Below are 72,089 nucleotides of genomic sequence, written 5' to 3' on the forward strand. Positions count from 1 at the left end.
TGCTCTTGTTTTGTTACATAAATTCAGCCCACATACCCTGAGGGGGAGGTGGAGAAAAACCACACATATGTCAGTAGAGTCCTGGAATTTGATTTTTAGACATCCCTCAATCTTGCAAGACAACATGCTACCAAATGTGAAAAGCTCAGTACATCTAACACAAAGAGTTCAAGGGCTGACTGCTGAATCTAATCTAAGTGCCATGTTCCAAAGATTTTTCCTTCCTGGGCTTTGCTGAAGGGTTCACATCTATAGTTCATCTGTCCTTTTTGATGTATGTACAGTAGCAGTTGGGGCTGTGCAATTTTCCTTCTCCAAGAAAGGTATTTATTGCTCAGGAGTTATTGTCAGCATTTTAAAATAAAATATGCTTTACTTTCATCATCAGAGGGAGAAGTATATTGTAGATTGTAATTTACTGGTGCTGACTCTGGATATGCAGGTTTGTTGCTTCAGTGATTTAGTAGATTATCTATGGATAGTTTGTTACATTTCTAATTTGAACATATATCTGCAGCATGTGTTTAATATTATTCAGTTTTCAGCGAGGCATGAAGGTTTTGGCACTACAAAGCAAAAAAGCTAAAGGACTGTGTGGCTCTGAGGACTGGTTGTGAGGTAACTGAGCTAGTTTAAAAATCAAATCCAAATCATTCCAACACAGAGGTCATAGTGAGAAAGGATAGCTGGGCAGAAGTCTCTGAGAGAATACCAGTGGCAAAAGCAAACCTGCTAACCACCTAACAAAATTCCCTTCACCAACAGAAGACTAATGAACTTACTTATCATATGTTAATTATAGTTGACAGACAGATAAAATGCAATTTTTTTTCTTTAACCCCCAGACTAGCCTCCTTAGGGCTGGCAATATGTGGCTGTGTCAGGAGGATGTCACCTCTCTGGGATTCTACAACAATTCATGTTTCAAGTGGTGATCTGCTAGAGTGTGAGGTCACTATTGGGAAAGATGTTATTTAAGAATTCTAAGGAATCTAAAATAGGAAAAATTAAATTCCCTTAAAATATGTTTAAATAGTGAGAGAAATGTTGTATAGGGAAAATAAAGAAAGGGAGATTAATATACTAAAAATGCAGAAGTAAGGTAAAAGCAGACATTTGTGAATGTAAAATAAAAATTTCAGAGTTTGGGGATATCATTTGTCTGAACATTTGTTTTGCTCATCTCTTTACCCCAGGGTTTGGGATGAGCCATTCAAATAGCAGAGCATTTTCTTTTCTTTTATTTGAAATTATTATAATATTTGAAAATAAACTGCAGCATAGTACTCTGATATGCTTTTTCTGTTACCAACGCTCTTCATGGACCTAATTCCTGCTTCTCCCTCTCTTCTTTCTGTGATTTCTCTCATCTATCCCAATATGTCAGACAATCTTAGACATCAATTAACCACAAAACATGTCTTACCCACATGTGAATTGTTCCAAGGCATGGTTCATTACTCATTTTGAAAAGCTATTGTGAAATGTACAAAACCTGATTTTGTTGCCACCCGGATTATTAGAAATAAATAATTAAGCTCTGAGGCTATAGGATAAATGTGCCTTTTGAAGGAAAAATCACCTGTGCAGATAGGCTATGACTCACACCAGGGTAAGACAATAGCAAGATGGTTGCCTGTGGGGAGTTTGCACTATTTGTGTTTTCTGATATTTTCAATAAACTGCTTCCCACTTATAATTATTTCTGAAGAGTAAAATGAATTTTTGAAATCCCTCCAGCTTTTATTTTATTTTATTTTATTTATTTATTTATTTATTTATTTTTTAATATATGAAATTTACTGTCAAATTGGTTTCCATACAACACCCAGTGCTCATCCCAAAAGGTGCCCTCCTCAATACCCATCACCCACCTTGCCCTCCCTCCCACCCCCCATCAACCCTCAGTTTGTTCTCAGTTTTTAACAGTCTCTTATGCTTTGGCTCTCTCCCACTCTAACCTCTTTTTTTTTTTTCCCCTTCCCCTCCCCCATGGGTTTCTGTTACGTTTCTCAGGATCCACATAAGAGTGAAACCATATGGTATCTGTCTTTCTCTGTATGGCTTATTTCACTTAGCATCACACTCTCCAGTTCCATCCACGTTGCTACAAAAGGCCATATTTCATTAAAACTAAACCTGATATATGAAGCTATTTGTTAAAAATATCTTTTCCAGCTTGTATAGCCTTAAAATATTCCAATTCCAAACCACAGAAGGTTCAAATAGGATTGTCAAATCTCACTTATTATTTCTTACCAACCCCTAATGTGCTATTCTGTATGCTTTGCAGGCACAGCTTTGGAAGCCAATAAATTAATATTTGAGATGTTTCACAGTCTGCTCTGTTGCAGCTCTTGTATCTTTGAGGACACAATATGCAGTAAGATTTTATATGGTGAATAAACAGCCTTTGCAGTAGATGATTTCAAAGCTTGAGTGCTTTAGCCCTTTCCTGAATGCAGTAAATTTTAGGTAGATTGTAAGCCCATTCATACTTTGGCTTTTAGAATGTCTAACAAGTTTCAGTAACTACAAATCATTATGCAAATGCAATAGAATCATGGTTTGCACAATAAAATTCCTATCATTTTCAGTAAAAAATAAAATGTATATTTGTCTATGTAGGTTAATCATAAATATGTATCTGCCAATAGTTTTTCACCTAATGTAGCACCCAAAATTTTACTGTATTAATTCATTTGGTACTTATGACAGTCATGGCTTAGTATAGACTGATTGAATATCATAGAGTCTACTCCAAAAGATTCATGGGCTTCCTTAAAAGCTTTTATAGCATCATCCTAGTAGGTGTATTAAAAATAAAAAGTAGGTTTAGAGTAACTGTATATCAGCCATTTAATAGGATTTGAAAATCTCACATAGAAAGTTAATGATATCAAAATGCTTTTTCTCAACATTAAAAAGAAAAGGTTTCTAATTAACTTTATAATGGAATGAACTGCTAGGGAGAATCAAAGCATGGGACTTATTGGGCCAAATTTGTTTAAATGCATGCTAACCTTCCTCATTTTGCCTGTTGTGTCACTATTTTGTATTAATGTAGCAGATGAGACCCTTAAGCAAACATTAAAAAACACATTTTATAAGATGAATTATCTTCATTTCTAAACCAATTCAATAATTAATTTATAAATCTATTACAATCTTAACAGCAGTATGCTTTTGTTCAATTCCATAATGGAAGATATTCCATTCTTATGCACCTCTTTATATGTCATAGTTTCTGCTGTTGTACTTTACATAATCTTAAACATTTTTTGTTTGATTGACTTATATTGAAAAATGTTTTTGGTTACTCTGTATTAAGCAACTAGGTAAAATTTATGTAAATGATGATAAAACAATAAGAATTCTGTTCTTGCTAAAGAAATGTTGTTTTTAGTTAGTGTTTTTCCATCAATAATACTGCAATGATTGTTGGGGTTATAAGATATTCGTATATATGCACAATAATAGTCATATTTAAAAGAATCTTGATGCAAGGTTCTAGTGAAAATGATTCATGAGTACTTACTCTCATCTGTTGTATTCATTTACTTTTGTAAATGAAATGTTTATTCTTAGTCCAGCTTCACTAATTTTAGTTTGACTCACACTTGATAACCTTTCTGAAAATGCTGTAAGATCCCATTATAATAGTCCAAAATATCAGGCTTTTTACATAAATGTTATGCCTCTTTTATGTGCCATCTTGCAAAGCATTTTATAATGGAAACTTCATAGTTGCTGTTATATATTTATATTTTATCAGTATTTTCTCCTTTTGTAAATGGTATAACCATTGGCTCTACTATACCACAGTGCCCTGAACATAATACTTTATCAAAGCAAAATCCTAAAGATTGTGGAACACATAAATTTGACTAGTTATTGTTGGTTGCCTTCGAGAGAAGCAATATGTTCTGTTTTTTTATACAATCACAAAACTAAACTCCTCTAACCTTCACCATAACCTCTCATTGCACTTCATGATTGATTTGTTGTTTAATGTTCCTCGATTTAGAGAGCATAAGGTTATAAATGGGGACAATTCAAATCACCGCACAAAAAAAAACACTTGATTTTTTCAGATTTGGAGAGGGATTGGGGGGAGGAGGTTTTTGCCACTTACCTTCTTAAAATCAAATTGGTCATGTGCAATCTCATATTTATTTTATGTTCTTGATTCATCATATATTTTGAGCACATTGAAATTATTTGTATAGGTATGATGTATAATTTGGTGTGCTAACTGCACAGCTAAAGATTTGATACATTACAGTTTCTAAACAGAGAAATGTATATACAAATAAACAGCCTCAATATATTCCATTTAGTCTAATTCTGTTTCATGGAAGTTTCATAACTTGAGATTTCAAAACTGGTAATTAAAATGGGCAAAACCAGCAGAAGAAGGGAAATAATAAAGATTAGAGCAGAAATCGATGATATCAAAATAAAAAAAATAGTAGAAGAGATCACTGAAACTAGGAGCTGGTTCTTTGAAAGAATTAACAAAACTGATAGCCCCCTAGATGATTTGCAAAAAAAAAAAAAAAAAAAAAAAAAAGGAGAGGACCCAAATAAATAAAATCAATAATGAAAGAGGAGATATCACAGCCAACACTACAGAAATTCAAACAATAATAAGAAAACATTATGAGAAGTTATACATAATCAAATTGGACAATCTGGAAGAAATGGATAAATTCCTAGAAACAATATAAACTATCAAAACTGAAACACGAAGAAATAGAAAATTTGAAAAGACCATAACCAGTAAAAAAATGGAATCAATAATAAGAAAATCTCCCAACAAACAAGAATCCAGGGCCGGACTGCTTCCCAGGGAATTTCTACAAAACATTTAAAGACGAATAAATACCTATTCTTTTAAAACTGTTTCAAAAAATAGAAATGAAAGTAAAACTTCCAAGCTCATTCTATAACACCATCATTTCCTTGATTCCAAAGACAGACAAGGACCCCACTAAGAAGGAGAATAAGAAACCAATTTCCCTGATTATCAATGACACAAAATTCTCAATAAGATAATAACAAATAGAATCCAACAGTACATTAAGAGAATCATTCACCATGATCAAGTGGGATTTATTCCTGGGCTGCAGGGGTGGTTCAATATCCACAAATCAATAAACATGATACATCACATTAATAAAAGAAAGGATAAAAATCACATGGTCTTCTCAATAGATATAGAGAAAGCGTTTGACAAAGTACAGCATCATTTCTTGGTAAAATCCTCAAGACAGTGGGAATATAAAGAACATACCTCAAGATCATAAAGGCCATATATGAAAGACCTACAGCTAATATCATCCTCAATGGGGAAAAACTGAGAACATGACAGGGATGTCCACCCTCACCACTATTGTTCAACACAGTACTGGAAGTCATAGCCTCAGCAATCAGACAACAAAAAGAAATAAAAGGCATCCAAATTGCAGGCAAGAGGTCAAACTTTCACTATTTGCAGACTACTCTATGTGGAAAACCTGAAAGACTCCACCAAAAAACTGCTAAAACTGATACATGAATTCAGCAAAGATGCAGGATATAAAATCAATGTACAGGAATCAGTTGTATTTCTATACACCAATAATGAAGCAGCAGCAAGAGAAATCATGGGGCCAATCCCATTTACAATAGCACCAAAAACCATAAGATGCCTAGGAACAAACCTAACCAAACAAGTAAAAGATCTGTATGCTGGAGACTATAGAAAGCTTATGAAAGAAGTTGAAGAAGACACAAAATAATGGAAAAACATCTAATTATCATGGATTGGAAGAACACATATTGTTAAAATGTCTATACTACCAAAGCAATCTTTACATTCAATGCAATCCCTATCAAAATAACACAAGCAGGCTTCACTGAGCTAGAACAAACAATCCTAAAATTTGTATGGAACCAGAAAAGGCCCTGAATAGCCAAAGTCATGTAGAAAAAGAAAATCAAAGGCGCCTGGGTGGCTCAATCGGTTAAGCATCCGACTTAGCATCCGCTCAGGTCATGATCTCGCGGTCCGTGAGTTCGAGACCCGCGTCAGGCTCTGTGCTGACAGCTCAGAGCCTGGAGCCTGTTTCAGATTCTGTGTCTCCCTCTCTCTCTGACCTTTCCCCGTTCATTCTATCTCTCCTTGTCTCAAAAATAAATAAATATTAAAAAAAAAGAAAATCAAAGCTGGAGGTATCACAGTTCCAGACTTCAAGCTGTATTACAAAGCTGTAATCATCAAGACAGTATGGTACTGTCACAAAAACAGACACATAGATCACTAGAACTAGATAGAGAACCCAGAAATGGGCCCACAAATGTATGGCCAACTAATCTTCAAAAAAAACAGTAAAGAATATCCAATGGAAAAAAGACAGTCTCTTCAGCAAATGGTGTTGGGAAAACTGTATAGCAACATGCAGAAGAATGGACATGGACCACTTTCTTGCACCATGCACAAAAATAAATTCAAAATGGATGAAAGACCTAAATGTGAGAAGGAATTTATCAAAATCCTAGGAGAGAAAACAGGCAACAACCTATTTGACCTTGGCTAGAGCAACTTCTTACTAGACACGCCTCCAGAGGTTAGGGAAATAACTATAACTATATATATATATATATATATATATATATATATATATTATAAAATAATCATATATATATATATATATATATATATATATATATATATATATACTGGAATATTTTTCAGCCATCAAAAGAATGACATCTATCTATTTGCCACAATATGGATAGAATTAGAATGTATTATGCTAAGCAAAATAAGTCAGTCAGAGAAAGTTACATATATGATTTCACTCATTTTAGGAATTTAAGAGGGAGGCAAACCATAAGAGACTCTTAAATACTGAGAGTAAACTGACGGTTGCTGGCGGGGTGTTGGGTAGGGGGTGGACTAAATGGGTGATGGCCATTAAAGTGGGTACTTGTTGGGATGAGCACTTGGTGTTATATGTAAGTGATGAATCACTGAATTCTACTCCTGAAATCATTATTACCTTATATGTCAACTTGGATTTAATTAAAATAACAACAAACAAACAAACAAACAAAAAGAAACAGGAGAAGTCAATTTTAAAATGACAATTAATGAAGAATGAGCATTAAGGTGTACATGACAGATTGTTTCCAATTATTTCACCTATTTCTATTCAAAATTTTGTATGTATGGGAAGATCCCTATGGCAACACTATGACACCTGAGAACACAAGTATTCTGTCCTGACTGAGGTAACATTTCTAAGAAGCAGGTCAGTGCCACCCAGCTCCAGTGGGTGATCAGACCTCAGGGTAACCTGATCTTGTTGATTTATCTCATGAAATATAAGTATTTAAGTATTAACTTTTAGAAACTTGTGTTATGAAATCCACATTCCAAATCATTCCTATTCAAACTGAAAATAGTATGGATATGTTGATGTAAACAGTATTCACATTCTAGGATTGACAATGTGTTTCCAAGTGTTCCTATCCACTATTTGGTTGTTACAGCTTCTTTTCTTCCTTCCTCCTATCTTCTCTCCTTCCCTTCTTTCCATTCTTTCTTCCATATTTTCTCACTTTCTCCTTCTCCCTTTCCTCCTTGTCCTTTTTCTCCTACTGCTTCTACTCCTGTTTTTCCTCTTCATTTTTACTCTTCCTAATGGTCAGAGACCCTTACGATGGAATACATGGAATCTTGGTTGCTTAAAAAAAAAAAAAAACTAAATGGAACAAGTACCTTAGCAAGTGGGAAAAGTGGAAAAAAGAATCAATATGGCTAAAGAATCTATAACAGATAAATCCAGTAAAGTGAGAAATGGTCTATCCTTTTTTTTTTCAGTACCATCTTGGATCCAACGAGAGAGACTGTGCTGAACAGACTCTTAGAGTGGGCTCCATGATGCCCACTTCCTGATATCCACACCCATGTGTAATCCTTCACTTTGACTATGGGCAGGATTGTGACTTGTTTCTAGCAAATATGAGATAATATGGCAGAATATGGCAAAGGTAATAGGATGTATGTGATTACATGCACATGATGACATGATTTACAAGATTGTAGCACCCATCTTCTTGAAGTTTCTTCTTTACTGGTTTTGAGGAAGCAAATGGACATGCTGAGGAACACAAAATGACAAATAACTATAAATGATTTCTAGGAGCTAAGGATGACATCTAGCTGACAGCCTATAAGAGCTTACAGCCAACAGTCAGCAAGAAAATGAGGCCTTAACCCTGACAAACCACAAAAAAGTTGAATCCCACCAACAGATTGAACTTGGAAGTAGATCCTTTCCTGGTAAATTCTCATATGAAACTGAAGCTGCACCTGACACGTTGAATGCAAACTTGTGAGACCCTGAGACAGAGAACACTGCTAAGTTGTGCCTGAACTCATGGCTCACAAAAATAGTGAGATAAAATTATGCGTTGTTTTAAGCTGCTAGGTTCATGGTAATATTATGCAGGAATAGATAACTAATACAGACCCTTCCCTGTCCCCACACACAAATACATATACAAACACATACTCAAATAACCACATTACAGAACACAAGTGTGCTGTGTCACTCATTCTGGTGCCCTGTTCTGGCATAAAAAAGTCCTATAAATCTTCACTTCTGCTCACATAACTAACTGTTCAGACTCTAGGGAATCACACTACATTTCTTTTTTATGTACTTCAAATAAAAAAGGCAATTGCATCTGGGTCCCATAAAGATTTCCTGTGTTGCCAAAATCAGAGAAGAGTACTACTTCAGAATATGGGGAAGGTTTGAATAGAACTGCTTAAGAGAAGAAACAAAATAATTAATATCCCCAATCCTTATTCACAGATAGCATGAATACAACAGATATTGCTTAATGAAGTATTATTTCCCAGTAATTCCCAGGCATGCCAAATATCCATTTTCTCACTTCTTGTGATATTTTGGCTCATGGTTACAGAGGCACTCACAGATCATTAGAATTGATGCTGTAGATAAAAAGCCATTACCAAAACCAAGTTTACCTAGATGTTCTCCTATGTTACCTTCTAGGAATGTTATAGCTTTGAGCATTAAATTTTAGGGCTGTGATTCATTTTGAATTAATTTTTGTGAAAAGTTTAAGATCTATGTCTAGATTCATTTTTTTAGCACGTGAATGTCCACCTGTTCCAGCACAATTTCTTGAAGATTATCCTTTTTCCATTGAATTGTCTGTCTTTACTACTTTGTCAAAGATCAGTTGACAGTGTTTTCATGTATCTGAAAACAAGTTTACACCAACTGTGGCTTCATTTATATATGCATAATATTTTTAAAATTGTGACTGTCTTATTATTAATATGAGTTTAAGCCACCTGTCTATCTCTTTCTCAGGTGAATGTGGAGGATTTCATTTACTTCAGAAAACATATAAAAAAAGATACGCAACCTGGGGAAGTCAAAATAATTTCCAGCATAACAAGTATTCAACAAAAAATAAAAACTATATTTTACCTTTACAACTAAAGATGAAGAAACTAGCTAGCTATATTACAATATACAATAATTAACCCTATTTTTCCAGGCAAAAATAAAGACATTTGAAAAGTTTACCCTTTCAAAATTAGGCGATTGCTTAGAGTGGTATGAAATTTGCCCTAATGAGATATGAGACCAACTACTGAAATGTTAACACCTTTAAATGTTTTTCTAGAATACAAATATCAGACTTAAATCAATAAAATGTAATTATTGAGGTTAGAGAGTTCACTTCCATTTCTGACCATGATCACCATCATAACCTTATCTTCTGAGAATAAGTAAGTGCTAATATATATAAGCAGAAAGAAAAATGATGAAAGACAGTGCAACTTGACAGAGATCTGCTAAGTTTATCATTATTTGGGATTATATTTCATTTTTTTCAATATATGAAATTTATTGTCAAATTGGTTTCCATACAACACCCAGTGCTCATCCCAAAAGGTGCCCTCCTCAATACACATCACCCACCCTCCCCTCCCTCCCACCCCCCATCAACCCTCAGTTTGTTCTCAGTTTTTAACAGTCTCTTATGCTTTGGCTCTCTCCCATTCTAACCTCTTTTTTTTTTTTTCCTTCCCCTCCTCCATGGGTTTCTGTTACGTTTCTCAGGATCCACATAAGAGTGAAATCATATGGTATCTGTCTTTCTCTGTATGGCTTATTTCATTTAGCATCACACTCTCCAGTTCCATCCACGTTGCTACAAAGGGCCATATTTCGTTCTTTCTCATTGTCATGTAGTACTCCATTGTGTATATGAACCACAATTTCTTTATCCATTCATCAGTTGATGGACATTTAGGCTCTTTCCACAATTTGGCTATTGTTGAGAGTGCTGCTATAAACATTGGGGTACAAGTGCCCCTATGCATCAGTACTCCTGTATCCCTTGGGTAAATTCCTAGCAGTGCTATTGCTGGGTCATAGGGTAGGTCTATTTTTAATTTTCTGAGGAACCTCCACACTGCTTTCCAGAGCGGCTACACCAATTTGCATTCCCACCAACAGTGCAAGAGGGTTCCCGTTCCTCCACATCCTCTCCAGCATCTATAGTCTCCTGATTTGTTCATTTTGGCCACTCTGGCTGGCGTGAGGTGATATCTGAGTGTGGTTTTGATTTTTATTTCCCTGATGAGGAGCGACGTTGAGCATCTTTTCATGTGCCTGTTGGCCATCCGGATGTCTTCTTTAGAGAAGTGTCTATTCATGTTTTTTGTCCATTTCTTCACTGGGTTATTTGTTTCTCGGGTGTGGAGTTTGGTGAGCTCTTTATAGATTTTGGATACTAGCCCTTTGTCCGATATGTCCTTTGCGAATATCTTTTCCCATTCCGTTGGTTGCCTTTTAGTTTTGTTGGTTGTTTCCTTTGCTGTGCAGAAGGTTTTTATCTTCATAAGGTCCCAGTAATTCACTTTTGCTTGTAAATTCCCTTGCCTTCGGGGATGTGCCGAGTAAGAGATTGCTACGGCTGAGGTCAGAGAGGTCTTTTCCTGCTTTCTCCTCTAGGGTTTTGATGGTTTCCTGTCTCACATTCAGGTCCTTTATCCATTTTGAGTTTATTTTTGTGAATGGTGTGAGAAAGTGGTCTAGTTTCAGCCTTCTGCATGTTGCTGTCCAGTTCTCCAGGCACCATTTGTGAAAGAGACTGTCTTTTTCCATTGGATGTTCTTTCCTGCTTTGTCAAAGATGAGTTTGCCATACGTTTGTGGGTCTAGTTCTGGGGTTTCTATTCTATTCCATTGGTATGTGTCTGTTTTTGTGCCAGGCTATGTTTCATTTTAAATAAGATTTTGTTCTCATAAACTTATAACACACAGTTTTATGGCAGTGATTGCAAAATATTGCCTTCAAAACTCACATCATTCAAAGTCTCTTTAGTTAGAGCAGTGGGCTGGCATTTATCAGAAACTATGTGCATACTTATGCTCTTTACACCCTCTTGCTCTGCAATTCTTACAGTTTACCTGTGAAAGTTAATGATGGTGAGCTCAGAAATGTCATAGTGTCTTTCTTGTTTAATGTCAAAAACACTAAATGCTAGAGGAAATCTTGTCAGGCCAGTTTTCCACCCACAATGAATGAGAGGAACACTTTTCGTGAAAGGTTTTAGAGTAATTTTACTGGTTCATGTTGGCTCACCAAACCCTCTTTCGGTAGGTCACAATATCATATATTTTGGTCTCATACATTATTTTCTCTGTCATTCACAGAGCCAAAATATTTTGATGCTATTGGGAAGAAAGTCTGGCTTCACCAAAGATTACATGAAGCACTAGGTAAATACTCTGTGCCTAATTCCTTATCTTCAAATGGAGTGTGTAGTAATAATAATGGACTGACTAATGAGGCAAATACAAAAGGAAGTAGTTGAGTTTCCACTGCATGCAGTTCTGTACTCCTGACCTGAGGGAAAAGTGAAAAACTCATTTGAAGGGGTTAAGATTGCAGGAAAGATAAAAGCAACACTACATATGAAGTAATCTTAGACTGATTTCACATATATTGGAATCTTTTGGATATTTACAGGGATTTAATCCTTTGTGTCAGATGTTAATCTTCATAAGCATTTTATAACCTCAAAAGATGATCTGCTCCTTTTCATTTAGTACTAACATAGATAAATTGCTTGAAGTTAATATGAAAGAGTCTTAACCCTAGATTGAAAAAAAAAAAAAACAATTTCTGGCATATAACAAGGCCACTTAATGTTGCTGCTTTTAATGGAATAATGTAGGTAAACTTTGTCTATGGCAATTCAGCCTTGGAGTCTTTTCAATTTAGATATCTCCAATCCTTATGTGGACCGTGCTCCTTATGGGAGAAAAGCTTTCTACTGTATTCAGCATTTTATTACCTTGGGCTTGAGACATGCTGTAACTAAGCACCTATGCAACTGAATTGCTTTTGCAAACTTGTAACCCCATTCTCATAGCATAAGGGAGGAAGATATTCTGTTAATGGTGGTTTCACATGCTCCAGGTAAGTACTTCTTCCATATTATACATCATTCTTTTGTTTTAAAACTGGAAAGCACGTTAGAGTTTGTTAATGCCCTAGTTGCCCTAGATTTCCATGGTGAATATGACTGTTGTTTTAGATTTGAGTAACTGAGACCAATTTTGGTGGTTTACTGTTTGAGGTTATTCAGTCTTTTAATCTAATTAATAGTCACTATGAATAGAGGCTGTGGTTTCTGTAGAGTAGAACTGTGTCTTAGCTCTCAGTTTAGCCAGCATTGCACCTCACCAAAGCCAGATGAGCCATGGGTTTCTTGATTTAAGTTTTAGAAGCTTAAAAATGGGCATTTTTCTTGTCTTTGATTATTTTTTAAATTACCAAAACACTTATTTTAGTACAACAAATAAAATACAGATAGAATTGATACAACATTATTTTCCCTTTTTCAAGTTTTTATTTAAATTCCAGTTAGTTACATGTAGTGTAAATACAGGTGTAGAATTTAGTGATTCATCACTTACATAGAATACCCAGGGCTCATCACAAGTGCCCTCTTTAATACCCATCACCCATATAGCTCATCTCCCAACCACCTCCCTCTGCCAACCCTCGGTTTGTTCTCTATCATTAAGAGTCTCTTGTGGTTTGTTTCCCTCTCTTCTTTTTCTTATTTGTTTTGTTTTTTAAATTTCACATATGGGTGCAGTCTTTTGGTATTTGTCTTTCTCTGGCTTATTTTGCTTAGCATTCTACCCACTACCTCCATTCATGTTGCTGGAAATGGCAATATTTCATTCTTCTTTATGGATAATTGATATTATATATAATATATATATAAATATATATGTAATATATATTACATAAATTATATATTATTATATTATATTTATAATTATATATTATATAATTTATATAATGTAATATTATAATATAAAATTAATATATAATAACATTAATTGACACTTAGGCTGTTTCCATAGCTTGGCTATTGTCAATAATACTGCAATATATGCAGGAATGCTTGCATCCCCTTGAATTAGTGTTTTTGTGTTTTGGGAGTAAATACCCAGTAGTATGATTACTGGATCATAAGTTAGTTTTATTATTAAATTTTGAGGAATCTCCATACTGATTTCAACAGAGGCTGCATCAACAATGCAGAAAGATTCATTTTTCTACACATTTTGCCAACACCAGTTGTTTCTTGTGTTTTTGATTTTAGCCATTCTGACAAGTGAGAGATGATATCTCATTGTAGGTTTATTTGCATTTTCCTGATGATGAGTAATGTTGAACATCTTTTCATGTGTCTGTTGGCTATCTGTATATCTTCGTTAGAGAAATGTCTGTTCATTTCTTTTGCTCATTTCAAAATTGGTTTGCTTTTTTCAATGTTGAATTGTATCAGTTCTTTATATATTTTGAATATTAACCCTTTATCAGATATGTCATTTGCAAATATCTTCTCCCATTCAGTAGGTTACCTTTTAGTTTTGTTGTTTGTTTTCTTTGCTGTGCAGAGCTTTTTTATTTTGATGTCATCACAGTAGTTTTTTTTTTATTTAAAAAAAAAATTTTTTTAACGTTTATTTATTTTTGAGACAGAGAGAGACAAAGCATGAATGGGGGAGGGTCAGAGAGAGGGAGACACAGAATCTGAAACAGGCTCCAGGCTCTGAGCTGTCAGCACAGAGCCCGACGCGGGGCTCGAACTCACGGACCGCGAGATCATGACCTGAGCCGAAGTCGGCTGCTTAACCAACTGAGCCACCCAGGTGCCCCAGTAGTTTTTTTTTTTTTTTAATTTGTTTGTTTGTTTTTGCTTTTATTTCCATTGCTTCAGGAGATATTTCTAGAAAAATGTTGCTATGGCCCATGTCAGAGAGATCAATGCCTGTGTTCCCTTCAAGGATTTGATGGTTTCCTGTTTCACATTTAGGTCTTCAATCTATTTTGAGTTTATTTTTGTGTATGGTGTAAAAAAGTGGTCAATTTTTATCTTTAGCATGTGGAATTCCAGTTTTTCCAACACCATTTGTTGAAGAGACTGTCTTTTTCTTATTGTCTATTAATTCCTCCTTTGTCAAAGATTAACTGACCATATCATTGTGGGTTTATTTATAGGTTTCCTGTTCATTTTCCTTGATTCTTAATATTATAGGGTATGCAAAATTAAAGTGTTCATGGCTTTAACATGTAAAGGCTACATGCTGTTTATAGTCTGAAGGAGAGGTTGACATTCATCCAAGGACTAAAATGAGAAAGTTGTAAGGAACCTTAAGGATCTTCTGGCCTTGGAATAGATCTCTGATTGTTCTGAGTTCACACTATCTTCTAAACCTATTCTTATTTTGAACTTTTTAAGGGATGAAAAGTTTAAATTCTAATCCATAAAATAAATGCTAAATTATTCATATTTGGAAATCATAACTGAAATTTTAAGACTTATACTAGGTTAAGTGCAATTTGAATTATTGCATGATTGGTTAAGATACTTTCCTTGTGAGAATTCATATCTGAAAAATAATGGTGATAATGAAAATATAGAATCAATCAACAACTTTTTTAAATTTTTCAAATAACTTTTTAGACAAGAGTTGGAATAAAGTAAGGTCAACTTACTCAGCTACATTTCTTGCTGAATCATAATAACTAAAATTTTACAGTACACATGTCATGTTTCACATATTTTATAGCTACTGCCAGGACTAGATTTAAGTAATTCACCTGTACAATTTTCAACTACTTTTTGGAAGATTAGTGTATAATCTAATTGATATACTTAACAAAAACTATATTTCTTATATTTACTCTAAAATGTGTCACTTCTTAATTGTATCTGACAATTATACTTGAAGCTTAATAAGCAATAAATGGTAATGAGAATAAACTATCACACAGTTTGACAATATCTAAACTTCATTCTTTCCTACAAAAAGCTAAAAATTGTGGTTGCAAACTTATGTCTTTATGAGTTTTAAAATAATAATATTAATTTAAAAATATTTATGTATTACCTTTAAGTGTTTCCAGGATGTAGCATGATCTAGAAGAATGAACAATAATTTTGGAGCATGTGGACTGGGGTTCACCTTAGCCTACTAGCTCTGTAACTAAGTAATATGTCAATCTCTCTGAATTTCATTTTCTTTATTGGGGAAATGAGTATTTAATAATTCTTACTTCTCAGGATTGCTTTAGGCTTAATTAAATTCATGTCAAGTAAGTAGTATAGAACATGGCAAAGAGTAGGCTTTCAATAGATGTTACTTGTCTTTATATGTAAATGTCATGCATAAACATTTCAAGTGTATTTTAAATTTTTTTTCAACGTTTTTTTATTTATTTTTGGGACAGAGAGAGACAGAGCATGAACGGGGGAGGGGCAGAGAGAGAGGGAGACACAGAATCGGAAACAGGCTCCAGGCTCCGAGCCATCAGCCCAGAGCCGGACGCGGGGCTCGAACTCACAGACCGTGAGATCGTGACCTGGCTGAAGTCGGACGCTTAACCGACTGCGCCACCCAGGCACCCCTCAAGTGTATTTTAAATCATTAACTTTAACCTGTATAATGCCAATAAGCCTTCAGGGCATTCAAGAGAACCATTGCTCTAACTTATATTTCCAACAAAGCCTGCAAAATTATTAAAAAAGTATACCTTAGTGGCACCTGGGTGGCTCAGTTGATTAAACATCTGGCTCTTGATTTCTTCTCAGATCATGATTTTGCAGTTCATGAGATTAAGCCTCAGGTTGGGCTCTACTTTGACAGTGCATAACCTGCTTGGGGTTTTCTCTCTCTCCCTATTTCTTTGCCCCTCCCCCATTCAGACATGCTCTTTCTCTCTCTCAAAATAAATAAATAAGCATTTATTTGCCCATAATCCATGGGCAGCTGTTTATTAAAGCATAATTATGTGACACATCATTCAATTTCCTAAAAATATGAGACTGTATATTTTATATTATGACCTTTCCTACATAAGGTTCTCAATTTCATAATGGGCAACTAACATAGATAGGCATATTTATATTCCTAATTAAACAAAGCAACTAATCTCATTTCTGATTGGGAATAGGGAACACAAGTTGCTATAGTTACATGTAGAATTCTTACAGCTTGACAGAATTTGCATATGGCCAAAACTAGTTATGCTAAATAGCTAAAAAGAATACAAAAAGACCTAGGAAAGGAATGTGAAGATTAAATATTGACATGGATTAGAAAGAACAAGACAAACCCAAGCCATAATTAGGTAGGCCCAGAGTAGAGTTCATATAGGGTATAGAATGCTATGAAATGAATAACATGCCATTCTATAACCTGAGGGCAACTAAAAACTCAATTCCAATAAAATCCATTGTGGACAGGTGTCTCTAATATTACTAGGGTGAAACAATTCAAAAGATAATTGAGCTATGCCTGTGTCAATGATAAAGAGAGACAGCTAACATTTGGAACCCTAGAAAAGTAAATCACTAAGGGCAAGCTCAAGGCTGGGTACTCCCAAGTTAGGTCGCTATAGGGTAAAAACGGTATGGAAAGACATTTATAAAGTAACACTAAAATATGACATAGTCACAAGCATTTTAATAGGACTTTATTATTTATAAAGCCTTTCACATGCATTATCTCATTGAACATTCAGTAGAATTCTGCAAGGCCAACATAGAAACTAGAAACATATAATGACTTCCCTAAAATTCTACATCCAGGATCTCTTAATCCATGCCTCATACCCTTTTCACTATTATGACATCACTTCTGATGAATAATAATAAATTTCTGTGGTTAATCCTTCAAGGTTAAAGTAATCAAGAATCTTAGAGAACAGAGCTATAGAATAAGGAAACTGTAAGTATGGGCCAATGTTGTATGTTCTAAACTGAGTAGACAACCTTTCAGGGAAATTCTGTGACCAGAGTTTAGAGATGTGACTACACCAGGAAAGAGTGGTTTGGGATAATAGGCTAGATACTTTGAATATACACCCCCTTGTTTATTCAATAATAAAATGTTAAATATTTAACTGAGCATAGTCCAATCAGCTGAAATGTACATTTCCCACTATGTATTGTAGTCATGTATGGCATGTGACTAAGTTCTGACCATGGGAGTTAAACAAAAGTAATGTGTAAGTCTTCTGGGTTATGCCACTAACAAAAGGGAATGTCCTCCATTTCTCTCTCTCCTTATTCTAACTAACATGTGAACGTGAGGCAGTAGCTGGAACAGCCATGTAAGATATAAGCTGGCATTTTAATAGTGACAATGGCAGATTTAGAAGACAGAAGGAACCTGGGTCCCTGAATACCGTGTGGCCAACACCAACTCTTCAGGAATCACCTTCAGACTGTTATGTGAGACATAAACTTTATTTTTTCAAACCACTGTTACTTTGATCTTTATTGCAGAAGGAAACTCTATATTCTAACTTATTTTTTTTTTACCTGAAATTAAGGAAAATTTAGTCACAGAGGGAAAGCAATTTACCTTTTTCTGGGTTCAAGGGAAAAAAATGAGTATGTTACATAGAATGAAGAGTAAGGTAGCAGAGTGATATAAAGGCAAGTTAGAATGAGAATGTGAAATGGATTCAATAGTTACAGAAAGCTACATTTAGGCAAGAGCAACCGCTATCTCAAAGGCTGCCTGGAGCCACATGCAGTGTCATGGTAAAACCAGTAACAAGAAGTGTGTATATTTTCTTTACAAAATCTTTCTCTGCAGTTTAGTTAATTAGCTTCCAGGGATGATGTGAAAGCTTTATTTCATGTGTCAAATTCCATTGAGTTATAGAAATTGCATGAGTTCTATTAAGATTAATCTTGACTCTACACCAGGATATAGAAGTAGGAAATAGTACCAGATATGCATGTGGCATTTTCTAGTTAGAGACTATATAGACAGGAACATAATGATGGAGAAAGGGAATTAAATGGGGAAATAACACTTTTTTTAAAAAAAAGTTTATTTGTTTTGAGAAGGACAGAAAGAGCATGAGTGGGGGTGGAGCAGAGAGAGAGGGAGAGAATCGCAAGCAGGCTCTGCACTGTGAGCGCACAGCCTGGATGGTGCTCGATCTCATGAACTGCGAGATTATGACCTGAATTGAAATCAAGAATGTGACACAACCGACTGAGCCACTCAGGAACTCCGGAAAAGAACACTTTTTCAAAGCTATCATTTGTTACGTTCTCCTGAGAGTTATGGTGAATATGATTTCCAGAACTGTTCTGCTGCTGAATGGAGTTGGAAAGCAATAGAGGAATATGAAGTAATGAGATCTAAAATGTATTTATATAACCAAGGGTATGGGCAATAAGCAGAATTGGAAGAAGAATAAACAGGGAAAATGGGATTGTGAACTTTGCAAGCCTATTCTTGGCCTTTAATGCTTGAATTCTGGATTATAGTCACCTTGCCTGAAGTAGTTTTAATGAGAAAATTATTTATTTTGAAAGAAAGAGAGAGAGAGGAAAGTGAATATGAGTGAGGGAGGGACAGAGTGAGAAGGAAAGAAAGAATCCCAGGCAGGCTTCATGCTGCCAGGTTAGAGCCCCACTCGGGGCTTGATCTCACAAACTGTGAGATCACGACCTGAGCCAAAATCAAGAGCCAGATGCGTAACTGAGCCAGCCAGGTACCCCATGAGGGAATAATTTCTGAATAAAGGTGTTTCTGAAAGAATTTAACTCACCAAACTTTTTTTTTTCTCATGGGACAATATTAAAAGGTCACTATGTCAAATGTAGTAGTGGATCACTCCCCAATTTTTATAGTGTTTCCAATGTTTTTTTTAATGGTATTTAACTTGTCATTTCTTAGACTCCTAAAAAACAAAGACCATTTTCTTCTATAAAAGGTACCAGCAGCATTCTCTTCAAAGGCCCCCATATACTTGTTTCATCATTTTAATTATCTGTAATTTTATCTTATTCTAAATGAATATACTCTGCTTTACATAAATAAACAATGAAAATTATTTTTCTTTTTTTTTAAATTGAGGTTTAATTGATATACAAGCATTATATTAGTTTCAGGTGCACAACAAACTGATTTGATATTTGTATATTGCAAAATGATCACCACAAGAAATCTAGTTAATATCTGTCATTATGCAGAGTTAAAATTTTTTTCTTGTAATGAGAATTTTTAAGATGTACTCTGTTATTTCAAATATGCAATACAGTATTATTAGATATAGTTGCCATGTTGTACATGACATCCACATGACTTACTTATTTTATAACTACAGGTCTGTGCCTTTTGACTCCCTTCATTCACTTCATCTATTCTCTGCCCCCCAACCACCAATCTGTACTCTGTATCTATGAGCTTTCTTTTTCTTTATTTAAGATTCCACATATAAGTGAAATCATATGATATTTGTCTTTCTCTGTCTGACTTATTTCACTTAGAATAATGCCTTCAACTCTACTACAAAGCTGTAATCATCAGGGCAGTATGGTATTGGCATAAAAACAGACACATAAACCAGTGGAATAGAATAGAGACCCCTTGAATTGGACCCACAAATGTATGGCCAACTAATCTTTGACAAAGCAGGAAAAAGTATCCAGTGGAAAAAAGACAGTCTCTTTAACAAATGGAGAACTGGACAGCAACACACAGAAGAATGAAACAAGACCACTTTCTTACACCATACACAAAAATAAACTCAAAGTGCATGAAGGACTTGAATGTGAGACAGCAAACCATCAAGACCCTAGAGGAGAAAGCAAGAGAAAACCTCTTTGACCTCAGCCACAGCAATTTCTTACTCGACACATCTCCAAAGGCAAGGGAATTGAAAGCAAAAATGAATTGTTGGGACCTCATGAAGATAAAAACTTCTGCACTGCAAAGGAAACCATCAACAAAACTAAAAGGCAACCGATGGAATGGGAAAAGATATTTGCAAATGACATATCGGATAAAGGGTTAGTACCTAAAATCTATAAAGAATTCACCAAACCCCATACTCCCCCCAAAAAAATAATCCAGTGAAGAAATGGGCAGAAGACATGAATAGACACTTTTCCAAATAAGACATCGAGATGGCCAACAGACACATGAAAAGATGTTCAACATCACTCATCATCAGGGAAATACAGATCAAGACTATAGTGAGATATCACCTCATGCTGGTCAGAGTGGCTAAAATGAACAAATCAGGAGACTATAGATGCTGGCAAGGATGTGGAGAAATGGGAATTCTCTTGCACTGCTAGTGGGAATGAAAACTTGTGCAGCTCCTCTGGAAAACAGTGTGGAGGTTCATCAAAAATAAATAAATAAATAAACAATAGATCTATCCTATCACCCAGAAATAGCACTGCTAGGAATCTACCCAAAGGATACAGGAGTGCTGATGCACAGGGGCACATGTACCCCAATGTTTATAGCAGCACTCTCAACAATAGCCAAATTATGGAAAGAGCCTAAATGTCCATCAACTGATGAATGGATAAAGAAATTGTCGTTTATATACACAATGGAATGCTACGTGGCAATGAGAAAGAATGATATATGGCCTTTTGTAGCAACGTGGATGGAACTGGAGAGTGTGATGCTAAGTGAAATAAGCCATACAGAGAAAGACAGAGACCATATGGTTTAACTCTTATGTGGATCCTGAGAAACTTAACAGAAACCCATGGGGGAGGGGAAGGAAAAAAAAAGCAGTTAGAGTGGGAGAGAGCCAAAGCATAAGAGACTGTTAAAAACTGAGAACAAACTGAGGGTTGATGGGGGGTGGGAGGGAGGGGAGGGTGGGTGATGGGTATTGAGGAGGACACCTTTTGGGATGAGCACTGGGTGTTGTATGGAAACCAATTTGACAATAAATTTCAAAAAATTAAAAAAAAAAGTAAGAAAAGAAGGTGTGGTTTATATATACAATGGGATACTACTTGGCAATGAGAAAGAATGAAATCTGGCCATTAGCAGCAACGTGGATGGAACTGGAGAGTATTATGCTAAGTGAAATAAGCCAGGTAGAGAAAGACAGATATCATGTTTTCACTCATATGTGGATCTTGAGAAACTTAACAGAAGACCATGGGGGAAAGGAAGGGGAAAACAAAAGTTACAGAGAGGGAGGGAGGCAAACCATAAGAGACTCTTAAGGACTGAGAACAAACTAAGGGTAGATGGGAGCTGGGGGAGAGGGGAAAGTGGGTAATGGGCAGGGAGGAGGGCACTTGTGATAAGCACTGGGTACTGATTGGAAACAAATTTGGCAATAAATTATATTAAACAAAATAAATAAAAATAAAAATAAGAATAATATCTTCAAGGTCCATCCATGTTGTTGCTAATGGCAAGATTATATTCTTTTTCTATGGCAGAATTATATATATATATATATATATATATATATATATATATAATATGTGATATATATATGTGATATATATGTGTGACATATATTTGTGATATATATACATATATACATATATATATGTATGTATATATATGCATACATATGCACATGCATATGTATATACATACAGATGTACATACGTAATATATATTTATCCCACATTTTCTTTATCCGTTTGTCAATGGAATCTTCTGTTATTTCTATATGTTGGCTACTATAAATAATGCCACAAAGAACATAGTATTGCATATAGCTTTTCAAGTTAGCGTTTTCATTTACTTTGGTTAAATACCCATTAGTGGGATTGCTGGATTCTATGGTGGTTCTATTTTCAATTTTTTTTTTTTTAAAGCTCCATAGAGTTTTCAATAGTGGCTGGACCAATTTACAATCCCACCAAAAGTGCACAAGAATTCCTTTTAATCCACACCCCTGTCAACACATTGTTACTTTTTGTCTTTTTTATACTACCCATTCTAACAGGCATGAGGTGATACTGTGGTTTTGATTTCCATTTCCTAGATGATTAGTGATATTGTGTATATTGTCATGTACCTGTTGGCCATCTGTATGTCTTCTTTGGAAAAATGTCTATTGTAATCTTCTGCCTATATTTTAATCCAATTTAATTATTTTTTTATTGAGTTGTATAAATTCTTTATACATTTTGGATATTAGCCTCTTATCAGATACTATTTGTAAGTACTTTCTCCCATTTAGTAGGTTGTCTTTTTATTTTGTTGATGGCTTCTTTTGCTGTGCAGACACTTTTTAGTTTGGTATAATCTCACTTGTTTTTTTTTTTTTGTTTTTTTTTTTGCTTTTATTGCCTTTGATTTTGGTGTTAAAGTTTAAAAATCATTGCCAAAACCAATGTCAAGGAGTTTACTGCCTATGTTTTCTTCTCTTTTTTTTCCATTAATAAAACATGCATCTGAATAATTTCAGTTGAGAAGCTTTAAAATTTTTCAAGTTTTAATTTAAATTCCAATTTGTTAATATATAGTGTAATATTAGTTTCAGGTGTACAATATAGTGTCTCAACACTTCCATACAACACTCGGTGCTCATCACAAGTGCAGCCATTAATTCCTTTCATTTTAAAAATGTTTTATTTATTTATTTTTGAGAGAGAGAGAGAGAGAGAGAGAGAGAGAGAGAGAGAGAGAGAGGGAGAGAGAAGAGAACACAGCTGGGGAGGGGCAGAGAGAGAGAGGGACACAGAATTTGAAGTAGGCTCCAGGTTCTGAGCTGTCAGCACAGAGCCTGACATGGGGCTTGAACTCATGGATCGTGAGATCATGACCTGAGTCAAAGTTGAATGCCCAACAGTCTGAGACACCCAGGTGTCTTTCCCCATCACTTATTTAACTTATCCACCCACCCACCTCTCTTCATCAGTTCACTCTTGTCAGAATGGCTAAAATCAACAACACAAGAACCAACAGGTGTTGGCAAGGATGCAAAGTAAGGGGACCCTTCTTGCACTGTTGGTGGGAATGCAAACTGGTGCAATCGCTCTAGAGAACAGTATAGAGGTTCCTCAGAAAGTTAAAAATAGAATGACCCTACAGTCCTGAAATTATACTATGTTTTCTTCTACGAGTTCTATGGCTTCAGGTCTTATGTTCTTTAATCCATTTTTAGTTAGGTTTTTTGTGTGTGTGTGTGGTGTAAGACAGTGGTTCAGTTTCATTCTTTGCATGTGACTGTCCAGTTTTCTTCACACTTAGTGAAAAGACTGACATTTCTCCCCTGTATATTCTTTGCTCTTTTGTCATAAATTAATTGACCATATATGCATGGATGTATTTCTAGGGGCTCTATCCTATTCCACTGATCTGTATGTCTATTTTTATACCAATACTATTCTGTTTTGATTACTATAGCTTTGTAATATAGTTTGAAATCATGGAATGTGATGTCTCCAGTTTTGTTCTTTCTCAAGATTTTTTTTTATTATTTGGGGTCTTTTGTGGTTTCATACGAATTTTAGAATCGCGTGTTTTATGTATGTGAAAAATGCCATTGGAGTTTTCATAAGGATTATGTTAAATTGTAGATTGCTTTGCACAGTATGAACATTTCAACAATACTAACTCTTTTGATTAATGAACACAAGATATTTTTCCATTTACTTGTGTCTTCTTTAATTTCTTTCATCAATGTCTTATAGTTTTCAATATATAGGTCTATCACCTCCTTGGTTAAATTTATTTCTAAGTATTTTATCCTCTTTGATGAAATTATAAATGGGATTGTTTTGTTAATTTTTCTAACTGATAATTTATTATTAGTGTATAGAAACTCTACAGATTTCTGCATATTAATTTTGTAGCCTGCAACTTTACTAAATTCATTGTTTAGTTCCAACATTTTTTTTCTGGTGGAGTCTTTAGACTTTTCTCTATATAATGTCATCTGCAAACTGTGACAGTTTTGCCTGTTCCTTTCCAATTTGGAGGTCTTATATTTCTTTTCCTTGCCTAATTGTTCTGGCTATGAATTCCAATACTATGTTGAATAAAAGTGGTGAGTGTGGGCATCCTTGTCTTGTTCCTGATCTTAGGGAAAAAGCTTTCAGTTTTTTTCTGTTGAGTATGATGTTAAAATGGAAAATTATTTTAATTTTAAGAAAAAATGTTCTTCAAGAGAAAATGAAGCATAACAAATAAGTCTGGAAGAAATATATTCAAATGTTAATAGTCATTCTTTTTGAATGATAAACCATATGGGTCTTTTTCTTCCATTTTTTATTGTTTTTTAAAATTGTCTTATATGAATATGTGTTTCTTTGTAACACAACAACCACAATAGCTTAATGTAAAAGAAAAAAAAATAATCCTATAATTCTAATAGTCTTTTGAAAAGACCTCTGGAAAAAGTCAAATGTGTAGATATCTAGACCCCTGGGAGTCTTAGGAAAGGTTTCAATCTAATTTACTAAGCACATTCTGTATGACTAGGGAGTTCTTTCTCTTACCTAGCCCAATATTTTTCTTACTGTCATTAAATGGCCTCTCTCATTCTCTCACTTTTTGTTTGTTTGTCTCTCTCTCTCTCACTTTTTGTTTGTTTATTTTAATTCTCATTTCCACATAGATGTTCATTTATAGATAATATTTTATTGGAAAGACTGGTGTTTTGTGTTAAATTGAATACCCTTATTTCTAAAGGCACTATTTTACAAATGACCATTTCTATAAGAAGTTTCTAAAAGTATGAGAAACCTCTGTGTGTTTGGTTATTAATTGAAGCTTTCCAAATTTCACCTACTTGTGAAACACAGAGGAGTTGTATGATGCCACTTTGGGAAGAAACCGCATGAGAAATTCAAAGAAAAAGACCTGGAAATTTTTTTGCAAATCTATCAGTACAGTGTGGGGAAGTTCATGCTCTTAACTGTAGGAAAAGGCGACTTAATAAGGCTAAAACAGGATATAATCGAGGTGTAATCCATGCCACTGGCCTAGAAATGAAAAAAAGACTAACAATCCTTTTCTGCATTTTAGGCCAAGGTAGTAGAAGAGACAATGATACAGATGATGGTGTTTTCCATAATGATACAGATATTACCTCAACTCTAGAGTTTGTCTCAGACTCTAGAAATGTCTTTAGATGGCTGGTAAAGAAAGAGGGTGAGTGAAATAAACCCTATATTGGGGTCATGGCAGTAGGCAAAGCCAAGGAAATAAAGGACCTTGTAAGTCATGTTAAGAAGGTATAAAATATACTGATAGCTAGACAGCTTTTAGGCTAGGGAGTTATTTTGTCAGATCACTATTTGTGAATGTATCTCTTACACTTCTGAGAACAATGGATTGGAAGCAGAGAACAATCCAAGCAGGAGATAATAACTTGAACTTTGGCAAATGGAAAGAGGTCGATGTACAAATGCAATATCAGTGGTAGAATCAATAGAGATTTGGGATTGTGATGTGTTTGGATAAGTGTAAATAAAGGGATAAGAAAGAGTATGAGACAGCTTTGATTATCTCCATTCACAGTTGTAAGTGATTATAAGAAGTAGATTGGGGGAAAGACAAATTATTTGGCGTTGTATATACTGATTTTGAAATTGACAAGACAAGATGTTACCAGTGTCCAAAATAATTGACATAAAATAGCACGATATGCCCAGGTTAAACACACAGATTTTTTCAATGAAAATAAAATTTTTTACTAAAGAATGCAATGAATAAATATTAATTACCTAATTTCTTTTTTTTAACTTGTTTAATTTTTTATTTTTTTAAAATTTACATCCAAATTAGTTAGCATATAGTGCAACAACGGTTTCAGGAGTAGATTCCTTAGTGCCCCTTACCCATTCATCCCATCCCCCTTCCACACCCTCTCCAGTAACCCTCAGTTTGTTCTCCATATTTATGAGTCTCTTCTGTTTTGTCCCCCTGCCTGTTTTTATATTATTTTTATTTCCCTTCCCTTATGGATCTGTTTTGTCTCTTAAAGTCTTCGTATGAGTGAAGTCGTATGATTTTTGTCTTTCTCTGACTAATTTCACTTAGCACAATACCCTCCAGTTCCATCCACATAGTTGCAAATGGCTGGGAAAACTGGACAGTGACATGCAGAAGAATGAATCTGGACCACTTTTTTACACCATACACAAAAATAAACTCAAAATGGATAAAAGAACTCAATTTAAGACAGGAAGCTATCAAAATCATTGAGGAGAAAGCAGACAAAACCTCTTTGATCTTGGCCACAGCAACTTCTTACTCAACATGTCTCAGGAGGCAAGGGAAACAAAAGCAAAAATGAACTACTGGGACCTCATCAAAATAAAAAGATTCTACACAGTGAAGGAAACAATCAGCAAAACTAAAAGGAAACTGACAGAATGGGAGAAGATATTTGCAAATGACATATCTGATAAAGGGTTAGTATCCAAAATCTATAAAGAACTTATCAAACTCAACACCCAAAAAACAAATAATCCAGTGAAGAAATGGACAAAAGACATGAATAGACACTTCTTTAATTGCCTAATTTCTAAAAGTAGACTTACTCAACCTTTACTTAAGAATGTCTGGGGTATCCAATGCTTACAAATCATATATTATGAAATGAAAAAATGCTTCAAGGTATGATTCCACTATACATCTTACCCTATAGGCATTATAAAAGCTTGATATTTTCTCACAAAGACAAGTGTTATACTCAGGTGAGAGATAGAAATTGTGTCTAGTGAAAAGCAACACACTTGAGATGCTGAAAATAATGAAGTAGAAAAATATGTATCAAGATCCAATGGTCAAGTGAGCAAAGCATAATCAGCAAGGAAATGAACCTACTGATCAATTCATATTCTTCTATATTCAGATTTGGCCCAGTCCATTTAATTATTACTTGCCCACCTCAAATTACATTACTGAATTCATTCTCACTACTGATCCCAGAAACATAGCCCCAGAATTCTCATCATGACTCCCTCTTGCCATAAAAACCTTAAAACACTATTCCCATTTCCCCCATCATTCCACTCATGTAGCAAAGTATTATCAGTCTACTCCTTTCTGTGACTCATTCTTATACTTGGTAAGTCACTTTATTAATAGAGAATATACTTTCTTCAAGTCATACCTAAAATATTCTCAGTTTTCAGGCATTGAGCACTAGTCTACTAGTTTGTCTAATTTACCAAAAATATTCAAATCCACCCCTTTTCATAAGTTAGCTATGAATTGCAGAAGATTTAAACTTTTCATATATCTCAAAAGAGTATTCATTTCCTTTCTGGACTTTTGTCTTCCAATGATACATCCATCAGGAAGTTAATATAATAGTATATAATAGGTGAAAATGTTGTGAATATGTATGCTTGTGTGGATAGAAATGGATATGAAGATGTTATATGTGTGGTTACTTTATCTTCTCTAGCAGAAGAGGTTAAGGGTTTGATCTAATATTAGATCAATGTCATGCTTGAGTACATCAAGGTGACTGGAAAGGAGTCCAAATGAGAAACTAAATATACTTGGTTGGTTGTAAAAGAGAAGTGCAGCATTGGTTGAAGGGAATAAATATATAGAGTACAAAAAGCTACTGATAGTCCATGATTGTCAAATCCCAGCAGGATACTCTCGATTCTGTTTTCATGCCCCCCAAGTGAGAAGTTTATATAAAGAAAGTAGCATTTTTATTCAGTGGTGAAACCAGTATTCTCCAATGATTCCACCAAATAAATATGCTACCATGATTTGCATTTTTAATGATCTGTATTTTGTAAAAATACAGAATTAAAATGATAAAACTACTAGAGGCTCATTATTTGTTATTTCTATGACTGGATTAAAGTGATATGGCATATTTATAAAAACATAATACTTCCTGGAGCCAGGTCAAGGAAGACTCAGAGCTACTCTACTGTGAATCAGTTTTATTGAACATCAGCATTTGATAAGTGAAATGAGTCAGTCAGAGAACGACAAAAATCATACTACTTCACTCATATGAGGACTTTAAGAGAACATAAGGTAAGGGAAACAAAACTAATATAAAAACAGGGAGGGGGACAAAACAGAAGAGACTCATAAATATGGAGAACAAACTGAGGGATACGGGAGGGATTGTGGGAAGGGGGATGGGCTAAATGGGTAAGGGGCACTAAGGAATCTACTCCTGAAATCATTGTTGCAAAATATGCTAACTAATTTGGATGTAAATTTAAAAAAATAAAAAGTAAAATAAAATAAAAATAAAAGTAAAAAAAAAAAAAGAAAATCAGCATTTGAACTCAGTGTCACTAGGAATCTTAAGGGAAAGGGCAACCACATAAAAGAGGCCTGGAGATGGTGGGATTCTCTCAAGAAAGTTGCAGGAAGGGTACCAAAGATAGTCATACCTGGACCTAGCATGGATACTATGCCTAAAAGAATATGGAATATTGGCTTTGGTGCAGCAAAACAAAGATAGTTCACTGAAATGCTGTGGCAGAAAAAATAAGTGGAAACAATCACAATACCTCCCAAATATGGGGTTATTTAAATAAATTATATTATTTTTTATTATTTGAGAGAGAACACATGAGCGTGGAAGAGGAGCAGAGGGAGAGACAGAGGGAATCTTAATTAAGCATGCTCCACGCTTAGTGCAGAGGCTGAAATGGGGCTTGATTTCATGGTATCATGACCTGAGCCAAAACTAAGAGTTGGATGCTTAATCAACTGAGCGACCCAAGAGCTTCTAAATAAATTATATTCTTAAGATAGATATACAATACAAGCCTGCTATTAAAAATCATGTTGAAGTTTACCAATTGAAAATATTTGTAATATAATTGAAGGCCAAAAACAGTCTATGAAGTAATAATACAGAGTATGATTCCAGACAGACACACCTGGACAGGTAGATAGTCCTGGGTTTGTATCCATGATTTGCCTTTTACCATATGAATGTTAATAACTAATGTACTCTATATGAACTTCACTTTTTCAGATCTATAAATTGACATAAGAATAGTACCACTTGTGAATTTTTGTGATCATTAAATATATGAAAGCAAATAGAATGATCTTTATTTTTACTTCTACAAATTCAAAAAATTTAACCTTTAGCATATTTATCTCACATCAGTGGTATCTGGAGTAATTTTTGTTCTTTTCCTTTCTGTTCTGTTTTCCTCATTAAGAATATATTCCCGTGTGATTGGATAAGACATAAAAAATAAGTTATTGTTTAAAAACAGAAACAGAAACAAGGACACATTAAAAGTGGTTAGAAGGGTATAAAATGTAGCTTGAAGATTTAGAAAACACTATTTAAAAATAAAAACTAAAAAGGAACAATAGGCATTGCATGATACTTAATGGAGAAGTACCTGTCTGTTCTCCAGGCTAGGGTGATGAAAAGTGGAAATGGATGTAATTATACCTTATTAAAATCCTTCCCGTGATGGTGATAGAAATTACAGAATAAGAAGTGGTTAAGAATGCAAGTCTGGAAACAGAATTATTGTGCAAATTTTGGTTCTGCCACTCACCAATTGTATTAACTTGGTTAAAGATATCTAATTTAGCTAAGCCTTGATTTCCTCATTTGTTAACTGCAGACAAGATAATCCACCTAAATATCTAAGTGTAGCTTGTGACACAAAATATGCTATCAATGAATCTTGCTTTCAGTCTTGTGCATTGAACGAAAGATTTGAAGTCAATGGACAATGGTTTCATGTCAACTCTGCCGTAGTAGGAAAATCTTACACATAAGACAAGCCACTTCCCTTCTCTGAGCTGAGTTTCATTATTTGTAATGAAAAAAAAAAAATATTTTCCCTGTCTCCTTCCCAGTACTTGTAGGTGGATAAAATAAAATAATGTATTTATTAATTTTCCAAAGAATAAATATTCTTTGGAAAATATTAAGTAGTTAATAAATATAAGTGAGTCTTATTTGCATGGATTACTGACTTATGTCATCATATCAGTAAAATATCACAGCTCTTGTTATCAAATAATACGGCATTCGGTTTTTAGTAATAGGACACTGTTTCATTGAGTGGAGTGCTTGAATAATATGGTGCGTCTTAAGAGGACTCTTACATCTAAATGCATTTGTCTTGTTTAAAACTCCCTGATGGTGTGATGTAGTCATCATAGAAATTTGTTCAACATGACTTATGAAAAGTGATGCCAGCTATGTGTTTGGTATGTTAGTGATAGAGTGAAAACATTCAGCGTTGACCAAAGCTAAATTGATTTAAGGTCTTTTAGAACCTGGTCTATTGAACTAAAACAAAAACAAAAACTATTAAGCAATTAACTGGTGTCCTTAAATAGCAGAGGCGGATAGTTTGAATAATTCAGGTGACTGGGAGACCCTAAACCATCTAAATTAGGAATGGTTGTCTCCAATTCATCTAATATATGTTCAGATCTCCATTTCACTTTGTCAGAGGAATATTTATTGTTGTAAGATGAATTATTTCCTCAAATTGCATTTAGAAAACCATTCTAAAGGTTGTAAGATAGTTGGAAGAAAAATACTCTCCAGCATATTTTTTTTTGTTTATAATGAATAAGTAAGCAGGAAAAAATCGTATTATATGACTATCAAAATTATCTACGAATACGACTTGGACAATAGAAACAGCCAACTTTCAGTTAGGCCACAAGCAACCTCAAGACTACAAAAACATTCTTGGCATTAGCTTAGTCTCCAATCATTAGGGTTTATACAAAAAAGAAAGCATTCTATTATTTTAGGAAAATATATCTCGGTCAGTTGAATAATGTTATAAAATGTAGTTAATAGTGAGCAATTACTGAGGCAAAATTTAATTATCTTATTTTATAAGTAAGAAAAATAAAACATTGAGGCTAAGAAACAGATCACAGGAGTAAAGTGAACTGTTGAAGTTCAGTATCTAGAATTTAATACAACTCCAAATTCAATTCATTATAAGTGTAGTGAATATTTTCCTACTCTACTGTCAAATCACAGTACATGTAGAAATATATTGGGATGCAAAGGCTATGGCTTAGCTCTATGAAATTTCTGGCAATGAGGGTCTCTATGCTCTGGATACCTAAAGATTAATGTTGATACATTTGAATGTTTAATTATTACCTTTTCATATTTGATAAGCACTCCAGAGGTTGGAGACCAATTCCACAACCTCAAAAAATGACTACAATACTTTTATTAAACAAAGTAAAGAATTCGAATATGAAATTATTTTAAAATTTTAATTTCCCATGCATTCTACAATTCAATGCTTCCAAATACTTTTAGATTTGCAGAAATGAATCCAGGTCACCTACTGAATTTGTACTGGATGTCTCCTCTTTAATCTTGGATGTCTTATTCAGTTGTTTATGTTTCTCAGAGGAACGAGTTGCTTTTTATCTGAGTTACAGACAGAAGCTGAAAGCAGTGACTTTAGATACAAGGATTTTGGCAAAAAAGCAACTGCCTTGGGGGGGGGACCTCAGAATATTTCAAAACCCTGCGTGTTTTGAAAATTTCCATGGCACATTGATTAGGAAACATTGCCAGGACTGTAGACTTTCAATAAATTCATGCAAAACTGGCTTGTCAAATTCTGATTAGTAAGAATCAGTAAATTGTTTCAGGGATTTTTTTTTTTAAGGAATGGATGGTAATTATCATTTAAATATCTCTTCCTCAGATTTTACAGTTTTACAGCCAAGGGTGATAAACAGCAAAAATTAGAACCTCAATGGTGCTCACATGTTCAAAACACTTAGAAGACACTAACTAGAACTTGGGTTTTCAGGATGTGTAGTGTCACTGGAATTGCTACTACTAGACTACATAATACAAAGTTTTCTTTCTTATGATCTGTCCAATAGCTTTTCTTGAATATTTAGCAGCCTGTTCAATTCCCAGGACAGATTGGCTTTAATGGCATCAATTAGTGTTGTAATTGGTTTTCTTAGGTTCACAACCAAAATTGACTCCACTATGCCTACTATCCAATTTCCCTGGTGTACTTTTTTGACAGGACAGCTAACATTCCGATAATGTTGCTGAGACCCAAACTGGAAGGAGGGAAAGGAATTTCAAAACTGGTGTTTGTTAATGATGTTCTCTTCTCCTCATTTTCTAGAATTCCCACCTTCAACCACTTGAACGTTGATCTTTGTTGCAAATAAACTACCTTTTTAAAAAGAGAGCTTCTGCACAATATCCACTAAAGAAGATATCCATTTAAAGATAGAAATATAAGGTAGTTCTATTTTTAGTTTTTTTGAGGAAACTCCGTACTGTTTTCCAGAGTGGCTGCACTAGTTTGCATTGCCACCAGCAATGCAAAAGAGATCCTTTTTCTCCACATCCTCACCAACATCTGTTGTTGCCTGAGTTGTTACTGTTAGCCATTCTGACAGGTGTAAGGTGGTATCTCATTGTGGTTTTGATTTGTTATTTCCCTGATGATGGGTGATGTTGAGCATTTTTTCATGTGTTGGTTGGCACTCATTTGAGGACTTTAAGAGACAAAACAGATGAACATAGCGGAAGGGAAACAAAAATAGTATAACAGGGAGGGGGGCAAAACAGAAGAGACTCATAAATATGGAGAACAAACTGAGGGTTGCTGGAGGGGTTATGGGAGGGAGGATGGGCTAAATGGGTAAGGGGCATTAAGGAATCTACTCCTGAAATCATTGTTTCATTATATGCTAACTAATTTTGATGTAAATTAAAAAAATAAAAAGATAAATTAAAAAAATAAAGATAGAAATGTAATCTGGTGGATACTATGCAGAAGTCCTATGAAAAAAGAAATTCAAAATGGATGAAAGACCTAAATTTGAGACAGGAAACCATCAGAATCCTAGAGGAGAACACAGGCAGCAACCTCTTTGACCTTGGCTGGAGCAACTTCTACTAGACACATCACAGAAGGCAAGGGAAACAAAAGCAAACACGAATTATTGGTACTTTATGAAGGTAAAAAGCTTCTGGACAGCAAAAGAAAACAATCAACAAAACTAAAGGCAGCCTACAGATTGGGAGAAAATATTTGCAAATGACATATCTGATAAAGGGTTAATATCCAAAATCTATAAAGAACTTATCAAACTCAACACACAAAAAATAAATAGCCCAGTTAAAAAATGGGAAGAAGACATGAATAGACACTTTTCTGAAAGAAAACATCCAGATGGCTAACAGACACATGAAAAGACACATGGAAAGATTACTCATCATCAGGAAAATGCAAATCAAAACCATGATGAGACACCACCTCACGCCTGCCAGAATGATTAAAATTAACACAAGAAACAACAGGTGTTGGTAAGGATGAAGAGAAAGGGGATGCCCTGTTGGCTGGGAATGCAAACCAGTGAAGCCACACTGGAGAACACTATGGAGGTTTCTCAAAAAACTAAAAATAGAACTACACTATAATCCAGCAATTGCACTATTAGGTATTTACCCAAAGGATACAAAAATACATACTTGAAGAGGTACATGCACCCCAATGTTTATAGCAGAATTATCTACAAGAGCAAAACTATGGAGAAAACCCAAATTTCCATTGACTGATGAGTGGATAAAGAAGATGTCGTATATATACATAATGGAATATTACTCAAACATCAAAAAGAATGAAATCTTGCCATTTACAATGGCATGGATGGAACTAGAATGTGTTATGCTAAACAAAATAAGTCCATCAGAGAAAGACAAATACAATATGATTTCATTCTTCGTGGAACTTAAGAAACAAAACAAATGAACATATGGGAAGAGGAAGGAAAGGACCGATGGAAACAAAGCACAAGCTAGTCTTACTGATAGAGAACAAACTGACAGTTGATGGAGTGAGGTGGATGTGAGATGGGTTAGATGGGTGATGGGTATTAAGGAGGGCACTTATTGTCATGAGCATGGGATGTTGTATGTAATCACTGAATTCTACTTCTGAAACCAATATTGCACTGTATGTTAACTAAAATTTAAATAATAAATAAATAAATAAATACATAAATATAAGAGAAATTAGGCTGAGAAGCACTTTCTATTACTGAAGCAACTTCAATTTGAAATTACTTATAATTTAATCAAACAAAATAATCAGTGCAATCTACACATTGATGCTTATGTTATAGTAGTAACAATGCTACATACATCCATACTGAGACAGTATCAAAGTAACAAGCTGGAAAATGTTCTTAGAAACCAGTCTACCTGATAAGATTGACAATTCAATTAAACTTTCTTGATATAGTTGAAATAAAGTACCTAGCCTAGGACAAGCCAACCAAAGCAAATGCAGAAACTAAGATAAGTCAACCAAATACAAGTCCCATCACTGACTAAAGTAAAATAGAACAATAAAATTGATAAAATAACAAATAAGTAACAGGAATATTGTAAAGATCAAATGAGATAACATTTTGGTAGGAATAAAGTTAATAAAGGTTAGTTTGTTTCCCTCTTGATTTTGTTTATTCTATACACTTCTAGAAAGAATGCCCCTCTTACTTTCTTGGGTTCTATTATACTGGGGGTACGAGTGGAGAAAGATACATAGAGTGTGCATTGGAAAATAAATTATTTTTTACTTATGTCATGTATAGGTTAGTATAAAATTGTTTCAAGGAGATGTGACAAATTTAACAAAGACAAACAGCAGATTGATTTACTTTAGAGCTGGCTAATCACTTCAAATATATAATCTCATTTTAATCTTACACAAACATGCTGAGATAAGCACTATTTCTATATCCATTGTACAGAGATTAACATTGAGGCTTGGAGATTATGTAATTTACCCAGGGTCACACAACCAGGAATTTTAACCCGGTTATCTCCAGTTTCACAGCAAACACTCATAACTGCCAAAAAAAGGTTCATTCAGTAAGAAAAATTTGGTTGTAATTTTGTTAAAATTAATAACTCTGATGAAGTAAAATTCCTCAAAGATTGATTTGCAGACCAGAACTGGGGTTACTTTACCCCTGAGAAGAGAAGATTTGTGTCAAGAGCTGGTAGCTATCTGAGGAGAGGGAAGATGGCAGCGTAGGAGGACGCTGGGCTCACCGCGCGTCCTGCCGATCACTTAGATTCCACCTACACCTGCCTAAAGAACCCAGAAAACCGCCAGAGGATTAGCAGAACGGAGTCTCCAGAGCCAAGCGCAGACGAGAGGCCCACAGAAGAGGGTAGGAAGGGCGGCGAGGCGGTGCGCGCTCCACGGACTGGCGGGAGGGAGCCGGGGCGGAGGGGCGGCTCGCCGGCCAAGCAGAGCCCCCGAGTCGGGCTGGCAAAAGCGGAGGGGCCGGACGGACTGTGTTCCCATAGTAAGCGCGACTTAGCGTCTGGGAGGTCATAAGTTAACAGCTCTGCTCAGAAAGAGGGAAGGCTGGAGGACAAAGGGAGGGAGAGCTGCTGAGACCCCGGACAACAGAGCACAGTTTGGTAGGGAACAAAGGCGCTCACCAGCGCCATCTCCCCCGCCCATCCCCCAGCCAAAATCCCAAAGGGAACCAGTTCCTGCCAGGGAACTTGCTGGCTCCGCCTAAACACCCAACTCTGTGCTTCTGCTGAGCCAAACCTCCGGCAGCGGATCTGACTCCCTCCCGCTGCCACAGGGTCCCTCCTGAAGTGGATCACCTAAGGAGAAGCAAGCTAAGCCTGCCCCTCCTGTCCCCTGTGCACCTTGCCTACCCACCCCAGCTAATACGCCAGGTCCCCAGCACCACAAGCCTGGCAGTGTGCAAGTAGCCCAGATGGGCCACCCCACCCCACAGTGAATCCCACCCCTAGGGGAGGGAGAGAGAAGGCACACACCAGTCTGACTGTGGCCCCAGCAGTGGGCTGGGGGCAGACATCAGGTCAGACTGCGGCCCCGCCTACCAACTCCAGTTTTACACCACAGCACAGGGGAAGTGCCCTGCAGGTCCTCAACACTCCAGGGAATATCCAAAATGACCAAACAGAAGAATTTCCGTCAGAAGAATCTCCAGGAAATAACAACAGCTAATGAACTGATCAAAAAGGATTTAAATAATATAACAGAAAGTGAATTGAGAATAATAGTCATAAAATTAATCGCTTGGCTTGAAAACAGTATTGAGGACAGCAGAGAATCTCTTGCCACAGAGATCAAGGGACTAAGGAACAGTCACAAGGAGCTGAAAAGCGCTTTAAACGAAATGCAAAACAAAATGGAAACGACGACAGCTCGGACTGAAGAGGCAGAAGAGAGAATAGGTGAACTAGAAGATAAAGTTATGGAAAAAGAGGAAGCTGAGAGAAAGAGAGATAAAAAAATCCAGGAGTATGAGAGGAAAATTAGAGAACTAAGTGATACACTAAAAAGAAATAATATACGCATAATTGGTATCCCAGAGGAGGAAGAGAGAGGGAAAGGTGCTGAAGGGGTACTTGAAGAAATAATAGCTGAGAACTTCCCTGAACTGGGGAAGGAAAAAGGCATTGATCCAAGAGGCACAGAGAACTCCCGTCAGACGTAACTTGAATCGATCTTCTGCACGACATATCATAGTGAAACTGGCAAAATACAAGGATAAAGAGAAAATTCTGAAAGCAGCAAGGGATAAACGTGCCCTCACATATAAAGGGAGACCTATAAGACTCGTGACTGATCTCTCTTTTGAAACTTGGCAGGCCAGAAAGGCTTGGCACGATATCTTCAGTGTGCTAAACAGAAAAAATATGCAGCCGAGAATCCTTTATCCAGCAAGTCTGTCATTTAGAATAGAAGGAGAGATAAAGGTCTTCCCAAACAAACAAAAACTGAAGGAATTCATCACCACGAAACCAGCCCTACAAGAGATCCTAAGGGGATCCTGTGAGACAAAGTACCAGAGACATCACTACAAGCATAAAACATACAGACATCACAATGACTCTAAACCCGTATCTTTCTATAATAACACTGGAGAAGGATTACTTCAGGTTATTATTAAACTCCCTTTCAGAGTAACTCAAAATCTCAAATAGTTTAATTTAAAAGTATTATAATGTTGCCTCAAATTGGTACAGTGTCTTTGATAAACTCATGTGGATTTTTTAATGGAGATAGTGTGTGGTAATAGTTATAGCTTAAAAGTCAGTGTATGGGGGTGGTGGGTTAGTCCATTAAGCGACCGATTTCAGCTCACGTCATGATTTCATGTTTCATGGGTTTGAAGGTGAAGAACCTGCTTGGGATTCTCTCTTGCTCACTTTCTCTGCCTTCCCGACTCATTCTCTCTCTCTCTCTCTCTCTCTCTCTCAAAGTAAATAAACTTACAAAAATATATCTATGTATGAATTTCACATATCCATTAGGATTCAGCAGCAAACAACTGATCTTGATTGGAATCATGGTATTATTTTTAAGAGCCATCATTCAGATAAGACAGCATTAAAATGCAAACATGTATCATACTAAGGAGATATTTAGAAGATTAGTAGAAAGAAAGTTTGTTTTATATACTTGGCTTGAAATCAGTAACCCCAAAGTGAAATGAAGGGCTGAGAAATTGAGAATGGGAAAGGCTATCTTTTTGCCATGGGTATCAACAGAGCTGTTGACCTCTGTTAACTGCTTTGTGGCCTATGAACAATGAGTTAGCTGTCTCTTTCCAAACCCAGATGATTGAAAGTTCATCTTGCAAAAAATATCAATATGGTTGCATAAAATTACACTCTTTTTGGCAGAAGAAATCTCAAGTATTAATGCACACATATTTAACTTTTTGTTTCTTTCTGTAAGACTTTCCCATAAACTTAGGCAAAATACCACAAAGACACCTAACCCAATGTTTCTCATGTTTAGGGAACACAATGAAATATTCCTTTATATTTCTAGAATAGTTCTATATTTTTTCTGAGTAAAACAGTATTTTTTAAGGATGCCCAGAGTAATGAAGTAGAAGTCAAGAAAAATGGCAGCTACATGAAAAAGATGACCACAGTGGAAGGATTTAATTAGTTGATTGGATCCAAATCATATCTTGATAATTGCAAAAAGGTTATTCCTTACTAAAAGCAACAAAAAGATTCCTTAAATTCTGAAAAACTAAGTTTTTTTCTAAATTATATTTTAAATGATTAAATAAGTTTACTGCTTAACTTAAAATTTAGATTGATTCCTTTTTAAAAGTAATATCTTTAAAAGGTGAATAGTCAACCCCCCCCAGTTTTTGTTTTGTTGTTGGTATCTTTATGCATAGGTTTCATAAAATTAGACACATAGGCAATCAAGAGTGAAATACAAAAAATATGTTTAATGTGCTTTATATTTGCGTTTGCTCCAAGCTAATTATTTTATTTTATTTTTTATTTTATTTTATTTTAAATTTACATCCAAATTAGTTAGCATACCATGCAACAATGATTGCAGGAGTAGATTCCTTAATGCCCCTTACCCATTTTAGTCCATTCCTCATCCCACAACCCCTCCAGTAACCCTTTGTTTGTTCTCCATATTCAAGAGTCTCTTATATTTTGTCCCCTCCCTGTTTTTATATTATTTTTGCTTCCCTTCCCTTATGTTTATCTGTTCTGTGTCTTAAAGTCCTCATAGGACTGAAGTTATATGATATTTGTCTTTCTCTGACTACTTTCGCTTAGCATAATACCCTCTAGTTCTATCCACATAGTTGCAAATGGCAAGATTTCATTCTTTTGGATTGCAGAGTAATACTCCATTGTATATATATACCACATCTTCTTTATGGTGGACATTTGGGCTCTTTCCATACTTTGACTATTGTTGATAGTGCAGCTATAAACACTGAGGTGCATGTGCCCCTTCAAAACAGCACACCTGTATCCCTTGGATAAATACCTACTAGTGCAATTGCTGGGTCGTAGGGTAGTTCTATTTTTAATTTTTTGAGGAACCTCCATACTGTTTTCCAGAGTGGCTGCACCAGCTTGCAATGCCATCAGCAATGCAAAAGAGATCCTCTTTCTCCACATCCTCACTCACATCTGTTGTTGCCTGAGTTGTTAATGTTAGCCATTCTGACAGTTGTGAGGTGGTATCTCATTGTGGTTTTGATTTGTATTTCCCTGATGAGTGATGTTGAACATTTTTTCATGTGTCTTTGGCCATCCTCCAAGCTAATTCTTAATTATCTTCATTGAGTCTAGTTGTAGTCCAATCCTTTTGGATTTCCTTTACCAGCTTTTCCATGTGGTGATTGGAGGGGTGGAAACCAGAGCCAAGAAAAAGCAGAGAAGAAAATAATAAAAATAAATATTTTTGGTAAAAATTCTGAAAACCCTCTTTATATTAACCAACAATTGCCTCCCCATTTCCAGATTGACAGGCAAAGACAAATAAAAGAGGATTCAGAAGATTTCCAACTCATTAACAGGATTCTCAATGAAGATAATGGAAACAGGAAAAATAAAAGAACCAAATTTCATCCTTCTCTTGTCCATTTGATAAAGGATTCTGAAACATCAAGATTCATCATAGGATGAGAAAGAGAATCCAAACGCCATATATATCTTAAGGTGAATTTGTTTTCATATAGAAATTCTTACCAAGTTCTGAATATTGGTTTATACTGAACTGCAACACAAAATATAAAATAAAAGTAAATGGGATTATGATAACTAATTTACAGAATATTCTTTTATAGACTACTTTTCCTTCTTATATTAAAGTTCACCTATTATGCTTTATTCTTGAGTTTTCATACATATGCATGATAAATATTATCAAGTGGCCACCTAAAATTTGCAATACCGTTAAGTCATATTTCATATAATTTGTTTTTCACTGAATATACTTTTACACTGTAATTTCCATTTTAAAAATAAGCACGTAGGTTTGAAAGAAGAAAATAAAAACATTAAACATCTACACTGCATCAAAAACAAAATGTGATGAACCCACAGGAAGAGAAAAAGAAAACCCTACAGGAGAACAGTAATAGAAGGAGAGAATATAGAGAGAGACACACCATTCTGTGATGAGAAGACTCAATACCTTAATGTTAATTCTCCTCAAGTTGATTTTATTTTTTTATTTTTTATTTTTTAAATATTTTTATTTATTTTTGAGACAAAGAGAGACAGAGCATGAGCAGGGGAGGGACAGAGAGAAAGGGAAACACAGAATCGGAAGCAGGGTCCAGACTGTGAGCTGTCAGCACAGAGCCTGACACAGGGCTTGAGCTCACAGACTGTGAGATCATGACCTGAGCTGAAGTCGCACGCTCAACCGACTGAGCCACCCAGGCGCCCCATCCTCAAGTTGATTTTAATGTTAAAAACAATTCTAATTGATATAATCTTTTTCTGGAATCTTATAGCATTATTATATTTACATATTTTAATTAAATATATATATATATATAATTTTATATAAATGAGATGGAATCACAGAATATAATACTTATACCTCTTTAAAGTAGTAGTCCACTACTTCTTTTTGTTTTTGTTTTGGCTTTTAGCTTACTTTTCCTTATTCTCTTCCAACTCTACTTAAACTTTAATCTCTATAAATCATGTTAAAAACCTATTGTACTATGAAGAATTCCATATTTTTCATACTTATATACATAGTACAAATACACACACATATGGAGGGATTTGGATACTGTTTTACAAAAATATTATCTAATAAATACTTTCTGAATCTTTACTTTTTCATTAAATTACATGTCATGGCAATCTCTCCACCTAAACAGGTATTGTAATTGTTTTTAAGGGCCACATAAGGTTTAATGGTATTGACAGACCATGAGGACATTCAATCATTCCATTTTTGGTAGGTATTCAATTTGTTTTCAGGTTCATTGTGTTACAAATAATGTTCTAATAAATATTCCATGACATATATCCTTATAGCTGTTTCTACTTTTAGGGATAGAATCCTGGAATGGGATTACTTTCTTATAGTTAAACTGATTTTTAATGTTAATTTTAATTGATGACAAAGATTGCCTTTCAAACATTTGTAACATTAATATCCCTTCTCTCAACCTTTGAAAATACGTTTATGCGCTTTGAAAATACATCTATGCTACTACTAGGTGTTATATCATTTCATTTTTAAATTTATTGTATTTTACTTTATCATTTTGTTTTACTTTATTGCCTTTTGGATTGGTAGAAAGTCAATCATTTTATAATTTTAACTGCATTTTCCTGATTGCTGCTGAGTTTGAACAATTTTATATAATTATTTTATTTTTGTCAATTTTTAAAGTGTTTGAAGTATAGCTATTTATCCACTTTTGTATTGTATTGTATTTATACATTTTTACTGGAAATACAGGTTTTCACTCAAATCTAATATTAGTTTTACATTTTTGGACAAATATTTTCATTTATAGTTAACATATCTAGACTTTCTTTTGTAGCTTCTGGGTTTTCTTTACCTCTAGATTATACAATAGGCAAGTAAATTCAGTTCTATAATCTATTGTTTACATTTAAGTTTTAATGATTCTGTAATATACTTTTATATGGTGCACATATTAATTTCTTTCAAAAATTAACCAGTTGTATCAGAGTCATTTATTAGTTGAGCTGTCTTTTTTTTTTAAGTTTATAAAGCTTTTTAAAAAAATGTTTATTTATTGGGGCGCCTGGGTGGCTCAGTCAGTTGGGAGTCCGACTTTGGCTCAGGTCATGATCTCACAGTTCGTGAGTTCAAGCCTTGCATCGGGCTCTGTGCTGACAGCTCAGAGCCTGGAAACGGTTTTGGATTCTGTGTCTCCCTCTCTCTCTGCCTCTCTCTCTCTGTCTCTGAAAAATAAACATTAAAAATGTATTTATTTTAAGGGGAAGAGAGGCAGAAAGAGGGAGAAAGAGAGAATTCCAAGTGGGCTTTGCACTGACAGCAGAGAGCCAGATGTGGAGGTTGAACTCATGAACCATGAGATCATGACCTAAACCAAAACCAAGAGTCAGACACTTAACCAACTGAGCCACCCAGATGTCCCTTAAAGTTTATTTATGTATTTATTTTGAGAGAGAGAAAGAGTGAGAGTGTGTGAGTGAGCACAACTGGGGGAGGGACAGAGAGAGAGAGAATCCCAAGCAGGCTCCCCACTGTCAACAAAGAGACTGATGAAAGGTTTGAAGTCAAAAACTGTGAAGTCATGACCTGAGCCAAAGTCAAGAGTCACACAATCGACTCACCCAGGCACAACTTTTTCCAATAAATTTGAAATACCACTTTCTCATACATTAAATTTTCTGGACATTGAGATCTATTTCTGTGTTCCACTGATAGGTTTTTTTGTTTGTTTGTTTCTATACCAGTAGTACATTTATTTTATTACTGTAGCTTTATATAGCATTCAATAATTGTTAAAGAGTCTTCTCCCACATGTCTTCCATTTTCTGCTTTTTTTCATGGTTATTCATTGGCATTTATGCCTATACATAATTCTTTGGATAAATTTTAAGATTACTTATCTACTTATAGAAAATTATATTGTATTTTTAATCAGAATTATATTCAATTTGTATAATAAAATTTTGAAAATTAAGATTTTGAAAATATTAAATATGCTCTTCTTAAAATTTTTTATTTAAGTATTGTTGACATACAATGTTATACTAGTTTCAGGTATACAACATAGTTATTCAACTTCTCTATATATTATGCAATGTTCACCACAAGCATAGCTATCATCTGTCACCATATAATGATATTACAATAAGATTGACTATATTCCCTATGCTGTGCCTTTTATTCTAATGACTTATTCTGTACTTGGAAACCTGTATCTCCTGCTACCTTTCACTCATTACACATGAGTGAAATTATATGATATTTGCCTTTCTCAGTATGACTTACTTCATTAAGCATAGTATCTTCTAGATCCATCTATGCTCTTGGAAATGGCACAATCTCATCCCTTTTATGGATGTGCAATAGTCCTGTGTGTGTGTGTGTGTGTGTGTGTGTGTGTGTGTGTACATACCACATCTTCCTCATCCATTCGTCCATCAGTGGACACTTAGGTTGCTTCCACATTTTGATTATTGTAAATAATGCTATAATAAACATAGGATACATACATATTTTCAAATTAGTATTTTTGTTTTCTTTGAGCAAATAACATATACAGGAATTATTGAATCACATGGTATTTATATTTTTAATTTTTGAAGTACATTCATACTGTTTCCCACAGAGGATGTATGAATTTACATTCTCACCAACAGTATACAAGGGTTCTTTTTTCTCCATATCTTCTCCAACACTTGTTATCACTTGTCATTTTCATTTTAGCAATTCTGATAGGTAAAAGGCAATATTGCATTGCAGTTTTGATTTGCATTTCCCTGATGATAAGAGATATAGAACACCTCTTCATGTGTCTGCCTGCCATGCTTCACAGATAACTCTACTTCTTTTTTGGAAATATGTCTTTTCAGGTCTTCTACCCATTTTATAATAGGATTGCTTATTTGGTGTTGAGTTGTATAAATACTTTATATATTATGGATATTAACTCCCTATCAGATATATTCCTTTCAGATACCCTCTCCTTTTGGTTGCCTTTGTTTTTTGCTGATGGTTTCCCACACTGTGCAAAAGTTTTTATTTTAATGTGGTCTCAATAGTTTACTTTTGCTTTTACTTCCCTTTCCTAAGAAGACATATTTATTTATTTATTTATTTATTTATTTATTTTTATTTATTTTTTTTTATTCTTTTTTTAAATTTTATTTTATTTATTTTTTTAATATATGAAATTTACTGTCAAATTGGTTTCCATACAACACCCAGTGCTCATCCCAAAAGGTGCCCTCCTCAATACCCATCACCCACCCTCCCCTCCCTCCCACCCCCCATCAACCCTCAGTTTGTTCTCAGTTTTTAACAGTCTCTTATGCTTTGGCTCTCTCCCACTCTAACATCTTTTTTTTTTTTTCCTTCCCCTCCCCCATGGGTTTCTGTTACGTTTCTCAGGATCCACATAAGAGTGAAACCATATGGTCTCTGTCTTTCTCTGTATGGCTTATTTCACTTAGCATCTCACTCTCCAGTTCCATCCACGTTGCTACAAAAAGCCATATTTCATTCTTTCTCATTGCCACGTAGTATTCCACTGTGTATCTAAACCACAATTTCTTTATCCATTCATCACTTGATGGACATTTAGGCTCTTTCCATAATTTGGCTATTGTTGAGAGTGCTGCTATAAACATTGGGGTACAAGTGCCCCTATGCACCAGTACTCCTGTATCCCTTGGATAAATTCCTACCAGTGCTATTGCTGGGTCATAGGGTAGGTCTATTTTTACTTTTCTGAGGAACCTCCACACTGCTTTCCAGAGCGGCTGCACCAATTTGCATTCCCACCAACAGTGCAAGAGGGTTCCCGTTTCTCCACATCCTCTCCAGCATCTATAGTCTCCTGATTTGTTCATTTTGGCCACTCTGACTGGCGTGAGGTGATATCTGAGTGTGGTTTTGATTTGTATTTCCCTGATAAGGAGCGACGTTGAACATCTTTTCATGTGCCTGTTGGGCATCCGGATGTCTTCTTTAGAGAACTGTCTATTCATGTTTTCTGCCCATTTCTTCACTGGGTTATTTGTTTTTCAGGTGTGGAGTTTGGTGAGCTCTTTATAGATTTTGGATACTAGCCCTTTGTCCGATATGTCATTTGCAAATATCTTTTCCCATTCCGTTGGTTGCCTTTTAGTTTTGTTGATTGTTTCCTTTGCTGTGCAGAAGCTTTTTATCTTCATAAGGTCCCAGTAATTCACTTTTGCTTTTAATTCCTTTGCTTTGGGGATGTGCCGAGTAAGAGATTGCTACGGCTGAGGTCAGAGAGGTCTTTTCCTGCTTTCTCCTCTAGGGTTTTGATGGTTTCCTGTCTCACATTCAGGTCCTTTATCCATTTTGAGTTTATTTTTGTGAATGGTGTGAGAAAGTGGTCTAGTTTCAGCCTTCTGCATGTTGCTGTCCAGTTCTCCCAGCACCATTTGTGAAAGAGACTGGCTTTTTTCCATTGGATGTTCTTTCCTGCTTTGTCAAAGATGAGTTGGCCATACGTTTGTGGGTCTACTTCTGGGGTTTCTATTCTATTCCATTGGTCTATGTGTCTGTTTTTGTGCCAATACCATGCTGTCTTGATGATTACAGCTTTGTAGTAGAGGCTAAAGTCTGGGATTGTGATGCCTCCTGCTTTGGTCTTCTTCTTCACAATTACTTTGGCTATTCGGGGCGTTTTGTGGTTCCATATGAATTTTAGGATGGCTTGTTCTAGTTTTGAGAAGAATGCTGGTGCAATTTTGATTGGGATTGCATTGAATGTGTAGATAGCTTTGGGTAGTATTGACATTTTGACAATATTTATTCTTCCAATCCATGAGCAGGGAATGTCTTTCCATTTCTTTATATCTTCTTCAATTTCCTTCATAAGCTTTCTATAGTTTTCAGCATACAGATCTTTTACATCTTTGGTTAGATTTATTCCTAGGTATTTTATGCTTCTTGGTGCAATTGTGAATGGGATTAGTTTCTTTATTTGTCTTTCTGTGGCTTCATTGTTAGTGTATAAGAATGCAACTGATTTCTGTACATTGATTTTCTATCCTGCGACTTTGCTGAATTCATGTATCAGTTCTAGCAGACTTTTGGTGGAGTCTATCGGATTTTCCATGTATAATATCATGTCATCTGCAAAAAGCGAAAGCTTGACTTCATCTTTGCCAATTTGGATGCCTTTGATTTCCTTTTGTTGTCTGATTGCTGATGCTAGCACTTCCAGCATTATGTTAAACAACAGGGGTGAGAGTGGGCATCCCTGTCGTGTTCCTGATCTCAGGGAAAAAGCTCTCAGTTTTTCCCCATTGAGGATGATGTTAGCTGTGGGCTTTTCATAAATGGCTTTGATGATCTTTAAGTATGTTCCTTCTATCCCGACTTTCTCAAGGGTTTTTATTAAGAAAGGGTGCTGGATTTTGTCAAAGGCCTTTTCTGCATCGATTGACAGGATCATATCGTTCTTCTCTTTTTTTTTGTTAATGTGATGTATCACGTTGATCGATTTGCAAATGTTGAACCAGCCCTGCATCCCAGGAATGAATCCCACTTGATCATGGTGAATAATTCATTTTATACGCTGTTGAATTCGATTTGTTAGTATCTTATTGAGAATTTTTGCATCCATATTCATCAGGGATATTGGCCTGTAGTTCTCTTTTTTTGCTGGGTGTCTGTCTGGTTTAGGAATGAAAGTAATACTGGCTTCCTAGAATGAGTCTGGAAGTTTTCCTTCCCTTTCTATTTCTTGGAATAGTTTGGGAAGGATAGGTATTATCTCTGCTTTAAACGTCTGGTAGAACTCCCCTGGGAAGCCATCTGGTCCTGGACTCTTATTTGTTGGGAGATTTTTGATAACCAATTCAATTTCTTCGCTGGTTATGGGGCTGTTCAAGCTTTCTATTTCCTCCTGATTGAGTTTTGGAAGAGTGTGGGTGTTTAGGAACTTGTCCATTTCTTCCAGGTTGTCCAATTTGTTGGCATATAATTTTTCATAGTATTCCCTGATAATTGTTTGTATCTCTGAGGGATTGGTTGTAATAATCTCATTTTCATTCATGATTTTATCTATTTGGGTCATCTCCCTTTTCTTTTTGAGAAGCCTCGCTAGAGGTTTGTCAATTTTGTTTATTTTTTCAAAAAACCAACTCTTGGTTTCGTTGATCTGCTCTACAGTTTTTTTAGATTCTATATTGTTTATTTCTGCTCTGATCTTTATTATTTCTCTTCTTCTGCTGGGTTTAGGCTGCCTTTGCTGTTTTGCTTCTCTTTCCTTTAGGTGTGCTGTTAGATTTTGTATTTGGGATTTTTCTTGTTTCTTGAGATAGGCCTGGATTGCAATGTATTTTCCTCTCAGGACTGCCTTCGCTGCGTCCCAAAGCGTTTGGATTGTTGTATTTTCATTTTCGTTTGTTTCCATATATTTTTTAATTTCTTCTCTATTTCTTGGTTGACCCACTCATTCGTTAGTAGGGTGTTCTTTAACCTCCATGTTTTTGGAAGTTTTCCAGACTTTTTCCTGTGGTTGATTTCAAGCTTCATAGCATTGTGGTCTGAAAGTATGCATGGTATAATTTCAATTCTTGTAAACTTATGAAGGGCTGTTTTGTGACCCAGTATATGATGTATCTTGGAGAATGTTCCATGTGCACTGGAGAAGAAAGTATATTCTGTTGCTTTGGGATGCAGAGTTCTAAATAGATCTGTCAAGTCCATCTGATCCAATGTATCATTCAGGGCCCTTGTTTCTTTATTGACTGTGTGTCTAGATGATCTATCCATTTCTGTAAGTGGGGTGTTAAAGTCCCCTGCAACGACCACATTCTTATCAATAAGGTTGCTTATGTTTATGAGTAATTGTTTTATATATCTGGGGGCTCCGGTATTCGGCGCATAGACATTTATAATTGTTAGCTCTTCCTGATGGAGAGACCCTGTAATTATTATATAATGCCCTTCTTCATCTTTAATTTAAAGTCTAGTTTGTCTGATACAAGTATGGCTACTCCAGCTTTCTTTTGGCTTCCAGTAGCATGATAAATAGTTCTCCATCCCCTCACTCTCAATCTAAAGGTGTCCTCAGATCTAAAATGAGTCTCTTGGGGCGCCTGGGTGGCGCAGTCGGTTAAGCGTCCGACTTCAGCCAGGTCACGATCTCGCGGTCCGTGAGTTCGAGCCCCGCGTCAGGCTCTGGGCTGATGGCTCGGAGCCTGGAGCCTGTTTCCGATTCTGTGTCTCCCTCTCTCTCTGCCCCTCCCCCGTTCGTGCTCTGTCTCTCTCTGTCCCAAAAATAAATAAAAAAAAAATAAATAAAATGAGTCTCTTGTAGATAGCAAATAGATGGGTCTTTGTTTTTTATCCATTCTGATACCCTATGTTTTTGGTTGGCGCATTTAATCCATTTACATTCAGTGTTATTATAGAAAGATACGGGTTTAGGGTCATTGTGATGTCTGTATGTTTTATGCTTGTAGTGATGTCTCTGGTACTTTGTCTCACAGGATCCCCCTTAGGATCTCTTGTAGGGCTGGTTCGTGGTGATGAATTCCTTCAGTTTTTGTTTGTTTGGGAAGACCTTTATCTCTCCTTCTATTCTAAATGACAGACTTGCTGGATAAAGGATTCTCGGCTGCATATTTTTTCTGTTTAGCACACTGAAGATATCGTGCCAAGCCTTTCTGGCCTGCCAAGTTTCAAAAGAGAGATCAGTCACGAGTCTTATAGGTCTCCCTTTATATGTGAGGGCACGTTTATCCCTTGCTGCTTTCAGAATTTTCTCTTTATCCTTGTATTTTGCCAGTTTCACTATGATATGTCGTGCAGAAGATCAATTCAAGTTACGTCTGACGGGAGTTCTCTGTGCCTCTTGGATCAATGCCTTTTTCCTTCCCCAGTTCAGGGAAGTTCTCAGCTATTATTTCTTCAAGTACCCCTTCAGCACCTTTCCCTCTCTCTTCCTCCTCTGGGATACCAATTATGCGTATATTATTTCTTTTTAGTGTACACTTAGTTCTCTAATTTTCCCCTCATACTCCTGGATTTTTTTATCTCTCTTTCTCTCAGCTTCCTCTTTTTCCATAACTTTATCTTCTAGTTCTCCTATTCTCTCCTCTGCCTCTTCAGTCCGAGCTGTCGTCGATTCCATTTTGTTTTGCATTTCGTTTAAAGCGTTTTTCAGCTCCTTGTGACTGTTCCTTAGTTCCTTGATCTCTGTGGCAAGAGATTCTCTGCTGTCCTCAATACTGTTTTCAAGCCCAGCGATTAATTTTATGACTATTATTCTCAATTCACTTTCTGTTATATTATTTAAATCCTTTTTGATCAGTTCATTAGCTGTTGTCATTTCCTGGAGATTCTTCAGAGGGGAATTCTTCCGTTTGGTCATTTTGGATAGTCCCTGGAGTGGTGAGGACCTGCAGGGCACTTCCCCTGTGCTGTGGTGTATAACTGGAGTTGGTGGGCAGGGCTACAGTCCGACCTGATGTCTGCCCCCAGCCCACCGCTGGGGCCACGGTCAGACTAGTGTGTGCTTTCTCTTCCCCTCTCCTAGGGGCGGGATTCACTGTGGGGTGGCGTGGCCCGTCTGGGCTACTTGCACACTGCCAGGCTTGTGGTGCTGGGGATCTGGCGTATTAGCTGGGGTGGGTAGGCAAGGTGCACGGGGGCTGGAGGGGCAGGCTTAGTTTGTTTCTCCTTAGGTGATTCACTTCAGGAGGGGCCCTGTGGCAGCGGGAGGGAGTCAGATCTGCTGCCGGAGGTTTGGCTCTGCAGAAGCACAGAGTTGGGTGTTTGGGCAGAGCGAGCAAGTTCCCTGGCAGGAACTGATTCTCTTTGGGATTTTGGCTGGGGGATGGGCGGGGGAGATGGCGCTGGCGAGTGCCTTGTTCCCCACCAAGCTGAGCTCTGCTGTCCTGGGGCTCAGCAGCTCTCCCTTCCTTTGTCCTCCAGCCTTCCTGCTTTCAGAGCAGAGCTGTTAACTTTTGACCTCCCAGACGCTAAGTCATGCTTGCTGTCGGAACACACTCCATGCAGCCCCTCTGCTTTTGCCAGCCAGACTCGGAGGCTCTGCTTGGCCGGCAGGCTGCCCCTCCGCCCCGGCTCCCTCCCGCCAGTCCGTGGGCATGCACCGCCTCGCCGCCCTTCCTACCCTCTTCCGTGGGCCTCTCGTCTGTGCTTGGCTCTGGAGACTCCGTTCTGCTAATCCTCTGGCTGTTTTCTGGGTTTTTAGGCAGGTGTAGGTGGAATCTAAGTGATCAGCAGGACGCGCGGTGAGCCCATAGTCCTCCCAAGCCACCATCTTCCCTCTCTTCCTCCTAAGAAGACATATTTAGAAAAATTGTTGTTACAGGCAATGTCAGAAATTACTGTCTATGTTCTCTTTTAGGATTTTCATGCTTTTAGTCCTTCAAATACAGGTCTTAAATTCATTTTTAGGTTATTTTTGTGTATGGTTTTAGAAAGTGGTCCAGTTTCATTCTTTTACATGTAGCTGACTAGATTTCCCAGCACCATTTATTGAAGAGATGTCTTTTCCTCATTGTATATACTTGCTTCCTTTGTCATAGTTGATAGACTGAATTAGTGTAGGTTTATTTTTGAGCTCTCTATTCCTCTTCATTGGTTTCATTGATCCATGTGATTTTTGTGCCATTATTGTACTGTTTTGTCTACTATAGATTTGTAATTGCGATAATTTCAGCTTTGTTTTTCTTTCTGAAGATTGCTTTGGATATGGTCTTTTGTGGTTCCATACAAATTTTAGTATTATTTGTTCTAGTTTTGTGAAAACTGTTATTAGTATTTTGGTAAGGATTGCACTGAATTTGTAGATTGCTTGGGGTAGCAAGTACATTTTAACAATATTAATTCTTCCAGTTCGTGGACATGCGATATCTTTCCTTTGTTTGTGTCATCTTCCATTCCTTTCATCAATGTTTCATAATTTTCCAATATAGCTCTTTTGCTTCCTTGGTAAAGTTTATTCCTAGGTCTTTTATTCTTTTTGGTGCAATTGTAAATGGAATTTTTTTCTTAATTTCTGTTTCTGCTACTTTATTATTACTGCATAGAAATGCTACTAGTTTCTGGGTATTAATTTTGTGTCTTCAAGTTTTACTAAATTCATTTACTTCGAGTAGTTTTTTGGTGCAGTCTTGAGGGTTTTTTCTAAATTGTTTTAATGTTTATTTATTATTTTTGAGAGAGAGATGCAGAGTGAGAACAGGGGAGGGGCAGAGAGAGAGGAATACACAGAATTTGAAGCAGGCTCCAGGCCCCCAGCTGTCAGCACAGAGCCTGGCACAAGGCTCAAACTCACAGACTGTGAGATCATGACCTGAGCTGAAGTTGGACGCTTAACCAACTGAGCCACTCTGGTGCCCCTCGAAGGCTTTTTATGTATGGTATTATGACATCTACAAATAATGACTGTTTAACTTCTTCTTTAACAATATGTATGCCTCTTATTCTTTTTCTTTCCTGATTGCTGTAGCTAAGACTTCCAGTAGGATGTAGAATAAAAGTAGCAAGAGTGGACATCCTTGACTTACTCCTAATTTCAAAGGAAAAACCTCTGCTTTTCACCATTGAGTATAATATTAGCTGTGGGTTTTTCATATATGGATTTTATTATGTTGAGGCATGTTCCCTGTAAATCCACTCTGTTGAGAGTTTTTTCCAGGAATGGATGTTGAATTTTTTGAAATGCTTTTTTATGCATATTTGGAGATAATTATATGGTTTTATTTTATGAATGTGGTATATCATGTTGATTGACTTGCAAATACTGAACCATCCTTGCTTCTCTGGAATTCATCCTGCCTGATGATTGTGAATGATCCTTTTAATGTATTGTTGAGTGTGGTTTGCTACTATTTTGTTGAGGATTTTTGCATCTATATTCATCAGGGATAATTTTTTAAATGCTTATTTATTTATTTTGAGAGAGAGAGGGGGAGAGAGAGAGAATCCCAAGTAGGCTCCATGCTGTCAGTGCAAAGCCTGATGCAGGGCTCAATCCTAAAAACCTGAGATCATGATCTGAGCAGAAACCGAGAGTTAGATATTTAATTGACTGAGCTACTCAGTTGCCCCCATCAGGGATACTGTCCTTCAGTTTTATTTTTTCATGATGTCTTTTCTGGTTTTGGTACAGGGTAATGCTGGGCTTGTAGAATATACTTAGGAGCTTTACTTCCTCTTATGTTTTTTTTTTTTTAATTTATGGAGAGTAGTAATAACTATTCATTAAATGTTGGGTAGAATTTGCCTATGAATCCATCTATTCCTGGGTTTTCTTTTCATTTCTTTTCTTCTTTCTTTCTTTCTTTCTTTCTTTCTTTCTTTCTTTTTCTGTAGTTTTTTGTTTACTGATTCAATTTTGTTATGGACTAATCAATTTGTTCCGATTTTCTATTTCCTCCTGATTCAGTTTTGGAAGAAACTGGAATTTCCCAGTGTCTAGGAATTTGTTCATTTTTTAGGTTCTCCAATTTCTTGGTAAATAATTTTTCATAGTATTGTCTTATATTCCTTTGTATTTCTGGAATGTTAGTTGTTATCTTTACTCCTTTGTTTCCTATTTTTATTTTGGGTTTTATCTTTTTTTAATGATTTTTGACTGAGGGTTTGTCAGTTTTGTTTATCTTTTCAAAGAAAGCTCTTGGTTTCATTATCTTTTTAATGTTTTCTTTTTAAGTCCCTATGCCATTTATTTCTGCTCTGGTCTTTATTCTTTTTTTTCTCATTTTTTTTGTCCTTTTTCTAGTTCCTTTAAGTATGAATTTTCATTGTTTAGTTGAGCATTTTCTTGTTTCTTAAGGTAAGCCTATATTGCTATGTATTTCTCTCTTAGAACTGTTTTTTGCGATGTCCCAAAGATTTGGACTGTTGTGCTTTCATTTTCATTTGATCCATGTATCTTTTAACTATTTCTTTGATTTCTTTGTTGACTTATTGGTTTTTTAGCATCATGTTGTTTAACCTGCAGGGATTTATGTTTTTTCCAGTTTTTTTCTTTTACTTTTTTCTTCCTTTTTTTTTCCTTGTGATAGACTTCTAGTTTCATATCATTGTCAAAAAAGATGCATTGCATGATTTCAATCTTTTCAAATTTTTTGAGGTTTGCTTTAAAGGTTAACATGGGATCTATTCTGGACTATGTCTCATGCGCACTACAAAAGAATGTGCATTCTGTTGTTTTTAATGGAATATTCTGTATACATCTGTTATCATCTAGTCTAATGTGTCATTCAAACAGTTTCATTTTTGATTCTCTGCCTGGATGATCTATCTATTGATGTAAGTAGGATGGTAAAGTCCCCTAATATGATTTTATTAAACTCTATTTCTCTCTTTTTTTTTAATTTTTTAAAATATTTATTTATTGTTGAGAGAGAGAGAGAGACAGAGCTTGAGTCAGGGAGGGGCAGAGCGAGAGGGAGACACAGAATCCAAAGCAGGGTCTGGGCTCCAAGCTGTCAGCACAGAGCCCAATGCGGGGCTCGAACCCACAGACGGTGAGATCATGACCTGAGCCAAAGTCGGATGCCCATCCGACTGAGCCACCCAGGCACCCCTCTATTTCTCTCTCTTTTTTTTTTATTTTTTTTTCAACGTTTTTTATTTATTTTTGGGACAGAGAGAGACAGAGCATGAACGGGGGAGGGGCAGAGAGAGAGGGAGACACAGAATCGGAAACAGGCTCCAGGCTCCGAGCCATCAGCCCAGAGCCTGACGCGGGGCTCGAACTCACGGACCGCGAGATCGTGACCTGGCTGAAGTCGGACGTTTAACCGACTGCGCCACCCAGGTGCCCCTATATTTCTCTCTTTATGTCCATTAATATTTGCTTTATGTATTTAGGTGTTCAAATGTTGGGTGCATATATATTTATAATTATTATATCCTCTTGGATTGATTTCTTTATCATTATGTAATGTCCTTCCTTGTATCTTGTTACAGTCTACCTTACAGTCTATTTTCTCTCATGTAAGTATTGCCACCCTGGCTTTTTTTTTTTTTTTTTTACTTCTATCTGCATGGTGTTTTTTCTTCCATTTATTTCCAGTCTGTATGTGTCTTTAGGTCTGACGTAAGTCTCTAGTAGGCAGCATATAAATGGCTCTTTTTAAAATATATTTCACCCCCTCATGTCTTTTGATTGGAGAATTTAGGCTATTTACACTAAAAGTAATTATTGATAGACATGTACTTATTGCCATTTTGTTATTTATTTTCTAGATGTTTTTGTAGTTTTTTATCTGTTCCATTCTTCTCTTGCTCTCTTTCTTTGTGACTGATGAATTTCTGTAGTGCTATTATTTTCTCTTCATTTCTTTTTCTTTTTTGTGAATCTATTATAGGTTTTGGGCTTGTGGTTACCATGAGGCTCATATATAACATCCTAAGTATATGGCAGTCTTATTACATTGATGGCCATTTAGGTTCAAGGGTATTCTTAAAAACAAACATTTTTACTCACTCCTCCATGTTTTATGTATATGCTGTCATACTGTACATCTTTTTATTCATAATTTTCTTATGTCTAATAATAGCCTTTGTTTCCACTTAAAGAACTGTCTTTAACATTTCTTATAAGGCTGGTTTAGTGTTGATAAACTCCTTTTACTTTTGTTTGTTTTGGAAAATTGTTTTCTTTCCTTCAAATCTGAATGATAATCTTGCCAAGTAGAGTATTCCTGGCTGTATTTTTTTTTCAGCACTTTGAATATATGATGCCACTCCCATCTGGCCTACAGTTTCAGTTGAAAAATCAAGTGATAGCCTTATAGGGTTTCCCATGTAGGTAACTTTTTGCTTTTCTCTCTTGCTACATTTAAAATTATCTCTTTATCTCTAAACTTTGACATTTAATTATTATGTGTCACTGTGTGGACCTCCGTAAGTTCATCTTGTTTGAAACCCTCTGTGCTTCTTGAACCTGGATGTCTACTTCCTTCCTTAGGTTATGGAAGTATTCAGCTATTTATTTAAATAAGCTTTCTTCACTTTTATCTATCTTCTTCTTCTGAGACCCCTATATTGCAAATGTTTATATGTTTGATGCTATCCAAGAGATACCTTATCTTCATTTTAAAAAGTATTGTCCCTTTTCACTGTTCAGCTTTAGTGCTTTCCATTACCTTGTTTTCCAGATTGCTGATACATTCTTCTGCATCTGATAATCTACCATTGATTCCCACTAGGGTATTTTTTGTTTCAGTTATTGTATTCTTCAATTCTGATTGTCTCTTTTTATATTTTCTATCTCTTTATTGAAAGTCTCACTGAGTTCTGCCACTTTTCTCTGTACTGGGTAAGCATTTTTACAATCATTACCTTAAATTCATTTTCAGCTATATTGCTTATCTTTGCTTCATTTACTTCCTTTTCTGAGGTCTTATCTATTTTTTTTTTCTGGAGCATTTTCTTGTCTCCCCATTTTGCTTGATTTTCTGTGTTTATTTCTATGGGTTAGGCAGAGCAGCTAATTCTTCTAAACTTGAAGGAATGGTCTTGCGTATGCTTACCCTTTATGTAGACTGTGTGTGCTTGGTGACTTGTTGGCTTGCTGGAGCTGTGGCTGGAGTGGTCTGGGGGTCTCGGGCTCTTGTGGGGACCCTGGCAAAGAGTGTGGGTCCCTGGAAGGACAGCTAGAGTTGAAGTGAGAATAGATCAGTGTGGTTCCTGGGTTCTCTACTTAGCAGCTGCCCTGGCAGAACAACCAAAGCTAACATGAGTGCAAATCTGAATGTTCCAAGGCTCTACACGCAGAAGGCACATTGGCAGGATAGCTGAAGCTGAAGTAGGTGTTATCTGCAGTGTCTTGGGCTTCTCTGCATAGTGGGTGCCCTTGCAAGGTGACTGGATCTGACACTGGGTGCTTGTTGGGAGGCCCTGAGGCTTTCTGCTCAGTAGGCAGTCTGGCAGGATAGCTAAAGGTGAAGTGAGTACAGGCAGGATGTCCTGGTGTTCTATATGCTGAGGGCACTCTGGCAGAACAGCTGAAGCTGAAATGGGTACAAGTCAGGTTGTTCCAGGGTGCTCTGTGCAGAGGGTGCACTGGTCGGTGGCTAGAGCTGAAGCAGAGTGCAGGCCAGGAGGTCCTTGTGCTCTTGAAACAGAGGATGTCCTGGCAGGATAACTGAAACTAAAGTGGGTGCAGGTTGGAGGTGCTGGGGCTCTACTTACAGAGGACAGCTTCACAGGATAGTTGAGGCTGAAGTGAGTATAAGCCAGGGTTTTCAAGGACTCTCTACACACAGACTGACCCAGAGGGATGGCTGGAACCAAGGTGGGCTACAGGTTGGGGCATTCTGGGGTGCTCTGCATAGAGGGCACCTTGGCGGAACAGGTAATGCTGAAGTGGGTGTGGGCCAGTGTGGTCCCAGGGCTCTTCATTGCAAAGTTTGCCCTGGCAGAACAGCTGAAGCTGAAGTGATTGCAAACTGGGTTTTCTCAAGGCTCTGTACACTGAGGGTGAGATAGCTGAAGCTGAATGGGTTATAAACAATGGGGTCTCAGGGTGCTCAGTGCAGAGGGTGCACTTGCCGAGGACTGCAGTAGAAACTTGTGAGGTTGGAGTTTTTTCCAGGGTGCTCTACAATGGGGGTGCCCTGGCAGGGTGGCTGGAAGGAATGCAGGCATTGACCTGGGATTTACAGGGTGATCTGTGTAGGGACACCTTGGCAGGGTGACTGAATTTGAAGCAAGTATCAGCTGGGAGATTCCAAAGCACTGTGTACTAGGAGTGCTCTAGAAAACCATCTGAAGCCAAAATGGTGTTTTCCTGGAGTCTTCCAAAGTGCTTTGTGCCTGTGTCACCTGGGTGCAAAGGCTGGAGACGTAATGTGTACTGACCATGGATGTTCCCCTGTGCACCAGTTCGTAGCCAACCTTTTGGGATGGCTGAAAATCTTGTGAGCTAGGTAGTCGAGGCTCACTGAGGCAGCAGACTGGTTAGGGCACCCAAACTGTGCACTGGTCTATGCTTTTAAAGGAGCGGGGGCGCATAGACTGTGTCCATCAGCCCCTCCCACCTAGAAAGATTTCTAGCAGCTCTTCCTCCCTGCTCATCTTTTAGCAGAGTTTTAAGAATGGTTCTTTTATGTGCTAGTTTCTCTTTTAAGCTGCAACTTTTTTTTTCTGTGCCCCAGTGTTACTGGTACTAGTGTGGGCTAGGGGACCCAGGACTTCCTGAAATAACAAGCTAGCTATGGCATCCAGATCCTGCTCTGGTCTATGCTTTCAAGGTGAAAGGGGGCATGTAAACCATGTGGTTTTCCAATTTTTCTGACCCAGAGAGAGTTCCTCTGCCCCAGTTTGGTGGAGTTCTAGGGCTGGCTCTTTTATGTGCTAGTTGTTCTTTTAAACTGAAGCTTTTTTTTCTGTGCCCAAGGACAGACAAATCTCTTGATAGTCCCTCAGTACTATCCTTACCCACTGGAGTTTGCAGTAAGGAGTTGTGGATCCATTCATTACTGTATCGGTCTCTCTTGTCATTCACTTTTGATGTTCTCTCTATATTTTGTTGTGCTGAAGCTGTTCAGTTGGTTCTCAGTTCTCTTTGGGAGGAATTACTCTGTAAATAGGTGTAATATGGTGTGTTCCATGGAGCAAGTGAGTTCAGGGTCTTAAATTGCCTACATTGTCACCTGGAATTATTATGTTCTTTAATATAGTTTTCATTGCAAAAAAATCACATTATGTAAGATCCATTTTGACTATTTTAGCACATACAATTCAGTGGTTTTTAGTCCATTCACATGATTGTACAAATATTAGTACTAATTCCAGAACATTTTGCCACCCCCTAAAGAAATGCCATACTTCTCAATTCCCTTCTTCCACCATTCCTAACAACCCACTAGACTATTTTCTGTTTCTAATGGGTTTGCTTATTCTGAACACTTCATATAAAATGGAATCCTATGTCATGTGGCATTTTATGTCTGGCTTCTTTTACTTAGAATAATGTTTTTAAGGTTCATCTATATTTAGCAAATACCAGCAATTCATTCCTTTTTATGGGTGAATAATACTTCATTGTATGGATATAGCACACTTTGTTTAATCATTCATTAATTGATGGCGATTTGAGTTTTTTCCACATTTAACTATTTTGAATAATGTGTTTATGAAGTTTTATGTACAAGTGTGTGTGTGTGCGTAAGGTTTTAGTTCTCTTGAGTGTGTGTGTGCATGTGTGTGTCTGTGTATATATATATATATATATATATATATATATATATATATGGAATTGCTGGGTCATATGGTAACACTTTTTTTAACTTTTTGAGGAATAACCAAAAGGTTTTCTACAGTGGTTGTCCCATTTCACATACCCACCAACAATGTATAAGGGTTCCACTATATCCACATACTTGCCAGCACTTTCATTTTCCTTTTTATTCATTATTATAGCTATCCTAGTGGATATGAAGTGGTATCTTGTGGGTTTCATTCACATTTCCCTAATGATTAATGATGTTAATAATCTTTTACTGTGCTTATTGATCATCCACAATTCTTTGTAGAAATGCTTATTTAGAAATTTTGCCCATTATTATTGTATTGTATTTTATTATATTTATTTTTATGAATATAATTTATTGTCAAATTGGCTTGCATACAAAACCCAGTGGTCATCCCAACAAGTGCCCTCTTCAGTGCCCATCACCCATTTTCCCTCTTCCCCACCCCCCATCCACCCTTAGTTTGTTCTCTGTATTTAATAATCTCTTGTGGTTTGCCTCCCTCCCTCTGTGTTTGTATCTATTTTTTTTTCCTCTTCCCTTCCCCCATGGTCTTCTGTTCAGTTTCTCAAGATCCACATATGAGTGAAAACATGTATCTGTCCTTCCCTGAGTGACTTATTTCACTCAGCATAATACCTTCTAGTTCCATCCACGTTGCTGCAAATGGCATGATTTCATTCTTTCTCATTGCCAATACATTCCATTGAATATATAAACCACATTTTCTTAATCCATTCATCAGTTGATGGACATTTAGGCTCTTTCCATACTTTGTCTATTGTTGAAAGTGCTGCTATAAACATTGGGGTACACGTACCCCTATGCATCAGCACTCCTGTTTCCCTTGAGTAAATTCCTGGTATTGCTATTGCTGTGTCATACGGTAGCTCTGTTTTTTTAATTTTAAATTGGATTGCTAGTCTTTATATTGTTGAATTGTATTACTTATAAATTCTGGTTATCAGTCCATTACCAGAAATGTGATTTGCAAATATTTCCTCCCATTCTGTGAGTTGTTTTTCATTTTCTTGATATTATATTTCAATGCACAAAAGTTTTTAAATTTGATGAAGTCCAATTTATCTATTTTTTTCTTCTGTTTCTTCTGTTTCTGTTATAGTACCTAAGAATCCACTGACTAATACAAGGGAACAGATTTACTCCTAAATTTTCTTCAAAGAGTTTTATAATTTTAGCTCTTAGATTTCGGTCTTTGATACTTTAAGATTTTGTATATGGTGTGAGGCAGGAGTCCACCTTCATCATTTTACATGTGGATTTCCAGTTGGTCCAACACCATTCATTGAAAACATTATTCTTTCTCCATTGAATGATCTTGACATCTGTGTTGAAAAATGTTTGGCCATACATTTATGAGTTTATTTCTGGACTCTGAATTTTATTCCTCTGGTCCATATATCTATTCTTATGTTAGTGCCACATTGTCTTGATTATTGTACCTTTGCAGTAAGTTTTGAAATTGGTAAAAGTGGCTCCTCCAACTTTATTTTATTTTTCAAGTTTGTTCTGGCTCTTCTGGGTCCCATGTATTTCTAATAATGTTATTCAACACTTAATCTGAAAAAAATGAAGGAATAAAAATAGAAAAGATAATTCTGAGGGAAAATGAATAACCAATGTAAACTTATTATATAAGATAATGAAATTATTATATAACTATCATATTTTACATAATATCATACTGGTTCTTGAGCAAATCAGAATGTACATAAGCAAATTTTTATATAATTAGGTTTAATATATAATAAAGGTAGCACTTCACATTATTTAGTTATTGGGAATATTGATAAACCATTTAAAAACTTGAAACTCAATATAACTCTCATTCCTTATATTAAAAAAAATCTCATATGAACTAAAGAGTCAATGTAAACATTAAACTATATAAGTACAAGAAGAAAATATAGTATAGTATTTTTATAACTTTGAAGTTGGGAAGGTTTTCCTAAGCAAGAGACAAAATGCAGAATTAATAAATATAAGCAATTATTTCAATGCATTATAATTTAAAACTTTATTTAAAAATTAGAAAATATACTGGGGCGCCTGGGTGGCTCAGTCGTTTAAGGGTCCGACTTTGGCTCAGGTCATGATCTAGTGGCTCATGAGTTTGAGCCCCAGGTCCAGATCTGTGCTGACAGTTCAGAGCTTGGAGCCTGCTTTGGATTCTGTGTCTCCCTCTCTTTCTGCTTCTCCCCTGCTCACTTTCTGTCTCTCTCATTCTTAAAAATGAATAAACATTATTTTTTTAAATTAGCAACTATAAAATAAAATCACAAACTAAAAAAATTAGTTGCAACAACTAAGATACAGAATTGATGGCATAAATATATAACCAACTTTTATAAATCAATAAGTAGAATAGAACACCCCGATATAGTAATATATTAAATATACAGACAATTCACAAAATCAGAACACACATGTTCAGCAAACATTTTGAAAATATTTAGCCTTACTAAAACTCAAATAAACATATTATGTAAAAAATATTTTTTTAATTTTTATTTATTCTTTATTTAATTTACATCCAAATTAGTTAGCATATAGTGCAACAATGATTTCAGGAGTAGATTCCTTAATGCCCCCTACCCGTTTAACCCATCCCCCCTCCCAGAACCCCTCCAGTAACCCTCTGTTCTCCATATTTAAAAGTCTCTTATGTTTTGTCCCCCTCCTTGTTTTTATATTATTTTTGCTTCCCTTCCCTTATGTTCATCTATTCTGTGTCTTAAGGTCCTCATATGGGTGAAGTCATATAATATTTGTCTTTTTCTGACAGACTACTTTCACTTAGCATAATACCCTTTGGTTCCATCCACGTAGTTGCAAATGGCATGATTTCGTTCTTTCTCATTGCCAAGTAGTATTCCATTGAATATATAAACCACATCTTCTTAATCCATTCATCAGTTGATGGACATTTAGGCTCTTTCCATACTTTCTCTATTGTTGATAGTGCTGCTATAAACAAGGGGGTGCATGTGTCCCTTTGAAACAGCATACCTGTATCCCTTGGAAAAATACCTAGTAGTACAATTGCTGGGCCTAGGGTAGTTCTATTTTTAATTTTTTATGGAACCTCCATACTGTATTCCAGAGTGACTGCACCAGCTTGCATTCCTACCAACAATGCAAAAGAGATCCTCTTTCTCTGCATCCTTGACAACATCTGTTGTTGCCTGAGTTTTTAATGTTAGCCATTCGGACAGTTGTGAGGTGGTATCTCACTGTGGTTTTGATTTGTATTTCCCTGGTGATGAGTGACGTTGAGCACTTTTTCATGTGTTGGTTGACCATCTGGATGTCATCTTTGGAGAAATGTCTGTTCATGTCTTTTGTCCATTTCTTCACTGGATTATTTGTTTTTTGGGTGTTGAATTAAAAATAAAATTATTTTTGACCAAACACTTTGGTAAAGGCAAAAAAATATTAAACTGTAATAACACTTTGTTAGATAAAGTGTAAATTAATGTAAATCTTTCTGCAAGACAATTTTTCAGTATGTATTCAAACTTAAAAATATATACTTGTAACAAGTTATGTTATACTGTAATGAGTCTTCCATATAAATAAGTACTCCTACAATTTCATGGTGATAAGATGTTTTAAATTTTCTTATACTCATATAATGTTGTATGAGCATCATAATGGCAGAGTGAAAAGGTATTGGCATCCAGTAAGCTATAAACTAGAATACTGACCCTTCAAGTTATAAGCAGTGTGACCTTGTCAAAGTATTCTGAACTTTAATTCTTTTCGCTCTAAAACAAATTTAATAATATCCACCTTTCAGAATTAACAAAATTTGGCAAGGTAGTGGCTTTAGCATCCTCTATTGGGTTAGTGTATCCTGAAATTCAAAATTCATGTCCACTTGGAATCTGTGAATGTGACTTTATTTGGAAATAGAATATTTGCTGATGTAAGTTAAGGTGAGGTCATACTGGATTAAGATGGTCTCTAAATCCTGTATGATGTGTGCTCTTATAAGAAGATGGAAATTTGAACAGTTTTAGGCACACAATGTAGAAGGAATGGGCAGACAGAGGTGGAGATTGGAAGGATGCATATGTGAGGCAAAAGATGACAAGGATTATCAAAAACAACCAGAAGGTAGACAAGGCAAGGAAGGAATTTTTCCTAGAAACATCAAAGGGAACATGGTCCTGTTGACACCATGATTTTGGACTTCTGGCTTCCAGAAATGTGAGAGAATAAATTTTTATTGTTTTAAGCTACCAATTTTGCAGTACTTTGTTATGGCAGCCCTAGAAACTAATACATGTAGGTAGCACAGTGTTTTGTAAAGTAAGAACTCGTTAAAGGAAAACTGTTTTATTTACTAGTGACGAGCTTTTTCTTATACACTATTTTAGTTTATGATTTATGCTCTCTGTGATGTAGGCAGTTTTATTATTGCCAGTTTTCAAAAAAACAGCTTAGAATTAGAGGTTAGGTATTTTGTCACAGGTCACAACATTAAGACAGAATTGACATTTGTTTCATATTTACTTGACAAAAATACTCATTTTTTGAAAAGGAAACCCTCTTGCACTCTTTGTGAGAATGCAAACTGGTGCAACCTGTCTGGAAAACTTTCAAAAAGTTAAAAATAAAACTACCTTATGACCCAGCATTGCACTACTAGGTTTTTACCCAAAAGACACAAAAATACAGGTTCACATGGGTACCTGAATCCTGATGTTTATAGAAACATTATCAAAAATAACCAAACTATGGAAAGAGCCTAAATGTTCATTAACTGATGAGGAGATAAAGAGATAGTATGGAATAATACAATGGAATATTACTCAGCCATCAAAAAGAAATAAATCTTGCCATTTGCAACAGTATGGATGAGAATACAGTGTATTATGCTAAATGAAATAAGTCAGTCAGAGAAAGATAATATCATAGGACATCACTTATATGTGCAATTTAAGACACAAAGCAGATGATCATATGTTAAGTGAAAAAAAAAGAAAGATAGAGGGAAACAAACCATAAGATACTCTTAATGATTGAAAACAAACTGATGGTTGATGGACGGAGGTGGGTGGAGAATGGGTTAAATGGGTGATGGTTATTAAGAAGGGCACTTGTCCTGTTGAAGACTGGGTGTTATATGTAAGTGATGAATCACTAAATTCTACTCCTGAAACCAATATTATATTAAATGTTCACTAAGTAGGATATAAATAAAACTTTGAAAGAAAAAAAAAACGCTCATTTTTATTTTTTTAATTTAATTTTTTTAATCTTTATTTTTGAAGCAGAGAGAGAGAGAGAGAGAGAGAGTGGGGGAGGGGAAGAGAAAGAGGGGGACATAGAATTCGAAGTGGGCTCCAGTCTCTGAGCTGTCAGCACAGAGCCCCATGCCAGGCTTGAACTCAAGAGCTGGAGTTCATGACCTGAGCCAAAGCCAAAGCTTAACTGAATGAGTCACCCAGGCACCCCCAAAATTCTCATTTTTAAAGCATCTTTTGACATTCTTATTTTAAATTCTACTTTTAATGCTGCCTAATAATTAAGCAAGCTTGTCTGCACCCAGTTTTGAACTGCTTATTGGGAAATTCTAGGATCACCACAGGCCTTTAGGTTGTTTTGTAATACATAAGGAAAACAGGAAATTGCAGATACTTACAGAAATTTCATTGATCCATACTAAAGAGCCTGATAGAACAAGACTGGTAAATGGTGATAGTTCAAGCTATTGGACTCAAGATCAAAGCAAGAAGAAGATGATATGGTCAGTCTTACTTGTACTGATGTGTTCTATTTTAGCAAATCTTTTCATTAGAAGAAAATAAGCTAAGAGGTCGAATTCATATCACTACTTTACATAATAAAGAGAAAGCATGCAGCAATAACTTTTAAAGTTATTAGGTTATTGTTTCAATTCCTTAAGAAACTTCATCTTAAAAGGCCACAAAGAAGAAATTTGAACCAAGAATTCAAAGTACATAAAAGATTTCCTTAAAATCTACCTATATATCTTCCAAGATATGAGTCATGTTATATAAACAAGAAACACATTTATAATCTTCATGACCCATTCTCCAATAAGTACATATTTCCACTAGAGATAAAAAGACATTAAATCCCAAGTTCTTAGTAGCATTTATTTCCAAAGTTTTGTTGGAGGACATGTTAAGTAAAGGAAGAATGCAAACTCTAGAATGTGACCCTGAACTTTTTTGTTACCTACAATTTTACTCTGACAAGCCTAGAAAAGTGAATAGTGCTTTCCATTCCATCAAAGCCCAATTCAGAGTACCCTTACCTCCATGAATCCTTCTCCAGCGACTCCAGCCTGTATTGATCTCTGTCTTCTCAGACATTCTATTTAGCTTGTCCTCAATGCATTCTCTATCCTAACATCATTGTGTACTTACTATTTTCCAGACATTGTGAAAAATACATAACACACTTATCTCATTTATTTCTCACAAAAAGCTGTGAGGCAGGTATTTGAACAGATATTGTACCTAAGGATAAAAATCCAAATCATGTTAGAACTTACCCTGTTCCATATCTGTAAACTCTATTACTATTGTCCAGAAATGCAGACAAATAAGCTTCGTCTCTTTAAGGGCTTCTCAGGGTCAAAAAAGCACATCACTTTTCACAGTTTTAGACCCTAAATAGGTACTCCACAAATACTTGTTGAATGATGGATACTAAATATGAAAGAACCATATTATAGTGGAAAGAATATTCTACTGGAAGTCAAGAGAAATAAGATACAGTTGTGATCTTGAGGAAACAATCTCTCTGAGCTTCATTTTATTTTTTATAATATTAATGAATCAGATTAGATCTCTGACACTCTTTCTCACTCTGACACTGCCATGTACACCGAAAGGCCTAAAGAATTGTTATTTGGAAAGCAGAGGTTTACTTTCAACAATAAAAGTAGGCTGGAGAAATATTTTAAGAGCATTTTAAATAATTACTTCATAGGACACTACACCTGCCATAGTTGTAAAGATGCCTCAGTATTAGAAAGAAATGAAGCAATACCTTTTAGGTGAAGATAATGTATAGATTTGATTTTTCTAAAGATATTGCTGAGATAGACTCCTGACAAGTTCTCCTGTCTTCCCTCCAATCTTTTCTCCACAGTATAACCAAAGTGATCTTTATAAAGTTACAAACAAATAACTACCAGCATGATTAAAACTCTTTGATGGCTTTAATGTGCTCCTTGGAAAAAGATAAAATACTTAAAATTGTCTCCGTGGCCTCCCTGGATCTGACACCTTCCTAAAACTCTAACCTCAACTTTCACTACTCTCTGCTTCAAAATATTTATTCTAGGCTTTCAGTCATACTCAACTTTTTTCAGATACCCCAAAGTGCCACAAGTATACTCCTCTGTAGGCTTTTGAACAGGCTCACCAAATAAAAATGCTGAGGATATATTACATGTGAAAAAACAATTGCATATTCTTTTTTTTAATTTTTAATTTTTTTAATTTTTTTAATGTTTATTTATTTTTGAGACAGAGAGAGACAGAGCATGAACGGGGGAGGGGCAGAGAGAGAGGGAGACACAGAATTGGAAGCAGGCTCCAGGCTCTGAGCCATCAGCCCAGAGCCCGACGCGGGACTCAAACTCACGGGCCGCAAGATCGTGACCTGAGCTGAAGTCAGACCCTTAACCAACTGAGCCACCCAGGCGCCCCTACAATTGCATATTCTTAGTAGTATTATTTGAAATAAACAGAAAGTGAAAAAACACTAACATTCATCAATTAATGGATGGATAAGCAAAAAAGTTTACTATCCGTACACGGTACTGTTCATACAATGGAATATTATTCAGCCATAAAAAATAATGAAGTACTGATACATGCCACAACATAGATGAGCCTTGAAAACATCATTATGCTAAGTGAAAAGAGACAAACACAAAAGGCCACACATTGTATGATTGTATCTATATGAAATGTCCAGAAGAGCCAAATCCATAAACATAAAAGTAGATTAGTAGTTCCCAGAGTCCAGAGTGCGGGAGAGTGGGGAGTGACTCCTAATAAGTATGTTTCTTTTTGGAGTGATGAAAATGTTTTAAAGTTCTATTTTAGTGATGGTTGCACAAAAATGTGAATACTAACAACCATTAAATTGTATGCTTTAAGTGGATGAAGTATATGGTGTTTGAATTATATTTCAACAAAACTTAAAAATGCAATTGAGGGGGTGCCTGGGTGCTTCAGTGAGTGAAGCATCCTCCCTTTGATTCAGGTCATGATCTCATGGTTCATGAGTTTGAGTCCCACATCAGGCTGTGTACTGACAGCACAGAGCCTTCTTGGGATTATCACTCTGTCCTCTCTCTGGCTCTTCCCTGCTCATTCTCTCTCTCTCTCTCTCTCTCTCTCTCTCTCTCATAAATAAACTTAAAAAATGCAATTGAGGATGCTTTGAAAGTCATTATAGAAGTGGCAGAGAGGCAGGGTAGTCCAGTGCATAAAGATAACTGAATTTAGGTTGGATTGTTGGCATCCCAACTTGCTGGCTGTGTGAGCTTGGGTAGATCATTTCTCAGCCCATACCTGTAAAACTAAGAAAAATACAACCCATATTAGCTTGTGTGAGTATTAAATGGGATAGTGTATGTAAAAATGCTTTGCAACCTACAAAATACTATTCAAATATAAGATCTAGTTAGATTTAGGTAATATATAACTGCGTTGTGTAATTATTGCAATATATAGTGGGTATGTGAATTCCAGTATTTGACACCTGTATTTTCTTTTTTTTTTCAATTTTTTTAATGTTTATTCACTTGTGAGAGACAGACACAGAATGCAAGCGGTGGGTGGAGCAGAAAGAGAGAGACACAGAATCCAAAGTAGGTTCCAGACTCTGATCTGTCAGCATAGAGCCCAACGTGGAGCTCAAACTCAAGAATCATGAAACCATGACCTAAGCCGAAGTCGGATGTTTAACTGACTGAGTCATCCAGGCGCCCCTGACACATGTATTTTCATTCTTAGTCCTGTAAACTCTGTTGATAATGATCAAAAGAATTAACTTTAGATGAAGAAAAATTCTCTTAATTATCCGCTTTTAATTTTAGAGAATGTAAATGTATTCTATTATATTTGATTGATACTTAGACAAGCAAGTTTTTTTTTCTAATATTTTTTAACGTTTATTTATTTTTGAGACAGAGAGAGACAGAGCGTGAACAGGGGAGGGGCAGAGAGAGAGGGAGACACAGAATCTGAAACAGGCTCCAGGCTCTGAGCTGTCAGCACAGAGCCCAACGCGGGGCTTGAACTCACAGACCTTGAGATCATGACCTGAGCCAAAGTCGGACGCTTAACCGACCGAGCCACCCAGGTTCCCCAAGCGAGTTTTGTTCATGAGTCTCTGAACACAACACTTTTTTCTAATAATATTTTAAGAAGGCAATTTTTTTTTAGAAAATCCAAAGAAGATAACTGTATGGAAAAGATTTGAAAGCCAAGCTTTATAATATGACATTAAGGAGGCAGAGAAGGAAAAAGAAAAGGATGGATGCATATTTCTTTATAAATTTTTGCTAAAAATCTTGGGGTAGGGAGAGAGAAGCAAATGTCAGTAGTGGTGAATTATTTTTTTTTCTCCTTAAATTGAAAGGGCAGCTGAAAAGCAATCTGTTGTTTGTATAGAAAGTAATACTAGTGAAAGAGGAAGAAAATACACTTGGGGGAACATCTGCTCTGAAAAACTACTTGAAAAGTAAGTGTGGGGAAACCTTTGCACAACACACAGCATACTCTGTGCTGAAGAAGTGAAAAGAGAATAATGCAAGAAAGATCTGTATGCATAAATACATGTAACATAGGGAAACTTAAGTAAAAATATAACATATTGACTATTTTCCTCTTCATAAGTATTTGTCAAATATATATTTAATACTAGGTTGTACAGATCATGATCCCTAAAACACAGTAACCACGAATGACATCTATTGCCCTAGCATAAGTCAACCCCCACTTTACTTATGATGTGCTTATTGTAATTACAGCAGAGTTGAAATACAGGATGTTGTCCCTGCCTTTGACAAACTATTGGCTGACTTAGGGAGACAGACTCAATGTCTAAAAAGGTCATATTGACATATACAACACCATAGAAGTACATGTAAATATGAGGACAAGAACACATCATCATCATAAATTTTATTTACTAATTATATAATTATATAAATGATAATATATATATATATACATATATATATATATATATATATATAATAACTGGAACTGAGTGGAGTTAGTCAAGAAAGATCAGTGTCACACATTAGCTTCCCTTGAACCAAATCCAACCAAAATTTAGGTTTGGTTTGTTTTGGTTTGCACACACACGCACACACATACACACACACACACACACACACATATCACATTGAACATTTAAAAATTGGGAGCATTCCCATAAGAAGTCAGATACCTGATTTTTCCTGAAAAAAGCAGATAATCAAACAAAACTGGGCTGACTTTCTTACATAGCAATAATTGGTTGACCTGAGTCACAGCTGCCTGCTTTGAAGACAGCCTGTGTTCTTTTGTCCACCATATTCCCCTCCAAATTATATCACTAGGGCATTGGTTATGATGATTGGCATGAACAAAAATCAGAGCAGAAACTCTCAAATACTATATGTGTAAGGAACATTTGTATGTATGAAACCTTTGACTACGTATGTATGTATGTGTGTATGTATATGGATGCATAATACACCTGGCCTCAGGGTACGTTATGTAGGAAATATTTGAGGTGCTGATTATACATATGTTTCCTGTAATGTATTCTAGAACTATAATCTCTGAGGCCAGTTGACTGAAATATCATTTTTAAAGTAACATTATTTATTACATACACGTAAGTTTGAGTGCCACTGTTCTTGGCCGTCCCTACTCAAATTCACTTTAGTTACCAGTAGATTAACCTTAATCTAACTCTGACATGTTGCTTTCTGCTAAAACAATCTTTAATGATTTCCCCTTATCTACTGAATAAAGTTCAAATCAGTCAGTCTGGCATACAAAGCCTGTTATGGTCTATTCCAAGGCACTTTTTCATTATTTTCCAGCTGCATAAACCTTTCATTCTTTTCAAATTGAATTATTCCTTCCTCATAAATGTCTTATACCTCTGTATCCTCTAGGCCGTTAGAGAGGTTTATCCTTATATGTGGAAATGTCTTTTTTCTATCTGCCAAATAATTGATGCCAAGGTTGATACCTGATTTAAGTTAGGTCAGTCAGAATTTTTCCCCAGTTGTTTCTCCCTAGGAGGTTGTAAAACCTGAGAGCTTATGACATTAATGTTTCCAAATATGTGGAGCAGAAAAGCAGAGAAAAAGCTGGAATGGGACTCAGGCATCTGCATTTTTACTGGCAATTAGGTGGTCCTTTCAGAGCCAATAGTATAAGAAATAAACATTTGTTTGGAATTAGAAGACCTGCTTCTAAACTGGAGTCTACCATTAACATATTGGGTGAGTTGGCATAAATTGGTCAAGATTTCTGATGTTCAGATTTCTCCATCTAAAATTTAGGAGTTGTACAATGAACTCAATTATCAGAAAATGAGGGGGTGCCTGGGTGGCTCAGTCAGTTGAGCGTCTGACTTCGGCTCGGGTCATGGTCTCATAGTTCATGGGTTTGAGCCCTACATCGGGCTCTGTGCTGACAAACAGCTCAGAGCCTGGAGGTGGCTTCGGATTCTATGTCTCCCTCTCTTTCTCGCTCCCTCCCCTGCTCATGCTGTCTCTCTCTGTCTCTCAAAATAAATTTTTTAAAAAATTTAAAAAAAAGAAAATGAAAGGATTGGGAATGAATAATTTTATTGCACTTTGGGTTGTAATTTTTTTCCCCAATACTCTGTTTCTAACCTGCACTGTGTGATGTTGTGAATTTGTCCAAAGCATTGTTCCATGATTGGTGACCACAAAGAAATATATTGTGTAAGATAGGAGTTGAACCAGTTGTAGTTTTCTTACTTCAATGACTTCAGAGAAAGACCTGCAGGAAAGACAAGAAGAAAAAATAAAAAACAGATATTGTAAGTGTGAGCTGAAAGTGAGCTCACTGGGAACTGTCTGCTGAAACTGAAGGTGAAATCAGAGATGGGCCAAGAGAATTAATTACAGTGCTATGGAAAAACATCTGTGACACGGTCTGATTCAAACTTTTGGTTGTTGCAATTTTATTATAAACTTTATGTCTAAAAACAATATCAGGACAATAAATAAAATCTTATTTATGTTTCTGATATTTTTAAAATTAGCTACGTATTCCATCGCTATGACATTTCCTAACATCTAACATGGCTTTGGAAGACTGACCCTGGATAGAAATTTCCTGATTCTAGAAAGTGGACTTCTTGACTCCTCTGTTCTTTAGGTTACTGTAATAGTGCCTGTACAAAATATTGTGTTTAATTTGAATCAGTATCCTGTTCAAGTCTATGGTAAGTATTAAGGAAAATATGCTATATTTGTTAAACTAACAAAAGATCCAAGAATAATTCCTTGAGTTCCAAAAAGTTTATATGTGCACATATTAATATACAAACATATATTATACATATAGTTATATATTGATATAATATATAATAGCATATATTATATAGTATAACATATATACTATACTATATATAATACTATATATAATATATATGTATATATGTTGTCCAAGCAATTAGAAAATTTTGGCAATTCAATAAGGAAAAAAATCAGTTATTCTTACTTTGGGTATATCGTAAAAAAAATAAATTTACTTGTCACAAACTTATTTGTAGCAGCTTGTAGACAGTCACAGCTTTCCATTTAGAAATTAATAAAACATCTCAGCTTTGTATATACCATCCCATTACAACCTGGAGAAGATTCTGAGCAAGTTGCATACTGAGTGTTTGGTGTATAAGAATGGATGTCATATTTCTCAAAAGGAGTATTAATTTTCCTGTAAAACTTAGGTCTTTTCAAAATGCTCTCTCCCTCTCTCATTTTTTCTTACTGATAGGCAATTGGTGTAATATGTTAGGTCACATGTTGGAATAAATTTGTTAGGTACTTTCAAGTAGAGAATGAACTATTTGAAATCTTAGATAATGTAAAGAAACACAAAAATAAACATTTTCTTAGTTTTTCCTATTGCTCCTATTACCTTATTTATCTTTTGTAGGCTTCATAAACATTTTGAAAATACACAAAAAGATAGAAAACAAAGACATCAAAACCTGAGCAACCTAAGCTAATCATACACAAGATGCATAGAGTTTTCTAACTTAAATTTAAAGTGACAAGTGGTTAATTGAAAGATGGAAGCAGCCGAAATTAAGGTGCCTTTCAGTGCCAAAAACATTAATTGACCTGACACATAGATTAAGAGCTGAATGCTTTCTTTTTCTTTTTTTTTCTTTTTTCTTTTTTTTTTTTAAGAGAAAGGAAGAATTTTATTCCAGTCTAAGTTAGGACAGCTGCCTGGGATACACAATCTTCACAAAGAGAGTGAAGAGCTGATTGCTTTAAGCACTTTTGAAAATCTCTTCAGTGTAGTTGGGCTAACTTTGGAAAACAAAATTGGCATAGCCTAATTTATTCTTTAAATAAACATGGCATTCTTCTTCAGAATTGTTAATTTCAAAGTTACTGTTTTGATCCAGGCATTCAGATTCTTTCATTTTGAGCTTTAAACATGCATTGTATTATGTAAACACATAACAAATGTAAAATTGAATAGTTATATCTTGAAAGTAAATATTTTAGATTAGTTATACCTATTATTAGTATATTTGTAATTATTTTCTCATAGTAATCTAAACACAACACAATACCTCTTTGGGGAGAAGGGGTTTCTGGATACGTTAAACTTCTCAGTGTAGATTAAGATTTGTTTACACCAAAATAGCCTTTGTAAT

The sequence above is a fragment of the Neofelis nebulosa genome, chromosome X (genome assembly GCF_028018385.1).
Source record: "Neofelis nebulosa isolate mNeoNeb1 chromosome X, mNeoNeb1.pri, whole genome shotgun sequence".
NCBI classification, from domain to species: Eukaryota; Metazoa; Chordata; class Mammalia; order Carnivora; family Felidae; genus Neofelis; species Neofelis nebulosa.